Raw genomic sequence first — 70,988 nt, 5'->3', positions numbered from 1 at the left:
CGCGCTCCCGAGCCTCTCTCCTCGTCTAGCCTACTGCACTCAACAGCGAAGACACTGCAACTTATGACATGGACTTATGACTTATGCAACTTATGACATGTCTGATAACACTAAGAAACGACCTGCTCCCAGCACAACACAGACTACAACACAAACTCCACATATTGATAAAAATAAAAATAAACGTTTTTTCTGCTGAAGCTCATAAGGCCAGACGTGAATCGGATGAACTTCGGGTGAAAAAACATGGCTCAACATCGGCAGGGCATTTGAATCATGGAGAAACCTTATCTACAAACCTAGAATGTACATTTCCTGAAGAAAATGTGAAGTGGTGCTTGCAGTGGCAAAATTCGGCACGGTTGATAGGGTTCCATTCATACATGGTACGAGCATGGAGCATTAGTTCAACGTCAAGCTGATAAAAGTAGCCTATTATTGTAACGTTGCAGTGGGAGTTTACCTTAGTTTCCAGCATGTTGTGTGATGCTTTCTCCGGTGTGTTGCGTCTCAGTCTGGAAGGTACCCACAGTGGTCGCTCATAAATTCGAGCACGCGCAAGAGCATGCGCTTGTAAAATTATTGGTTGCAATCTGAAACATCACCGCTAGAGCAAAGAGTATAGAAGAGTATAAAAAACTTTTTTTTTTTTCCAGCAGATGAACTATAAAAACATCGACAGCCAATCAAAATCTATCCTGCTTAAATGTGCTAGAGGTCGCTGAAAACTACATACAGCACCTTTAAGCAGGATAGATTTTGATTGGTTTTTATAGTTCATCTGCTGGAAAAAAAAAGTTCTGAAAGTGATTCCAACAATATTGTTTCTCTGTGCCGTTATCGTTATAGTTGTGGTGTAAACTCCTGCTATTCTTCTTCATTTAGAATAATTTTAGAGCTTAATATTTATCACTACAGTTGTTGTCCTTGATGTGAACGGGCCTTTAATGTGGAATTCAGATCGGTTGATTCAGTTTTGACCTGATTTTTCATTTTGAACTTCTTAACCATATCTTAAATAGTCAAAGCTATAACATGCCAGCTGTCATCGTGTTGTTTTTAGTTATGTACGTTTTCAAAGGAGAGAGAGCCAAACTCTTTTTTGATCTGTTAATCATTACTAGTAGCTACAGCTACATTACTGTACGTACAAAAAAATGTCCAGTCTTCTCAGCAAAACTTCTCAGAACTTTGACTAAAACATTCTGTAGAGGTTCTTTCAAAACTACAAACGAAATGTTCTTGCAGTAATGCTAATGTTAATTTTAAAGATAAATGTCCTCAAAACATCAGCATGAAAATGCTAATAATACATTGTTAGAGTAACATTCTTTAAATGTTGGTATGAGCAGTTTGACCATTCTTAATTCAAATTTACATTCATGAGTTAATGAATTATCAGCTTTATGACCCCTGTTATTTAATCATTTTACTTTCTTATTTTAATGTTATGAAACCGTATTTTATTTCTAACCTCTCCAAGTCAAAATTTTCTAGTGACTGGTCACATCTAAATTTTTTAATTGGCCCAAGTGCAATTCTTGTTGCAGTAGTCTGTTAACATTGGCTCAATGAGAAATAATACGTCAGACTAATTGAAAAATTTTGATGTGATCAGTCACTAGAAATTTTTGACTTGGGGATGTAATTTTTTTTTACAGTGTACGTTTCACAAAAAATGTGATGGACAATTGCCGAAAAATCCTCAAGGGGCTTAATTAGTGGCAATCTCCATAGAAACAATTATATTTAACAAATAAAAAATATATTATAAAACAATTTAAAATTGGATTTAGAGCACAAACCCATATGGAAAATTCAGACAACTTAGTAGCAACAATTTTACTCTCTGTTTAAACTGTTCTTTAGAAACCTCAATAAGTGATGTGGGAAGACTTCCATACCTTTGACCCTCTGTATAATACACTAAACTGTGTTTGAGTCGTACGAGAGTAGGGAGGCCTAATAAGACAACTACTACGAATCGGATACTGGTGAAATTCATTATTAAAAATAAAAATATTACAAAAGTGCTTGGGAAATAACTTCTTTATAGAGCTATAAACGAATAAAGCAATTTGAAGTTGATTCACTTGGTAAACACTAAGAATACTTGCCTGAGCAAACAGTGATTGGGAGGGGTGTCTACGATTTACACAAAATATTATTCTTAAAGTTCGCTTCTGAAGTCGAAAAATAGATTCCAGTTTAGTTGGGTGGGTAATACTAATAGCCCAAGCAACATTACAGTAATTGATATATGGGTACACAACATTGAGTAATACAACATAACTGCAACTTTTTTGTTAATCTAGTGCCGGAATATATTTTGGGAATTTTATATTTTAGCCCAGATTTTAGCACTATAGCTCACTTAGCATCATTTCTGACAGGATGTTTGCGTAACAAGAAAATTAGTGTTCATATAACCAGGGAAAATGTTCTTTAAAACATTACAAAATGGTAGTTTTGTTTTATTGGCTACATGAGGTATAATCTCAATCTGGGTTGTTAGGCCCAAGACATCTGTTCTTGGTGTGAGTTTTTGTGTGTGTGACTTTAGGCTTATGGTTTTGACCGTTTATACGGTCTCTCAAAGTTCTAATCATGGTTTATTACCAATGGATTTACAGAATTTGTAACAGGGTTTAATCCTGTGACAGTTAAAGCACGCTGGTAATTTATCAGCCATGTCTTAACGTGAGGTTTGATAGGGTCTAATTGGTGGATTAGGGCCTTGTTAAAACAGATTAAGACTGATGGGATTGTGTGGCTGTGAGAGAGATGAGACAAAACGGGAGACGCAGCACGAGTTAGGGGTGTCGCTGGGAATTAGTTGATTAAAGGAGCCTCTACAATGGCCGGCCCAGGAGGAGGTGTAGGATCGTGATTTATTCCTGCTAGTGGGTGGTGGTGTAACATTTGTGTATTCTTCCACACTGTTGTCAGAGCGAGAGTGAAAAGTCTTCATCGATTTGTACCCATTATCATGTCAATAGACTAAGAGGGGTTGGGCAAAAACGCACATGCACACACACGCACACTTCTGTTCCCTCCTTCTGTGTGAGTTTTTTAAATAATTCAGTGGGATTCTTTCCCTGGCACACATTCTCTCTCTCACTCGCTGTCACACACACACACACACACACACACACACACACACACACACACACACACACACACACACACACACACACACACACACACACACACACACACACACACACACACACACACCCTCCAGAGTCCTTTTACCGTAAACCTGATTCATTTTCCTGAAACAGTGACATAGACAAGCCTTCATGTTGATTAAATGGATGGGCAGTGTTGAAACACCAGGACATTGCTACACTGTTGCATATTTTATCAGGAAATTTGTAATATTGATATGTAACCGTGTGAGCACGCATCTAAATACATCAAATGTTTTGCAAATGTTTCTACACTTAATCTATTGTTAGTTCTCACACTCAAGGTTACAAATAAAAGCTGAGTTTGGCCTAGCTGGAACCATTGAGAATTAATTTGCTCATTTCAAGGATTTAAAAGGACATGTAGAGTAGCCCATGATAACCCTTACGAAAAAGAAGTATACTTCAAGTTCATTTTATGAAGTTCAAATATATTTTATGTAGTAAGTATACTTTATTTAGTAAGGATACTAATACTAATACTTTATGTAGCAAGTATACTTTATGTAGCAAGTATACTAATATCAATGTACCAGTAGTAAACTTGTAGTGTACTATTTAAATACTGCTTGGGACTAAATTGGCTCACTTTTTAGTATATAAAATGATATGTTTAAGTGTACTATATAAGTATAACAATAGTAAAATTTAGTTCACAACTACGTTTCTCATTTGTACTGCATCTGTACTACAAGTGAACTTATAAGTATACTAGTGGTTTACTATTTTAATACTTGTAATATTTATTTTATTTTATGAAAGTACACCTTGAAGTGTACTCTAGTTATTAGTTTTATACTGCAAGTATAAAACTATAGTTTTCTTTAAGTGAATATAACATCATACTTATAGTTTCTAATTGTATATTATTTTTGCACTTTAAGTAGGCTACTAATATGTTCCTATTTAGTTTTTTTTTTGTTTTTATACTTGAAATATACTATTAACTGTACTTTAACTCTTTCTATTTTAAGAACATTTTATTCTAGCTTCATGCATCATGTATCAACACTTTAATGTGGCTAAGTTTCATAAAACATTATATTAGCGTAAGCAATCTTTTTTCACTTGTTTGTTTCTGCTTCTTCTTCACCTGTGTTTGAATCCGGAGATTCTTTCAGAAGGTGTGTAATAGCGCCCCCTACCGTATAACAGTAAAAAACATGGATTGCTGGAAAATTCTGTCAATGGCGGGAAAGAGTAAAGTAGATATTAATAATAAATCTGTTTTCTTCATAAAGCAATATTTTCAAACAATGTATATTTATAAAACATTATGTAAAACTATGTGAAAGAGTATTTAATAGGCTACTCAATCAAAAGAGTAAACACGACTACAAGCCAAGTATACTTAGAATACTTCATCATACTTTTAAGTATCCCGGTCAAAAGATTGAGTTACTAGTATAGTCCAAATATACTTAGACCTTTCTGTCAGTATAAAGGTCCTTGCACACTGAGTCCGAAATTTTCGTCTGCGTTTTTTCCGTATTCGTGAATATTCGTGATTCGGTGGCTCTGAATTGTCAAAACACCATTCAAAATGCTTGCTACGGATGCGAAAAACGCGGAAAATCGAACTTGATCCGTATTTTTTTTTGGACGGACGACAGTCTCGGAGGCATGATTGAGATAACGTGAGGTCGTATTTATTTTTTAAAGGGGTGGTTGATTATGATTTCACTTTTCTAACTTTAGTTAGTGTGTAATGTTGCTGTTTGAGCATAAACAACATCTGCAAAGTTACAACACTCAAAGTTCAAAGTAAAGGAAGATATTTGCTTTTAAAGAAAAGGACTACAACAAACGGCTGGTTGGGACTACACGACATTCCTCCTGGGTTAGTGACATCACTAACCCTAGAATTTACATAAACCCCGCCCCAGGGAACACGCAGTCCATGTTGAGAAGAGTAAAAGTTGTTGTATAAGAGCACATTTGTGAGTCAGCTCAAACTTTAGCATCCATCTTTTCACATGCAATAGAAAGTCACTCTGTGTGCATCTCACAACAGTTCCTATATGAGCGATTTATAGATTTATCATGACAGAATATCTTAATTGAAGATAGTTAACTCCACATCAGCAACATAACTTCATCAACTAACCATTCAGAGATGTCCTGTTGCATTCTACATGTTGTCACTTCTTCTTGAGTCTCTCCATCTTTGTCTGACTCCGTTTTAACATTAAAGGCAGAACAGTTTCTGTAATTTTAGTGTGTCTGCATGAGGTAATAGCAGCTGCTAACACACAGGAGCTCTTGAAACCCCGCCCTCTGCAGCAGCTCATTTGCATTTAAAGGGCCAGGCACAAAACAGTGCGTTTTTGCAAACCCTCAAAAAGTGACAACTTTAACTTGCTATATAAAAATATCTGTGGGGTATTTTGCGCTAAAACTTCACACACACACTCTGGGGACATCATAGATATATTTTACATCTTGTGAAAAGGGCATTTTACCACCCCTTTAACGTGCGAAAATTTCAAATACGAATTTCGGACTCAGTGTGCAAGGGCCTTAAGTCAAGTATACTTAAGTGCTATTTTAAGTTTATTTCTGAGAATTACATAAAAAGTAGACTGAAAGTATATTTTTAGTTAAAAAGAAGCATACTATCCTTCGACACTTGAATAAACTTCTTTTTCGTAAGGGTAAGTTTAGTCAAAGAAACAGAAATAGACATTTCTAGATATGCAGAACAGGAAAAGAAAATTTGAAAAGCACCTGAATCCTGAATCAAAGTGCATTGTAGTCCAATTCTGAACTTAATCTCCTGGTCTCTATTATTGACACTTCATATAATAAAAGACAGATTATATATTCTATGCTGAGAGCCTTTAATACCTCATACGCACTTAAAGTTCTCTGTGATTTGTTTTCATTGACCTGTAAACAATACCAGGTGTTAAAATGTCAACCATTTTCCAAAGACAAATGACAATCTGTCCTTTGATGGTTATTAATTGAGGACTTCTGTTCCCATTGAAGAGTCACACTGCAGAATGGCTCTTTACCAATGCAAACAGCATAAACAAACAAACTCAGAGACACTCAGGTACGCAAGATTAAATTTGTGGGTGAGGCCATGATTTAATAGAGCATTCATTGTAATTTTATTCTTTATTCAAGAGACCATTTAAGATGATCTAACTGCTGCTGAATAAACTTGAGTGAATGAATAGAAATTAATCCCCCATTCAAGTTTTCTTTGTCTGTAAGGAAGAAAGAAAAAAACAGTTGATGCTGTGCTTTTATAAACTATTATATATACACTCTAATATACTGTACTATACTACTACTATTATATACTATTATATACTATATATACTATACTATACTACTACTATTATATACTATTATATACTATTATATACTATTATATTATATTATATTATATTGCATTAGACTGAATTAATGCCAAATAATTTTCCTGTTGCACAACTAACAATAGTTGGCTAACAATGCCAAGGTCACAGGGTTTGATTCTCACACCAATAAAATGTGTACTTGAAATGTAACGCAAGTCGCTTTGGAGTATCTGTCTAATGCTTAAATTGAAATCCAAGTCTGGCTATTTCAGTTGCATGCAAGTTCCAATTAAATAGTTTTTTTGCATTGTACATTCTTTATGCAAACTGTTTTTGTATTAGTAAAAGGCATTAAACTAGGCATTCATCAGTGCTTGCAAAGGACATATTAATCACAGAATAGGGACAGCAGGACATTTAACTAATGCATGACCAGATGTACCATTTAGCTGTGCTGCAGTGTTTTAATTAGTCCAATTGCAGCGAGTGTCCAACCCTTCAACCACACCACCGCATTTAAGGGTTAAGCAGCCTGATAAATGGCTTCTTTCACTGAATACAAGCTTTTGGCTGAGCTGGGGCTCATTTTGTCTGAGTCCCCCCCACCCCCCCCCCCCCCCACCCCCACCCCCACCCCCCCCATCTCCTCCTCCCTCTTGTCTCTGTGGGGTCAGTCAGTGAGACGATAATTGAGAGATTCCCAAACAGTAATCTTTTATCTGCCTGATTGACCTCAAGTCCTATTCAGTAGAAGCAACTAAGTGACATCTGTTGACTCTGCTTGAAAAGGACATCGCAGGCTGCATTTGTTTAAGTGGCTGTACACCCTTTGTGATCGCAGTGTCCCCTGCTTTTATTAACATGATGAGCTGTTAAACACTCTAGCTTGTTTTCGGAGGTGACATTAGCTTTTCTTGACGCCAAGTGGACAATTCACAGGAAAACGAATAGTCACACATTGCACAAAGAAATCTTCTTATTTATCAGGAACTTATGAAAAAACACCAAGATATATTAGTTGCTCATAAGGATTGTGCATGCCTAATAATGCCTAAGAAATCTTATTTGGAGAAAAACAGGTGGTAAAAACCTGTAGTTTTCCAAGTTAAAGAGACCCAAAAATGAAAATTCTGTCATTTACTCACCCTCAAGTTGTTCCAAACCTTTATGAATTTTTTTCTTCTGCTGAACACAAAACTTAAGAAGATATTTTGGAGAATATGAGTATGGGGAAAAAATACAATGGAAGTCAATGGGGTCCATCAGCTGTTTGGTTACCGACATACTTCAATCCTCTTGTGTTCAGCAGAAGAAAGAAGTTCATACAGGTTTGGAACAACTTGAGGGCGAGTAAATGATGACAGAATTTTCATTTTTGGGTGAACTATCTCTTTAACTTGCAATACATGCACTAAAATAGCTTGTGCTTTTAAAATAGATTCTGCATAAATGTATTTTTTTAATCTTACTAAGGCTGATCTAAGAGTGAATGACAGAATGAAAATGGTTGGAATAGTGTAATGGTCTTATTGTAGAATGCATGTATGCAATGTATGACCTTCCTAGATTTGACTCCAAACATGTTGCGACCGTTCCTCAATAAATCATCCGTCTTAATCAAAGTAGAACCCTCCTCCATCACTAAAGCAGTGCAGCGAGTCCAATTCCACTACACAATGCGGCATAATGGAACTATTTATTTCCATAATGCCGCATTGTCACTGTGATGTTGTGCCCTCGGGACGATGACGGAGAGGCGGAAGGATCGAGGAGAGGTGACGAAGTGCTAGAACAGAAAGGGTGGGGGGTTTCTAATTAGCGAATGAAATTTCATGTTGGGCTCCATAGGAGATAAATTAGCTTTTGACAGCTCCTCCCTTTCAGCTTGTCAGAACCTCTGACAGAACGGCCAGTTAACGGATTGCTAATTCCTCTTTTAGGCCTCCCTGGTCCGGACTGCTGGTCCAAGACCATTTCCTAAATGGGCTGAAGCCATATGTAGAGCTGGCAACATGCCACTTTACACAGAAGCAGCAATACAAACCCCATCTCATGCATAAAACGTAACTGTTTTGGTGGTGATTTCATATGAATTCATTCTACTTGATGTAAAAAATCGAAGCATGAAGGTCTACCCTTAAACCTAACCATCAGAGAGGAGTAAGCGGATCATGGAAACATAAAAAATGAGATCGTACAAATTCATACGTATCAAGGTACGTTCACACTACACGCGACCAAGCGACGCGATACCATTCATTTTCAATGGGGAGCAGGCGACTTCCGGCGACTTCCGGCGACACGCGCGGTCGCGACTGTTGGCGACTGGATGGGGTGTGTCTGGCGACGCGACAAAGTTGAGAAATGTTTAACTTTATGCAAATGAAGAGCGACTTTCGCGAGCGACAACCAATAGAAGTGAAGTCAGTGGAGCCGTCACTCTTCAGTGCAGCGTCTGACCGAGGCAAGATGAATGAGAAGTTTATTTTAGCAGTCAGAAACTGTCCAATAGTTTATGATATGTCTCTGTGTACATACGGTCCGTATGTACACATAGACTTATCAGGTGGTACTCGCCGTGCTGACTCCGAGCCCGAATGGTTTCGTGAACTCAGAAAGACCAGTATTTGCCCATTTTCTGCAGTTAAATAGCCGCGATAGCACAGGGCACTCGCTGTTTCTCATTCATCTTTAATATTATGCATTTTATGTACTGATCCCATTTATATTTAGACTTTTCCTTCCAAAATGTTAGCTTGTAGCGGCAAGAAAACAGATTTGTTGTCTACAACACGTAACATCCGTGAATGTCACTCACAAACATTACCTAGGCAACCAGAAGTGAGAACGCCCACTAACGACCTCATCGCCAGCCACTGGCGACATGCAGCGATAAAGTCGCTTGTAGTGTGAACGGGGCTTTAGCCACCAAGTTGCTAAAATCTAAAATTTGCCACACCTAAAGCAAAGGCTGACTGCACATTGTCAAAACTTGGTATAGACCTTGTGTAGCCCCTCCCCTTTTCAGCGCTGCGCTCTTTGTGTTCTGTCTTCCGGTTTGTATTTCCACAGCATGAAGGTAAGATCTTACGGATTTATGAATGAACCACTCGTTTTAAAGCCTTCCTGCTCTACTGACATTAGTTATTACATCCACTTCAGACAGTTGCTAATGATAACTTTCATTAAAGGTGCTCTAAGTGATGTTGACGTCACTTCTTGTTGACGTTTAAAGTATTGTCAAACAAAACGGAGGCTAGCTAGACCCTCCCTCCTCCTCATCCACGCACTAACCCCCCCCCCCCCCCCCCAAATCCTTCTTGTCGGTTATCGGCTGGAACAGTTTGTTATGTTTCGTGGTGCGGGTTAGCCCAGTTTGTTTATCTTGCCGTTTGTGGAGCCTGGGGTGTCTACGGAGACCGCGTTTTTTTACAGTGTGTTCAGGGGACAAGTAGTTAGCGGATGGTGAGGAGATGTTTTCTGTATGTGACAAAAAAACGCGTGACATCGCTTAGAGCACATTTAACTCTACAATAAGGAAATCCACTTCACCAGCTAATTACTCTTTGACAACGATGTCATAGAAATATACATGTCATGATTTCTGTCTTGTGTTCCACTTGTTTTGTGTGTACTTTTGTCATTTCCTGTCTTGTGCTAAGTCTTGTAGTCCTATGTAGTTTTTCATGTTGATTAGTCTCCCCAGGTGTATCTTGTTTCCTCATTTCCTATAAGCTTGTTTGCCCCTGTGTATTTATAGTCCTTGTGTTTCACTTGTTACTTTGTCAGTTGTTGTACATGTATGGTTGCTTCTAGTTCGGTCATTCTCGTGGTTTTGTTTCTTTATCCCTGGAGTTCTTTATTATTTGTTCTATGTGTTATTTCATTAAAACCCTGCAGATAGATCCTCGCCTTCGCCTGCTTTCTCCAGCACGTTACAGAACAACTGACAAAGTAACAAGTGAAACACAAGGGCTATAAATACACAGGGGCAAACAAGCTTAACTAGGAAATGAGGAAACAAGATACACCTGGGGAGACTAATCAACATGAAAAACTACATAGGACTACAAGACTAATGGTGCGTTCAAGTCCTCCTGGGAGGTTCGTACGTACGAGGTGGGAAGTCGCGCTTATAACGACATGTGCGTTCAAGTCACTTTCATCGGAGCAAGATGGCGGAGTACTTTCTCTTAATTAATTACACAAAAATACAGTAAGGTTATTAAACTCTTGTTCTAGAAAATGAATAACAAAGAAATGTGCATCAGGTGTACTTTGTATTTTTATGTTTTTAAATAATTTATGAAGCCACTGCAACTCATCGTTACATGTTGCATTGTTATATACTATCATATTCTGTGTTGGCGATTAGCTAACTGCTCTGTAAATAGAAAAGCCTGACAATATCACAGCTAAATACCTTTACATATTGTGTATTCCGCCATGTTAATCACTGACACGCCCCCAACTCGTACAGATCGGGGCTTAAAGAAAATCCCGAACTCCCCACTGGTATTTACGACATTGTGGTGGCGTTCAAGTGCGTTCAACTCGTAAATACGATCTATACGAGATGACTTGAACGCACCATTAGCACAAGACAGGAAATGACAAAAGTACACACAAAACAAGTGGAACACAGGACAGGAATCATGACAATACAGAACTACCGCAAAAACGGAAGTTCAAAGACAAATCTCGATATGGCTGCGCGCTTGTTTCACTGGTTCATAAGGTCTATATAAACCTTCTTCATATGTTTCCATCCAAAGTAGCGAATTTAGCTTATGCGCAAAATTGTAATATCGCATAAAACTTTTGCGAATAAGGCGTTTCTTTGGTTCATCTATGGTTCTATGAAGAACCTTTAACATCCATGGAACCTTTTCATTGCTCAAAAGGTTCTTTATAGTGAATTTTACAGGATGAATTTATAGTGAACAAAGGTTCTTCAGATTATTAAAAGGTTCTTTACACTACGAAAAAAGTGGTTCTTTTAACAACCGATCACTGAAAGCTTCTTTCGGGGGCACAGGCTTGTACAGGTCAGCTTATTGCCCACTCAATTATTTTGAGTAGTGATAATGTCAATCTTATTATTATGAAACGTATTATATTGTTATTATATTATTTGACGATTTATTTAAGACGAATTTACATGAAAAAAATCTGAACTATTAAAAACTGATTAAAACCTGTAAATACGCAGAAAGTTTTGGAGTTCGATTTTTATAGAATGTATTCTTTTGTCTAAAATTCAGCGTTTTCACATCACTATTCATAAACCCGAATTTGAGATCATTTGAATTTCTTTGTACAAAAGATCAGATGTTCTTGCTTCCATTGAAACACAATATGTTCATCGGAATATACCTAATTTCATACATTTTTCAATTAAACGTTTCACTATTGTTAAGGGAAAAATATTCAATTTGAAAAATGCAGCATTTTCACTAGTGTTCCCAAGACCCAAGTTTCAGTAATGTTCAAGATATTAAATTATTCACAAGTGAGATTTCTTTCTGGATGAGAACATGCTTTTTAGGACCCTTTCTGTGCCCCCTAGACTTGATCCCCTTATAGATCATCACACATTTAAATACACCTCGCAGCCTATGAAGTCACTCTGCAAATTGGCATAGATTTGCAAAGCAAATATTAAATTTTAACGACAACCTTCCAGACAAACACAGAGATTTAATGTGCGCATGTCATTATCTAAGAGAATATTTAATGAATTCCTGATGGAAATCCGATGCTGTAATTTATGAATGACAGGTTTATGATATAAAAGCACAGACATAATCAGTACATAAAGGGATCGCAGGCTGTACACAGATATTTGTTTCAGAGTTATTCACGATGGCTATTCAAATATTGGCTATTCATGGGATATTCAAATGGCTAATGGTGTGTAGCTATACATTTCGATTGGGGTTAAACGCTAAAGGTTATCGTTTTTTATTTTATTTGTAGTGTTTTTGCTTTTCTGCTTTCTACTTAAGATATGCAAATCTCATTCTTTTCTTTTTAAGAAAGCATTACTTAGCATGTGAACTATGGGAAGGGTGCACAATTCAGAAAAGTGAGGTGGTTTTGAATTATGGCTGCATGTGGTCCCTTCATTCCTGCCACAGTGAGGACTGTCTGATTAAAAAACATATAGTCTATTGGTGGGTGGGGATGCTTATCCTACAGCAGGATTAGGTGCAACCATTCGGACGAGCAGGGCTAATTGAACTGTCATATTTAATTTGCTCACCTCTGACAGCCACACACACATACAACCCTGGATGAAACTGTGAGCTGACTAGGATGGTCCTGGAAGATAAACACAGAGCCTGATTAGATGTAGTAGTTATCCATCATACCTGTCCTGTTATATATCTCCAGACTGACCAAACACACACATACCCGTACACAAAGGCCACGGCAATTCAGCCCTGGCTTATGTGCATGTTGTTTGATTTTTGCTTTGCTAATTAAATTTCACCCTGACATATAAAAATACGGCTATACTTTGGAAGTTATTACATTGTGGTTCAGGAATCTGGAATGATATCCCATAAATTATTGTGGCTCAGGAGCAGAAATGACCCCAAAGAAATGTACTGATTAAACTGTTTTAATATTTTATATGTCTGGAAAGAGATTGCATTGCATGTATTTAGTTTATTTATTTACTTTTTTTTTTTTTTATTGTTTCAAATTGTATAAAAGTATAATCAAATTGACTGTGCAAGTCATTTCAACTAAGGGGCCATTTACATGACACTGTTTTCAACTAAAAACAGAAAACTTTTTATGCTTTTTGGCTGTTCTTTTACATGACAATAGCGTTTCAGGGGGCTGAAAACGCAAACTTTTGAAAACGGGTTTCATAGTAAAATCGATACTGTTATTGTCTCCGTGTTATCTACAAATACGCGAATTTGTGAAACCAGTGACAGGCGAATTACATGTTCAGTCTATAGACCTTATGCACCAGAGAAACGAGGGCGCCGCCATCTTTGGAATATTGTCTTTTAACTTCCGTTTTGCGGTCGCTCTGTACATTTCTATGGCATTTCTGTCCAGGAGTAATTAGCTTTTTAAGTGGATTTATTTAATGTAAAGTTAACGAAAGTTATCATGAGGACTGTAATGTTTAAAGCAGATGACTTTAAAACGAGCCGTTTATTAATAAACACGCAAAACGCTGTGAAAATACAGACCGGAAGTCAAAAGACAATGAGCGCAGCGCTGAAAAGGGGCGGAGCTACATAAGGTCTATAGGCGTGTAGTGTTTCTTTACAAAGTCACAGCGCCAACTACTGGCCTGGCATGAATAATACATTGTGTTAAGTCATTTTTGCGGGTTCCATGTGTACGGGGATCATTTTGACAATGTTGTCGTCTGTACACAAAAAAACAGATGAAAAACTTTTGCATTTTTAGTACATCATTGTCTTGTAAATGTGCCATTAAACTGACTTTAAAAAAATGAGTTGAATCTTGTATAACTTTTTAAAGGAGTCATAACCTGCAATTTTCACTTTTCCACGAGAATCAATGTATGTTATGATCGACTAACGATTATACACTGGCCGGGAAGCCGATATTTAAAAGTGAAGCGTTTGTTTACCTCAGGGTAAATAAACCAGCGCGCGTGCACGCGCACTCAAATACGAGATTTTGATTTCAGCTCCCTCTTGACGTCATGAGGTAGTAGGATATACCATATATGGACACCGCAGCAGGAAGCCCCCCCTTCCCCTCTCCCCCTCATATTCAGTTCAGTCGAGAAAGATGGAGAAACCGAGTGCACACCGGACTCGCTCTGTGGTTGATTGCCATAAAAAACATGTAAATGTGTTTTATCTCCCAAAATCGGACGAAACTATCAGGGACCAGTGGATGAAATTCATTTTTAATGACGCTGTCCCAACAACCCTTTCAACTGGCGTGCAGAGCCACATAGAGCGTCCATGACAGCCAAAACATCGCATTGATCTCGCGAGACAATAATGCCTTCAGAAATAAGGGTAAAAGTAGGTCTGTGTTTATTTTTTTTCCACTTTTCTTTTTTAGAAGGGCCTGAAAGACTATAATACAGCAGTAGGTATCCAATGTAATACTAGGTTATGACTCCTTTAAACAAACTTGAAATTGCTTAAAATATTTCGATGAGTTAAAGTAATGTAAAAACATACACTAAATTGCCAAAAGTTGGGATGCCTGCCTTTACATGCACATGACCTATGACATCCCATTCTTAATCCGTAGGGTTTAATATGGAGTCGGCCCACCTTTTGCAGCTATAACAGTTTCAACTCTTCTGGGAAGGCTTTCCACCAGGTTTAGGAGTGTGTTTATGGGACTTTTTGAGCATTCTTCTGGAAGCGCATTTGTGAGGTCAGGCACTGATGTTGGACAAGAAGTCCTGGCTCGCAGTCTCCACTCTAATTCATCCCAAATTTGTTCTGTCGGGTTGAGGTCAGGACTCTGTGCAGGCCAGTCAAGTTCTTCCACACCAAACTCGCTCATCCATGTCTTTATGGACCTTGCTTTGTGCAATGATGCGTAGTCATGTTGGAACAGGAAGGGGCCATCCCCAAACTGTTCCCACAAAGTTGGGAGCATGAAATTGTCCAAAATGTATTGGTATGCCTAAGTATTAAGAGTTCCTAAGGAGTCAAGCCCAACCCCTGAAAAACAACCCCACACCATAATCCCCCCTCCACCAAACTTTACACTTGGCACAATGCAGTCAGACGAGTACCGTTCCCCTGGCAACCACCAAACCCAGACTTGTCCATCAGATTGCCAGATAGAGAAGAGGGATTCGTCACTCCAGAGAACACGTATCCACTGCTATAGAGTCCAGTGGTGGTGTGCTTTACATGCATTCGACGCTTTGCATTGCACTTGGTGATGTAAGGCTTGGATGCAGCTGCTCGGCCATGGAAACCCATTCCATGAAGCTCTCTACACACTGAGCTAATCTGAAGGCCACACAAAGTTTGGAGGTCTGTAGTTATTGACTGCAGAAAGTTGGCGACTTCTGTGCACTGTGCGGCTCAGCACCCGCTCTGTGATTTTACGTGGCCTACCACTTCATAGCTGAGTTGCTGTTGTTCCCAATTGCTTCCACTTTGTTATAATACCACTAACAGTTGACCGTGGAATATTTAGTAGTGAGGAAATTTCATGAATGGACTTATTGCACAGGTTGCAACCTATCACGGTACCACGCTTGAATTCACTGAGCTCCTGAGAGCGACCCATTCTTTCACAAATGTTTGTAGAAGCAGTCTGCATGCCTAGGTGCTTGATTTTATACAACTGTGGCCATGGAAGTGATTAGAACACTTGAATTCAATGATTTGGAGGGGTGTCCCAATACTTTTGGCAATATAGTGTAGTTTTCCATGTTTTACTGATCTTATCATTTTTTTAGAGTGCAATGTCATGATTGGTATAGCATTCTATTTATTTATTTATATGAAATGTATAATGCCATTATTGGTATTGCGCATTTATTTATTTATATGAAATGTATAATGCCATTATTGGTATTGCGCATTTATTTATTTATATGAAATGTATAATGTCATGTTTGTACTGCACTTTTATTTATTCATTTATTTATAATATCATAATTGATATTGCACTTTATACATTTCATTAAAATAAATAAATAATATCATTATTGGTATTGAATTAAAAAAATTTACTATAAAATGTAATGCCATAATTGGTATTGCATGTTTATTTATTTATGTACTTTTTTTATGAAATGTATAATTTCATAATTACTATGGCATATTTTTTTTATGAAATGTCTCAATTTGTAACAGAGAATTATATGTATTTGTGTGTGTTTTTTTTTTTTTTTATCTCAGCAAAAGAACCACCCACGATGCACCACCAGCTCCTGATGTTGCCACCATTTCTTCCGGAGCAACAGATGTTTGTAGCAGCTCTGCGGGACTAATTATCCATCCCAGTCATCCTCTCTGTGTAGTACGTGCACGTGTGTGTTGAACTTTCTGTTATGCTTTAACTCAACAACGGTAGGATTTACCAGTAATTATCCAGAAACACACCCCTCTTGCCTCAGCCATTGTCTTGATGTCTCTGCAACATAGCTGTCATTAATCAAACAATTCAACGCAGGCCTGAACTGGTTAACCTGCACCGCCCAGCCCTGGTTACTGAGGAAGTTTTCAATTCCCTCTGGTCAATCACAAGGACACAAGAGTGCAACAATGGGATGGTTCTGAATGGAAATTAAAATAAGATGCAACAATTCAGTGGAATCCAGCATGCAATTTTAACATTTGGTAGGTCTGGACAAAGACTTAAATTCGCTGAGTAGGAAGGCTGGAATTGGAAATTAGACAGCACATTAGCTTTAAAGCTGTCACTGAAACCTACACAAGCATAGCACATTGCTATTTTTTTTTACATCTGACCTAGAGCAAGAGGTCAGACAGTTACGAAAGGGGCAGCCCATGTTGCATTTGTGTATGAATAGCTGTCTATTCAGTGACTCTTTTACAGTCTCTTGAATACAAGTGTTGGCTCCCTTCTGGACAGCCAGAATGCTGAGTGCTTGCACTTTTGGCAGGCTTGTTAGGCATCTGTGGTCTCCTTTTTTAGAAAGAGGACATTTATTTGTAGGTCTTGAAAAAAAGTGTTACCATTTTACTCACTCTTCAAATTTCACAGTATACAAATGTATTAAAATCAAATCATTTTAAAGTTAAATATCTGTAAAAAAAAATCTGTATTTGTATAGTTATTCAGTCCTCGCATTTGTAAAGCGCTTTTCAGCAATAACCACTTTGGGTCCTTTGTGCTATGAAACATTTCATTCATTTAGATGTGTTTCTGGCCCATTCACTCAGTTGTATATGCTTCAGGTTGCTCGGGTAAGCCAATTTTTAAATAGCATAGTTTCTGAATTGGTGGGGATCAGGGCAGAAACCTGCTCAATATTATGCTTTTTGAAAACTCCAGATGAGTTTTCACATGGGAAAAAAAAGTTGCCTCAAATTTGTAAGTACAATCAACTTGGATGTTTAAGTCACTCCAACTTAAATTACATTAAACACTTAACAATTTGTATACTTGTGTAACTTGTTAAAAAAAAGTTGAAAATTGCTTAACTTATTTTGATTTAATTTTTTGAGTTAAAGCAAAGTAAAAACATATGTTGTCATAACTTATTGATCATATAATTTGTACAGTGTGGTTCTGGCTTCTTTTGTGTCTTTTATTTAGGGTGTTGAACATTTTTAGGGACCACTAGGCACCTAATTTACTACATTAATTTAGTTATTGATATTATTGTGTACCTTTATTTGTAACAAATTATTTTCTGTCCTATCACAATCCCAAAGATTTGGCTACTTAATGTGGTATTATTGTATTTTATTGTTTGCAGAGGTCATGTGTGGGTCTGTGCTCCCTTTCCTTTTTTAACACAATGTTGCATTTAAAAAAGGTGTATTCATTGTATAATATTTATAGCCTACTGATTCATAATATTAGTATTTGATAACTAATTTGATTCAGTGCCTTAAAATAATAATAAATTAATCATTATTTGAAACATTTTATTATGCCATTTCATTTATTTTCATTTTATTTATATTGGAGAGAGTGGATTTCAGTCTGAAAAACAAAACAATGAAACAATGTTAAAATCGTCATTTAATTATTTTAATTTCCGATTGAATGAAAAGTAAGTCACTGACAGCAAGAATATATTAATTGCAGTGCAGGATTCACACAATTGCAACTTTTTTTATTTTTATCAAATAGCACTTTTGAGCAGTTGGAGGCAAATAAATGTAAAACTGTAAATGTAACCATCACAGGTTACCTCAAAATATATGCCATTTATATTTCTTTCCAGAAAATAAAGGCCGATCTTTTTATTATCTGTTCTGCTGTGTAAACTCTACCACTGTTAATGATTGACAGGTAGAAGCCTAATAATTGACCTTTATCTTCCTAATGAACTGAGATTAATTATAACCTCAAGGTCTTGTCTGGGAACTCACTGACAGTGCTGAGAGCATGACCAGACTTCCCATGAGAAAAAACGATTCACAGAAAAACAAATAGGCCAAACTGAGAATTAAATTGTTTAGACGACTTAAAACAGCAGTCTCCAGGTGAAAGCCATGACTTCGAGCTATCGCTACTGAATAATATTGGCATCTTTCTCGTTTTTGAATCAGTGTTTATTTTCTTTCTAATATATAAACGTACTCCACTTTCTAAAATTGTTGGCACGCTACCATAGTGTCAGATCGTTATTCTCTCCAAACGTCTCCCAGTTGTTTCGACATTCGTTAGGCTACTGGAAAAACAAGCAGCAAATTACCGGCAGATAATGTCAGAACATCACAACTGCAGCATGTGCGTTTGCGTTTCATGCTTGTCGATTTATTTGTGTATTAGTATATGTTTGCACCCGATAAGAAGAAATAGGGGTGAGCGGGTGGTCATGCTAACACGCCGCATTTACTAGTGTGTGTGTGAGAAAAGTAAGGCGGTATCGCACCTGCGAGCGCACGGAGTGGAAAAGGTCAACATGTCCGCCATTGTCCCTTTGTCAAGGTTAGTGTGAGTTAGCAATGTATTTGAACTTTTTGTAGGCTATAATACACCATTCAGGAAAAACCTGAAACTTAATTCCAGTAAGAGTGCAATTTATGTTGCATTCCTCCACTGTGCACTATGAAGTCCTCTCCAGTGCTCTAAATAAGCTACTTGGTTAGTCAAGTTGCCTTGTAAAATTTGAATTGCCATCTGAATGTGACATAACCAGAGCATATCTGCATATCAGATAAACGACTGGCTATTCGGAACCAATATATTTCAGATTAGGCTACAAGATTTTTGCACGTCATTTGACATTCATCTCTTTATAATTGGCATTTTAAAAAAACACTTTAGGTTCCGATTCTATTCTTTCAAATTATTTTTTTAAATGGTTATAGGCCTATATCGTTGCAATTTTAATTAATAATTGGACTCTATTATTAATGATATTCAATAAGGCTTACTTGCACCTAACATATAAATCTTAAACATTTTGTTCCACTATTGAATTAGGCTACTGATGAGGAAAATCACGTTTAATAAAATTAAATATTGTCATAACATACCGTGTAAACCCAATCTTTATACAGTGAAATAAGAAACCAGTCGAAATCATATCGATAATGTGAATGAATATGTAAACTTTTTGTGAGATATTTTGATTGCTAATATGCTGTAGGCTATTTGTAAAAATCCTTTTTCTGTACACATTTGCCTAATCGATTGTTGTTTTTTACATTGCTGTTTTATTAATATTGTCCATTAGGCTAGGCCTAGCCTATTGCAAATAATTCGGTAGACACTAATTATTTTTATAATACCAATTGTTGTGAACAAATGTTTGTGTGGCCAAATTATAATATTTCATATTTTTATCAATCGACCGATAAGTCGTAAGAGATGTGAATTCTATGGCTTGATGTTGAAATAAATTCCTGTGTAGTGAATTAATTAGAATGTATTGGAAGATTCTCAACTAAGGGCATCCAAATGAACCAATCAGAGAGTGTTTAGGAGGAGCGTGCTAGAGCGCGAGACAGTCAAAAACTGATGCCTGCTCGCGCTCCAGGGCATAGCGTTGCGTCACGGGTATAGAGATGAAAACACTCAGTCACAGTAACAAAATATCCACAACCGTCTAAAAGAATTAGACAATATTACCGACGGTCAAAGTACGATTTAATTGTAAATGCAGGCCTAGTGTGAAGGAGAAAAAAAAGGAACTCATAAACTCATAACCATATTTTTAGCTCCTACCGTAGGCTACTTGACACTTAAAGTTCGGCTCCATGGATAAGTCGAAGAACTTTCGAATAGACGCTCTGTTGTCAGAGAGCTCTCAGCGGATAGTTCGCGAGGATTCCCCGGGACTGTGCAGTGAAGGCATTGACATCGAGCCCGCAACATGCAAACGGACACAAAACTCTCCTACTCGCGCTTTTCAGTTTCAGACAGGGGTCATCCCCAAACCAGGCATGCTAAACATTTCTCACCCGGGATTTACGTCACTTTCTCAAGGGTCTGTGCAAGGAATGTATCCCTCACCTATGTACTCTATCACGGCATTCGGAGCGCAACATCCCACCTTCGCGTATTCTGGTTTTGCGCATCCGTACCCGGAGCACCTGAAAGCAGCAGCAGTGGCCGGTTCATTTCCGTTAGAACACTGGCTCCGGGCAGGACTCATAATGCCTCGCCTTGCAGACTACAGCGGTATGTGTGTCCCTTCTGCAGAATTCTTATAAGGTTTACTTTTTAAATAGAATTTAAAAAAGTATTGTCGAACCATTGAACATGTCTAAATGATGCCACTATAATGTAATTTTAAAGCATTTTTTTCAACTATGCTAATTTTTTATTTTTTTATTTAGTTGTCATAGTAAATAATGTTACAAATAGATTTATAAACCTTTTATATATCCAAAAAATATATTCATGTTCTCTCTGCAAAAAGTGCACTCACATGCCATAAATATTCTCTAGCATAATTGAATCAGTATTTACTGCTAACGGAACTATAATGTAAGCTTTTTTTTATTTTCAGTCTTTTCATAGCATCATAAATGACAACTCCATTAAAACAGCCTTCATCGAAAGGAAAACTATAAAGAAACACTTAAAACAGCCTGAGCTTCATCAATAAAGTTATCTGGTAGCATTTATTGAATTTTCATTAAGTTAATGGTGCTCTCTGGTGTTTTATTGTCCCGCTAAAGCAATATCTCCCAGCCCTGTCATCAACAATAAACTGAAGTAAAGCTGTTATCATTATCTATTAGGGGGGAGTAACATGAGGTGAATATGTTGTTTGCTGCGTCTGCTCGGTGTCTTCACCGTATGTCTTTGTTTTTTTGGCACAAGTCTCACACCTCCTTAATCAACAAACTCTCTTTTCAGGGGCACCTCAATCTGGTTTGATTGGAAAGTGCCGGAGACCACGCACAGCTTTCACCAGCCAGCAACTGCTAGAGCTGGAAAACCAGTTCAAACTCAACAAGTACCTATCACGACCCAAACGCTTCGAAGTGGCCACGTCTCTCATGCTGACCGAGACACAGGTGAGGAGAAAGCAACACACTCACAATTTTATGTTTTAGTGAATTGATAACTAATACATGTGAAATCGTACAATCGCAATTGTACATTTTCGTACAAGCTTACGCCCCACTGCTGGTTAGGTGGTTAGAGAAAGAAACACGCTCTCACACTGAAAAGTTGCTGCCTTAAATTTTTTATTACAATCAACTTGGATGTTTAAGTAATTTCAACTTAAATTACATTGAACTGACTTAAAAAAATTAGTTGAATCGTGTATAACTTATAAAAAAAAAGTTTAAAATTGCTTAACTTATTTTGTTGAGTTAAAGCAATGCAAAAACACATGTTGTCATAACTTATTGATCATATAATTTTTTACCGTGCCATGGCAATTCATTTTATGTTTTAACGAAATGGTAGTAAATTCGTATGAATTTGAATATCATGTTTCGTACATCATGCCCCATGCCTGGTTAGGTTTAAGGGTTGGACTTTCATGCTTTTTTAAAAAGAAAAATCATGCATCTCCGTACAAATCACACTGTACGAATCGCCACCTTGTAAAATAGTAATGCTTTCTCATGAAATCAGGTTCTGAGAAAGAAGAGATAAGGTGAAAAAACATATTGCGAACAAAGAAACAACAAAACAATTTTGATAATCATTCAAATAAAAAGCTCTCGAATATTCCCAAAAGCTAATACCAATGGATCACCTTTTATGTAAATGATTGTGATGTTTGTTATGTATTTTCCAGGTGAAGATTTGGTTCCAGAACCGACGGATGAAGTGGAAGCGCAGCCGTAAAGCTAAAGAGCAGGCTGCGCAGCAGGAAACAGATGGCTGTAAGTCAGGAAAAAGAGGAAACAAGCCCAAAGACCTCAGTCGCTGTAGTGCACACGATGACGATGACGATCTGGATGCAGAGGAGGAAGATGAAGAAGAAGAGGAAGAGTTCCGAAAATCCATTAACGTCGGTGTGAGCCTACCTCACCCTTCGGACTTCCTGCAGCACAGCTCCGCGCTGAGCTACAGCTCTCATGGCTCTTACTCTGATGACGACCTGGAAGAGATCGGAGGAGACCGAAAGATCAGGCTGGGGTTATGAGGGATTAATGGCAGCTCTGCATGTCCATTCATGAATCGGACTGCTAACTACATCAAGGTTTAACATACCACACCTCGAGACTGAAAGCTGTTGATGTCAAAATTAAGTTCATTGACATTTATAGTCGAAAAGTCTTAAATAATTCATGAAAATGGTCTTCCAGTTTATTTGCACTTAATATTTTTTCTTGAAGGCTGCTTGTAAACTGCAAATGTACACTATTTCAAACTTGTTTTTCTTATGCGATCAAACTCTTTACTATGTATGTTAATATGGACATTTTGGTTGAAAAAAATATATAACAAAGCAGCTGTTGAACCAAATGAGGAGGCCTTTCCACTGAAAGTCACAGGCTGACTTGGTCTCGTTCTAGTGGATGCTGAGGAACAGAAGATTGTCCAGAGGTCATCAGTGTCAGCTTTCTTCCAGTAACCATTGACTAAGAAACACAGAGGAACTGCTAAATCCTCAGCAAATATTGAACAAGGGCAAACTGTGAACGGTTCATTAGTTAGTCCATTAGTTTATGTCATGTTGTTGCTGTTGGTGTCTTTAATGTTATTTAACTGTTATAGATTATATATCTAATTTATTCAACGTGATATCGGGACTCCGTTAGAAGGATTGTGTGACCTTCAAAGATCGCTGGTAAAATATGTACTTGGAGACAAAGGGAAATAAACAAAATTGAAGATGAGTTTCAGGCATTCTCTCACTTGCTGTCATTGAACTCTTTTTGTTCTTTGAGGATGTGAAAATGCTGCAGTGCATACAAAAAGAAATGTTTTGGCTATGTTTATGCATCTGGCACATGAGCGAAAGGTTTAAAACTAAATGAATGTTACCCGCATATTCATCGTCCCACTCTCCTCTCTCCCTTTTAACCTCTAGCTGACAGAGATGGTGATTAAAGCGCAGATGAATCTACAGTGCATTATAAACAACGAGAGCCCTGATATTTATGGCCACAGCCTCTCAAATATGAATTACTCAGGGGGGTTTACTGATAGGCAAATAATTAAGTTAATGAAGGAAAAGTAAAATAATCTACTCCTTATGCTGATGTCACCGGGCCATTTAATTTGAAAAGATTAATTACCTCAATGACCAAAAGAGCATTTTTACAGGGGTGTGGTGTTAGGCCAACAATTAAATATCAAAGCAGAGAAGGTGCAGTCAAGCTAGAATTGGACATATTTATATGTTGATTAAATGCATTGCAGTGACGGGAATAAATACCCTGCCAAACCAGAGGAAACTCGAGCACTCAAAGTGGCAAACTGTGAAGTGTGAACATTTATTATCACGTATTTGGTAAATTGCACCTGCATTTCGATCTCACCTGAGGCTACGAGGGGAAAAAAAAACGTCTCGCTGTATGTAGAATGTCCCTTAACTGTTTCCGTCGGCGTTGTCATGGAGCTCGAACACAACTGAACTGGGAGTAAAACTTTCAGCATGGCGAAACAAATAAATTGACACATTTCTATTCAGTTTTGGCGTCTTGTTTGATATATAACTGCTTTAAATAAATCTACTGTGGTAAGTTATATTTTAGTAGGCTACAAAATGTAAAAAAACGCGAGTTTTGCGATTGTATTAGTAGAAGGAACAAACGTAATATAAGCGTGTGGCTGTAATAGGCTAACGTTACTCGTAATAGCAATACTCGCAATAATATAAGTTGTTTTTATTGTTTAGCAATCGTTTTAATGATTGATTTGAACAGAATTATAGAATTTATGCTATTTTAACGCCTTGTCAAGTTTTAAAAGAAAATATGTGAGTCATTTTCTAAATCTAAAACATAAAACCCACTGTATCTTTATCAATAACATTTCATTTGATGATCCTCTGAGTCAGTCACCTTTGTCACTGATTTTCATAAAGCAAATCACTTAAGCTAATAGAGAGGTAAAGAAATGAGTGACAGGGTCATACATTTACACCAGCCTCGGTTAACCTCAGAGTCAGACAGGCATATAACAGATCCTGCTTTTGCAATAAATGTAAATGTATCATTTTAGCATGCAGCTGTTTAAAGTAATACAGATATTTATTATACTTATTATGTTCATAATATCAGTCAAGAAATTAAGGTTAATCTTTCTGATAAAGTCCCAAATCCTTCAAGTACTACAGTCATGTCTGATTAATCTAATTTGATACAAAAGCTTTATGAAATACAGCACTATTGACCTCTGTTGGTTTGTTTTAGTTGCAATGTTAACGGATAATCCAGTGAATCCTCTGAGCTCAGGCATTCCCTTTGGAGGCGCACACAACCCACATAAAAAGGTAAGATGTATAAGGTGTTTTGAAAGTCAAAAAAGTCCACTTTAATTGTGCAGAAAAAAGATGTCACACTCTATAGCCTATAGCAGGTTATCACACTAATTGGGTTACAGTTTACAATGTAACCTTTTAGACTGTGTGAAATAATTATATATTAATTAAATATATATACATGCATAAAACCATTGTGATTTTCCACAATATAAATTACCTTTACAACTTGACAGCTAGCTCCTATTACTTATTCATGCTATCTTTTATGTCAGCTATTTCGTTTCTTCTGCTATTGTTTGCCACTAGTTTTAATAAGTTTAATGATTTTGCATTGGCTTTTTGCTTTCAGTCTGCTAAAATGCTTTGCTGAAATACAATGCCCTCTGCTGGTGTAAAAATACAAAAGACATTATGACGTGCCTACTTTGTTTTCAGAGGGTCTCAAGCCTCAGGTCAGGGGGCCTTCAGAAGAGAACCCAAAACTGCTTCTTTGGGGTGGAGACCTGTGCTGAGCTGGTCTGGGAGGACTGGGAGCCGGGGCTAGAGTATACCAAATCTCTGTTCCTTAGAAGCATACATGGAAAACTCCAGAAACTCACCGTCAGGTCAGTCCACTTAAAACATTAGCCTAACTCATACAAGAATTCAAGGCTAAGTGTACTGGCAAGTACGCTACCTTAATTAGTTTGGGGAAAATTTACGGTTTAGTTTAAAGGCTAGCCTGCATTTATTTGATCAAAAATACAGAAAAAAAAAAAGAAGGTAATATTGTAAAATATTTTTCTGCAATATAAAATAATGGTAAAAAATAATTTATTTCTGTGATTTTTCAGTATCATTACTCCAGTCTTCAGTGTCACATTATCCTTCAGAAATCATTATAATATGCTGATTTTATACTCAGTTATTATCAATGTTGGAAACAGTTGTGCTGCTTAATATTTTATTGGAACCTGTGATACTTTTTTCAGGATTCATTGATGAATAAAAAGTTAAAAAGAACATTATTTATTCCAAATAGAAATCTTTTCTAATATAAATCTTTACTATAACTTTTTATCAATTTAACACATCCTTGTGAATAAAAGTATTAATTTCTTTAAAAATACTGACACCAAACCTTTGAACGGTAGTGTATATTTGTATAGATTTCTATTTTAAATAAATACTGTTCTTTAAAAAAAAAAAAGTTAGCCTGGAAATCCAGACCTAAATCTAAAAGATTAACTCGCTGAGCAAATTCAACTTGTGCTCTCGCGAGAACTCTGGATTACCAGGGTAGAAAAAGTATCACAGGTAATACAAAAATATTAAGCAGCACAACTGTTTCCAACATTAATAATAAATCAGCATAATAGAATTATTTCTGAAGGATCATGTGACACTGAAGCCTGGAGTAATGATGCTGAAAATTCAGCTTTCCATCACAGAAATAAATTATATTTTAAAGCATATTCAAACAGAAAAAACATTATTTAAAATTGTAATAATATTTTACAATATTACAGTTTTTTTCTGTATTTTTGATCAAATACATGTAGCCTTGAAGAGCATAAGAGACTTCTTTCAAAAACATTAAAAATAGTAATTTTAAACTTTTTACTGTATTTTAAAATATCATTTATTGCTGTGATGCAAAGCTGAATTTTCAGCATCATTACTCCAGGCTTCAGTGTCACATGATCCTTCAGAAATCATTCTAATATGATGATTTAATACTCAAGAAACATTTCGTATTATTATCAGTGTTGTGCTGCTTAATATTGTTGTGGGAACCGTAATACATTTTCATACAGGATTCTTTGATGTAAGTTCAAATTAACAGCTTTTATTAGAAACAGGAATTTGGATTAAATCTTTACGAAAATATTTCTGACCCCAAATTGGTCAGGATTATACTGACGGATTTGTTTTATTTTGTCAATTTCAGACCTCCTGAGTCCAAGTTCTTCAACACACCATATCATCAGACCATCCTTCTGAGCCCAGGAACATCTTTCTCACTCCCAGTTACTTTTCAGCCTCTTGAGAAAGTAAAGTTTAATTCGCTTGTCTTATCTGTTATATCATTTTAAACTTGTTATATCAATAATCCCGTGATTATAATGAATTACAATTCATTTTATAATCAATATTCACAGCAAGTAATGACAGATCCTATTTAGATAACTAGAAGACCTGTAGTGTATTGACTTTAATATGCACATCAATTGATTATGCAAAAATATATTTTGGATTTGTGTATTGACTTATTTCTTCCCTTGCTCTTTCCAGTGCGAGTATGTGGACACTATAGAGTTTCAGGGTAAGGAAGGCACGTTCCAGGTGTCTCTGCGAGCTGTGATTCCTCATCATGACCTGAAGGTTCCAGACACGGTGATCCTGCCACCCTGTGCTGCCCGCCACAGCTCCCAAACCAGTTTCCTCTTTCGTAATTCCAGGTAAAGATGTGTTTGCATGGCTAAAGAGCCGCCACCTAAAGAATATTTCAACTGTGGGAAACTAGGTTGTCACAAAGGCAGCTGAGTTATGGAGAAATTGTGAAGAAAATGCAGAATTTTAAAACGTTCAAATGCACATTTTCCCACTAGTAAGCTGCAGACAGGATTCAGGTGGTTTGTGGATCCTCCGTTCCAGCTGTTCCCTGAGACTGGACAGTTAAAGCCTGGAGAAGAATGCAGGGTTACAGTAGAGTTCAAGCCCCAGCAGGCTGTAGTGTGCCAGGCTGAGGCCTGCTGTGCTTTCGGAGACGATGGGGAGAGGAGCTGTACTGTACTTCTGCGTGGACTGTGTGAGTACACTAAGCTTTTGTTGGACTCTAAATGTCAATTAAATGTCAAAGAAGATTATGATGCTTAAAATTTGGTTGTGCAACATTTTAAGAATTTCAGTTACATTACAGTTTACACTTGTAGTTTGGATTTTCTCGGTTCTTTTGGTCCGGACCAACAAAGAAAATTATACATTTTGTTCTCGTTCCCACTGTCATTTTTAACAGCGAATCTAAAGATACAAAACAGCTTTTTATTACATATATTTAGTGACAGAAGTTACTGGCCAATGCTGTGTGCTGGGCTAAATGCGTCCGATGGATGTGTGTACATATAGTGGTATTTTTATTCGCAAAGCGCTTATAAAATGTGTAAAGGAGTCAAAAACAGCATCAGGAATTTCTCCGTTACACACACAAAGAATATCTGTTGTAAGAATACGCGGTTCCAACGCCTGCACTGAGCTGTAATGGATGCATTCTGTCCTTTTTAGGGTCTCATCTTGTGACATCACGTCTTGTTTTTGGTTTGTTTAGATGGTCCATGTGCTCCCTGTTGTGTTCATATTTCAGTCGAACCGCACCAGATTTCATTTGAAAGCCCACTGCCCACTGTTTGGAGCCCACCAGGGTTTGAGTGGCAGCGGTCACACTTTTTCAAATGGACCGCACTAACACATTGTAAAAAAATAAATAATTATATGATCAATAAGTTATGACAACGTGTGTTTTGATCAATTTAATGTAATTTAAGTTGAAATGACTTAAATATCCAAGTTGATTGTACTTAAAAATTTAAGGCAGCAACTTTTTTGTTTTTACAGTGCAGAGCCATCGCACCAGAATTGGTTTTAATCGAACCAAACCTGCCAACTTAGGGTATATGTAGTGTGGTCTTTTCTAACTTTTCTCAGTAGTAAAATCATTCATTTTCTACATACAGTCGAGAAATAAATATTTAACAATTCTTTATAAACCTTTAAAGACAGACCTACCATAAACTCAGAAGTTGTTAATCTATGATATATGATTTTAGAAGTGAAATTTCAACTTTATTAAAAATAGTAGTTTTTAAAAGCCAAATTCCAGAAAAGTGACCTTACCCTTAAGCCCACAGCAAACAAAACAGTACAAATGAGTGTACTCCCATAAAGCATTGTGAATGACTGAGTTAGTTTCCCTACGCTCCTAAAATGAATATATATTTGTGAAAATTTATATTTTGCATACATTTAAAATATATTGTTTTTTTATACTTGTAACCATTTACTATAATCAAAAGGTTTAAATTTGACCATTCTTCTTTATTAAATTATGTAATTTCAAGTGCTTTATGGGATTTATAGTTTTATAGTGAAAAAAAAATGTACCTGATTTAAAAAAAAAAAAAAAATCTTCAAATAATAGTTTACAAAGCTATGATTCATATCAGAGGTTGGTTTGGTTCATGGTGTAGAAATACTTTTATTTTTTGAAAAAAATTGTAAACAAAAAATAGTTTAATCCAATGCCGCTAAAATGTGGGTGTCACTGTTATTACAAAAATAATGACTATTCATTGGTTAGACAAATAATCCTGCTCCAAATTCATTGCATTGGTTGAGTCATTGTTGCAGTGCAGGAGGAATGTTAGTACTGCAGATCCATAGTGTTGCATTGTTGTCGCTGTTTGTTAAACTGGGAATAAGTATTTTAATATCAAAACTATCTCACATCCCATTTAACTTCCTTTCCACAGCCAAGTACCCCCGCCTCCAAATCAGTTGCATGGGACAGGAGGAAGGATGTAAGGTGCTTGAGTTTGGCAGTGTGGCAGTAGGAGACTCTCATGAAAAGCACTTTGAGATCTACAACCTCTCCACTGTATGTTTCCCTCCACCCTGCTTTCTTTGCTCATTGAATATTTAGACATTACTCAGATATTTCTCTCTCAGAGTCACTCTCTTTCTCCGTTAGGTCAGCACAACATTCAGTCTGTCCTGGCTGAGACGACCCCCTCTCATGGAGTCTGTGTTCAGCTGTGAGGTGCATGAGGGGAAGATCGCCCCACATTCAGTGTTGAAAGTCCCTGTCTGCTTCTCCCCACTCACAGTGGACACCATAAGTGTGGACTACCTCTGTCTTACCTGTCCTGGGGCTGTAAGCGAAGAACTGCTCAAAGTGTCAGGCACCAGCATAGGTACAATACATAGCCCTAAGAGCTTTCCAAACATCTGCTAATAAACATATCAAACGTGGTTTGATCGATCGTCTTCTTCTGTCCACTATAGGTCCAATAGTGTATCTAAGTACCTCTGTACTAGACTTTGGCTGTATTGAGGAGGGCACAGAGGTCACACACAATGTAAAGATCATCAACTCCTCTGCAGTATTGGCTCATTACCAGTTTGATGTGGACACTGGCAGCCATAGTGTGTTCAGTGTTGATAAGCCTTGTGGCTCTCTGCCAGGCGGCAGCAAACTCACCCTGCGTGTGACGTTCCGACCACAAAACCCTATAGCCTATCACAAGGCAATGATCTGTTTGCTGCTGCACAGGGTAGGTCTATCTATCTATCTATCTATCTATCTATCTATCTATCTATCTATCTATCTATCTATCTATCTATCTATCTATCTATCTATCTATCTATCTATCTATCTATCTATCTATCTATCTATCTATCTATCTATCTATCTATCTATCTATCTATCTATCTATCTATCTATCTCAGTCTGTTTTTCAGCACCTTGGATGAATATCTACTGTTTCTTAACTTGTTTTCATTTGATTGATAGTGTAGTTCTGATTTTCTTATTAAAGGAGCCACTGTTTCTGGATTTGATTGGCACCTGTCACTCAGAACAATTGAAGCCAGCCATTTTAAAACCCAGACACCTGAGTGTCTACAGATTAAATCTGCTACGAGGGCTCACCTGTTACCCTCCTGACTTAATGAGTGCCTTGCTGGAAGAACACCGATTAAAACTGGATGATACCGGAGCATTGCAAATGCAAGAGGTGTGTGTTTGTCCATCTGCATTGTGGTGTAACATACAAATGCTTTGACATCTAAGAGTTAAGTCAGATTTCCTTCCATTTCTTTTAAATTCTTAGGCCAAAATCCTATCCTCATACTCAAAATCATATTCAATTCACAAAAAAATAGGGTGTACCACAGCAAAAAAAAAAAAAATTGAAATCTTGTTGGAAAATAAGACATGGATGTTACATCACATAACCTTGCATCTAACTTTTATTAGATTCCAGCAGAGGACACTGGCAACTCAACACCTCCCTTCAACCCACGCAGTCCCTTGGAGGAGTATTTCTATGTAAATTCCGCACCTGAAGCGGAAACAGAAATTTACAACACCTCAGACTCCACCCGATTCCCCGTCCCCCATGTTACAGTTCAGCCCTCTGAGCTCCTTTTTTATGACGGCCCTGCATCAAAGTCAGTCTCTATCACCAACCACACCAAGGGCAAGATCTGTCTGACGTGGTCCAATGAAGCCGAGTCCCCTTTCTCCATCTCTCCTCTCTCCTGTGAGCTGGGCCCTCTAAAGACCACAGCCTTTAGAGTGACATACAGTCCCAACCAGCAGAACATCTTCCATGCAGCACAGCTTGAGTGTTTCACTTTTTACAAGGTAATGTGAGACTAAAGAGACGTTCACACCGATAGTGATCCACAGTGACAGAGGGACCTGAAGTCATTCATTTTCAACTAGCGGAATGATAAAATATCTTGAAACTCGACCAAGTTCAGAGAAGTTTAACTATATGCAATTAAGATGTGGAGCCTAACAATAGACAATGTAGACAATGAGAAATGTCATGGTTCTATATAAATGGTCTCTGTCCACATACAGTGATAGAATTAAAAAATTGTGCGTAGAAGTTTTCAGTCTATCTGATTCATGATAGAAGTTATTCTTGTGCATGATATGATGCTTTATGTTTGAATGCAATTTATATATGAATGTTTTTTCCCTTATTTTAACGAGCAAGAAAACTGATTTCTATTCAAAGTAGATCAACATCTTATTTTTACCATCAATATCAGTAATAATAAGGAATATTAATTTGTGATCTGATTTTCAAAAGCCATGATCAGTTGCACAACGCATCATTAATTTTAAAGTATTTGCAACCAACAGCTGTTGAAAAATCCAGCATAAACCAGCATGAATTCCATGTTAGTCTAAACTGGTTTATATGGTTAGAGCTGGTGTAGTGCTGATCTAGCTGGTGGACTAGCATGGTCATGCTGTTTTCAAGCAAAACTGAGCTGGTGTGGCTGGTCCACACATGGTCCACACATGGATTTTACCGCAGGGTAGTATATATATTTGGTGACCTCCAGCAATTAAATCGCAGTCAGTGTAAATGGCACATAACGTGAACATGAGTTCTGAGCATGAAGGTTTAATTTACTTTAATTTTGTTTTTGTCATCCCCAGGTTCTGAGGGATCAGAGAAATGTGGAGGATCAGACTTTGTGTCCACCCTGGTGCCTTACAGTCAGGGTGAGCGGCCACTCGTTTCAGCCTGGAAAAGAGCACTTCATCCCCAAGATCTCTCTTCAACACCCTCAAGTAGTAAGTCTGATAATGGTGACCTCTTTCAAAGTAATGGCTGCGTCCAAAATCTGAAAAACACTGCATCTGCAGGCAGCATACTAATGTAGAAAGGCACATCTGAATCCAATCTGACATTTCTTCATCTGATTGATTTCAGAAGGCAGCACAGATGTATCCTTTGCTGCCTATGATATCCCACAATTCTGTGCTTTCAATCCCGAGAAAGTTGTGCTAAAAAATAAATACGGCATCTGAAAGTGTCAGTTGGTGGTCAGATTGTGCGTAAATGTACATTTTGTGACCAACTTTTTCCAGTTTTGATGTCATTTCTAGCGAGAAGTTACTATTGAAGTTATTAAATATTTACTTAGCTATCACCAAAGCTCTCTTTATTTTGCCGTAGATTATTAAATCGTTATGCTGCCTCAGAAGCCTGCTTGCACAAAGGCTGCTTGCAGAGTCATTGCCTGATAGGGCAGTGAGGCAACAAGTCACTGCCTAAGCTTTCGGACACAACCAATATGTAGCGAGAGAGCATAAATGGAAAGAGACTGTATGTAAATATACTTATAAGGTTTTAACACCATCCATCTCCCTGCAGGTATTCCCTGCCCTGAAACAGTTAGCATACCGCAGTATTCTCCTGCAGAATACAGGAGACCTGCCAGTGATCTTCAGACTGGACCCAGACGAGTGTCCATCAGTATGTGTGCTGCCATCCAGTGGTCTGGTGCCACCTGGAAGCCACCAGATCCTCACATTCAGATGCACTCCATCTCCGGATCACTCTTCCAGTATCCCTTTGACATTACAGCTGAATGCCAGCCCCAATAACGCACAGGTTAACACTATAATGTTTACAAAAAATAACATAATGCCGGAGTGGTTAAAGCCAAGTGGATGAGTGATGAAACGTTTTGAGCGACAGAGAAGCACGTTCAGTTGACTAGAATAATCTAGAATCATGAAAACAAGAATCTTCACATAATTATTCTGTGGTGTTTAAGTCACTCATTTGCCAAATGGAAGTTTCTAAATATCATTAAACAGCAGGAGGAATTTCTGAAACTGAAAGCTGGAAAGTGGTTTCATGGTCCATTTTAGCCTTCAAATCAATCTTTTGTAGGTACTGAATGTGGTTGCTGTAGCAGAGAAGCTTTCCATGAGCGTGGAGGAGGGTGGCAGTCTGTTCTTTCAGCCCACAGCAGTGGGCTCCTGCTCTAAGCGAACACTGCGGGTGAAGAATCTGAGCAGGGTGCCGGTGGAGTTCAAGTGGAGGCTTTGTGGATCTGACCAAAGTGTTCTGACTGTACTGCCAAACACAGACATTCTCCAGCCCAATGAGTCCAAGGTAAGGCTGCAGCATGAGTGTGGTGTTTTGGGGCATAGTAGTTTTGATCTTATTGATTGAAAGCATTTGTTTGTTTTCAGGTACAGAAGTGGTCCTTTGCTCCAAAGGAGGAGATGATGTACAACATGAAGCCTAGTCTCACGTTCTGGCCTGTCCAAACACCACAATCCAAGAAGTCCCGCCTTACCATTGAAGCTGTTGGATTGGCATCCAAAGGTTCTCTCCAGGTGTGTTACATTAGATTATATTCGCACAAAGCTGAAGATCATCATCATACATCTCTAAACGTAGGGAGACACCAAACCGACGCCAAAGAACCGAAGCCGATCGTCGGCTTGGTGTGTCCCGGGCTTAAGACGTCAGTTAAAGAACGCTTCATCTGGAAGACATCTGTTGTGTACAAACATCTGATAAACAGCAGTTTTACATACAAATGGCCTAGAAAGACATCTTCCAGATGAAAATGCATGTTGTAAAATCTCTCCAATGTATGTGTGCTATCATGAGATAATTTAAAGATGATGATCTAATGATCTTAAGAGCATCTTGTGCTTGAATGGAAATGAGAACATCTGACCATATGTACAACAGAGTTTACATTATCAATGACAAAGATTCTCTTACATTTGATTAGTGACTTTGGGGTTGAATTGGTTGGACATGCACACTTTTCTATAAGAAAATGATTGTCATAACATTTTTTTTCCCAGGCAGAGCACCCTGTTATAGATCTGGGTGAGGTGCTGGTGGAAAGCTGTAAGTCATTTGAAGTTCCTCTACTGAACGACAGCCCTTGTGCCGTCAGCTACTCTCTGACCACACAGCAAAGTGTCACTGATACAGGCCTCCTTGAAGACATGACTCAAGATCCTTTGGGTAGGCCTCAGTAACTCACTATTGTTATCCTAAAAATATGTTTACTGCCATTTCAAGGATTCTGTGTCTCACTTTAAATGATTCACTGTCTACAGTATATTCAGCTATATACAAATGATGTGGGGGTTTTGGGGAGATTTTTTTGTACGAAATTTATACTTTTATTCATCAAGGATGTTAAATTGAATAAGTGACAGTAAAGACTTACAATGTTAACAAAACAATCTATTTAAATAAATGCCATTCTTATGAACTTTCTATGCATCAAATAATCCTGAAAAAATTTTTATCACGGTTTCCACAAAAATGTTAAGCAGCTTTCAGCTTTGCCATCACAGAGATAAATGACATTTTAAAATAGAATAGAAACCAGTTATATTTAAATTATAATAATATCCCACAATATTACTGTTTTTACTGTGTTATTGATCACATAAATGCAGCCTTGGTGAGAGACTTCTTTCAAAAACATAAAAAAAATGTACAGACCCCAAACTTTTGAAAGGTAGTGTAGATGTTTTATGTTGTACATATGATTAATGTTTGGTCTGTCAAGTCAATTAAGCTTTAATTTTTCAGTTCTGGAGATGGAGAATGTAAAGGGAACCATACCTGCCGACTGCAGGCTACCGATCCGCTGCACAGTGAGACCGGCTCGCAGAGCCCGTTACTGCTGGACAATCAGTTACCATATCCTCAATGCCTCTGGTAGCGTACTAAAAAAAGAATCGCTTCAAACTGCAATTCCTATGTGTGTATTAGACAATATTGAAACACCTTGCATACTACAAACGTTAGTCCAGTATTGGCCACCACAAACCAGCATAAACCAATCTGGACCATGCTGGTATTTTCAAATATGCCATTTTGCACATTTGAGAGAATGTGAAATTTTATCACAATGTAAAGTTTGTTTTTCTGGTGACCAGGCTCTGTGGAAGGAGAGCCCCAGTCTATATGCCATGTACACGCTGAGGGAGTGTATCCCACCATGGAGGTGATGGATGTCCGTAGCTGTGGCAATGTGGAGCGGCTGAGTAAACTTCAGCTCTGGCGCCTCTTCAATCTGGATGCACTCAACACTTATCTACGCAGAGATCCCAGCCCATCTGAGCTCACCTTCAGGGTGCCCACTAGACACAGGCAATACTTTAAACAGAGTATTGTTTTGTTTGTTTTTTTGCTTCAATTAAAACAGTTAGAAATTCAGAGATTTCTTTCTACCCCTCTTTCTTTTGATATCTATTGAAACCTTCTGCAGTTTTCGACATCGCCCCTCTATCTTTACCTCAGCCATGATGGATTTTAGCTTCAGCGCTGCTCCCCTGGGCTCAGACCCCACCAGTATTCTGCTTCTGTTTAAAAACCCAGGAAGCATTCCTGTAGAGTGGTGAGCATCCGTAACTTTGTCTGCCGATAGTTTACGGTAGTCACACCGGCAATATAAAGAAGTTATCAAAATGGTCTCCCTTTAGGTCATTCTTGTTCCCAGAGGACCAACAGATTGAGTTGGAGTACTGGGCTGAGACTGGAGATTTCAGTCCATCTGAGCTCCACCTGATGAAGATTCAGGAGCACAGGCTTTTCTCCATCTTCCCATGCTCTGGTAAACTCCAACCCGGCCAACAGAGCACAGTGCAATTCACATACAGGTCAGGAAAAAAAGCACTTTAATGATTCTGCTCTGAAGTGTTGTTTTATGATGCACAGAAAACTATAAGGCATATGTTTCTCTCCCAGACACGAATTTGTGGGGACAGATCGTCTTCCTGTCTTGTTGAAACTTTCACATGGAAGAGAGATACTGGTAAGACAAATGATTCTTTTCATTACAGCGCATGCATAATTTTTTAGCAAACAATGTATGCTGATAATTCTCGAATCTTTTAGCTGAATTTTACAGGAACAACTGTGGAAAGAAATAGACGCTACATTCACCTTTCCTCCAATCGGCACATCTTTGCCCCGATGCCAATTGGTGGGTTCAGCCCCCCTAAACAGGTTGGTATAGGTTACCTGAATTGATGTTTTTTCCTGAAAGCTCTTTATTTTTATAGACAAGAAAGTCTATATAATAAACTTTTTTCTTTTTATAATAGAATGTTACATATATTATTATATTATTTTATATTATATTATATCATATTATGAGCCCTCCAAAACAGGTCACTGACAAAACATCAACTATACTATAATTTTTTTATTATTATTATTGATTTATATGTTGCTTGCCAAAAATGTTATTTCCTCAGAATATATATTTGGTATATTTTGAAGTATCTACCAGCAGGGGCTAACAGGGTCATGCTAACTAGCCAATAGGGCCTCAAGATTACTTATAATTATTTAAAATAAGACAAAACAGGTATTATAGTGAGCTAAACAACTAAAAATCAAGAAATTATAGTAAAAAAAAAATCCAGTAAATCACAAACAACTGGAAAAGACATGCAAGTTTATTGGTTAAAAAGAGTGGGATCCCTGAATGAACATTTAGCGCTTAAACCGTCAGGAATCCTGAAATTTAATGCATATAAACTGTTGCATAGATTAAGGGGGTCTCCAAATATATAGTTGTGGACAATGGGGGCCTTGAAGTCAAAAAGGTTGAAAACCTTTGTGGATAAAGTGACCAAAAAACAACAAAAATGATTCATTGTTTAATTATTGGCAGATTCTTACAGTCATCTGCTAGATATCATCTGTTTATATTTAATAGTCACAAATATGCTAAATGTTTGTTTCATCTGCACAGGTGTATGAACTGTATAATGCAGGCACTCTCCCACTGAGGTACCACTTCGACACCACTCCACTGGAGGAGCTGATGGAGGAGAACTTCAGTCACCCGATCTTCCAGTGTATGAACCCTGGTGGAGAGATCGAGCCAGGCCACACCGCCCTTGTGGAGTGGATCTTCTCCCCACTGGAGGCTAAAACATACAGTGTTAGTTACTTCACTTCAAAAATCTTTTCTTCTCTATTGTGACAAGTGAAACGGCTTCTGGACTTGATTTTGTTCATCAGGAATTTATTAGATTGTAGTCAGTTGTGGTTTGCCAGGTTGTAAACTTGGCAACTTTAATATGCACAATATTAAGTGTTTTTTACTGAGTTTGGTACACAACTCCATGTTTTACAGGTAGACATTCCAATTCATGTGGTGGAGGGGGACAGTATGTTTGTAACATTTGAGGGCCAAGGCTTTGACGAAAGAGAGTCAGAACCCATTCAAGTACAGGATGGACGTATTACTGTGCCTTGCACTCAAAGAATCCTAGTACCTGGACAAGTAAGAGTGCTTGATGATACACACTGTTAAAAAAAACCTGTGAAATTTACGGTAGAAAACCGGCAGCTGTGGTTGCCAGTATTTTACCTTAAAAAATATGGTCGCAACCTTTTATGTCTTTACATTTAAGGGCAAAAAAAAACACAATGTAAAAAAACTGTGATATTTACGGTAAAAAAACGTCAGCTTGGTTGCCAGTATTTTACCGTAAAGAATGGTAGCAACCTTACTTTGGACTTAAATTTACGCAAAAAAAAAAAAAAAAAAAAACATCAGAAGGATTAAATGTGTAGTAAAAAAACATCAACTGTGGATCCCAGTACTTCACCATAAAAAATACAGTAGTAACCTTTTAGATTTCACGGGACAACCCTTACCGGTATATTTCATTAACCGATAAACGTTATCATTTATTTTCACTAACATATTAAAATCTGCTTTATACCGTTGTAAAAATATAAAAAAAAAAAAAAAAAAAGAGTAATATTTATTTTGGATGAACTATCCACGATACATATTGTTGCATTTTTGTATTTTGCATTTTTTTATTTATTGTGACACTATATTATTACACCCCTAGTGTTTAATAAATAAGTGAAATAAAGACAGTATTGCTTTTCATGTGGAATGATTTCAGCAAAAAAACATTTTAAGAGACTGCTGATGTATGTTTGCACATGATGGGACCCTAGTGAAAAATAAATATACTAAAATGTATTTGAAATACATAACAGTATACTACAAATACATTTACATATGTATGTACTTAGTATAAATACCCTGCAATTGTACCTTTAGTATACTAATTTGGTATACTAAAAGTATGCTAAATTGGCACAACTAATTTTGTACTTAATGCACTTTAGTTATCCAGAAATAGTGCTGAAGTTCAACTAAAGGTATACTTAAGTATATTTGATTGTGCTGAAGTGGAAATATTGCAAACTTATACTTTAGGTACGCTTTAAATATCTTGCATTTAAAGACTGATATTATACTGAGATTACATACTATCCTTACTAATAGTGATATTAAAACACATTTTAGGCTTAATATTAAGAAATGTGCATTGTGTAATAAAGAAGTACTCCAGATAAAGTTTAATTATAATATTTATATTAGTATTAAGTCTTAAATGCATTACTATTTTAAATACATTTTGATATAGTTTTAGTTTTAAGTGACTAAAAATGACTAAGGTTTGCCTGATGATATCTTTTTCTTTTCCCTGAAAATGTCTTCTTTACTTTTGTAAATTTGTTTGCATTTTGCACCTGTCATTATATGCATTTTTGTTTTCTTTTTGGTGAACAGTGTTAGATGACTAACATCATCAGAGATGCAAACATTTCAAATGTGCAAGAATGCATTGTCACAGGTTTTGTTTGCACAAAATCTCATCACAAATGCTCTGTATTTACAGTAAATTCTGCGAAGATGACAAAACCTATTTGCAGTCTAATGATGGTGGTGTTTATTATTGCTGCAAAATTAATCAAAATCGTGATTCGATTCAGTGAGATTATCAAATCGCTGCATTGTTCTTTTACACTCATGGAGCTCATGATACTGTGTTTTCAGCTGCTCATTTACAGTAAATGCTGCTCCATACCAGTACCGAGGCCAGAAATCTCCAAGTGGGTGGACCTCTAGTTTTTGTGTCCTATGTATGTATATACATATACATGTATATATCTTACATATATATATATATATATATATCTTTTTCAGATCTTTCGATCTAATGGACGAAATACAATGCATGTATGCAAAAGTAGGCGTAGGAGTTTTCATTTTGATTCACGCGCTTGTTTGGATACCCCGTTTTTATTGGCCGCGTGGTAATCGTCTTACCACGCGGCCAATAAAAAACGGGGTATCCAAACAAGCGCGTACATTGCATTGTATTTCGTCCATTAGATTAACTGGTAACACTTTAGAATACTGTTCCTTCATTAATGAATAACTACACAAGAACAAATGAGTAATGCACTATTAACATTGTAGTAACTACTATTAACTAACAAGAAACTCTGATTAACGAATTAGTAAGTCATAGCGTTCAGTCGAATGTGGTAGTTCACTATTAGCTAATCAGTAACTACTATTTTTCATACCTCACTGAAGACTACTAAGAACTACTATATACAGGTTCATAATTAATATTAATAATGCATAATATATAATAAGGTAATGGTAACTCATTAGTAATTAATCAGGTGTTACTACATCCTTCTAAAGGAACTACTAATAATTTGGATCAGTATTCTAAAGTGAAAAACATGATAAATACCTAATATTGACTAAAGTCATTGTAAGTTGTAAGGCTTTTGTAAGGTTTTTGATAGTAATGACTCAAGTGTTACTACATCTTTCTAAAGGAACTACTAATTATTTGGATCAGTATTCTAAAGTGAAGATCATGGGAACACACTAGTAATGACTAAAGTGTTACCAAATCCATTGGAAGGAATTACTATTCAAAATCGTACAAAAATCTCAAAAGCTTACAATGACTTAAGTCAATATTAAGTAGTTATCATGTTTTTCACTTTAGAATACTGATCCAAATAATTAGTAGTTCCTTTAGAATGATGTAGTAATACTTGAGTCATTACTAGTGGGTTACCATTACCTTTTATTATAAATTATGCATTATTCATGTTAATTATGAACCTGTAGATAGTAGTTCTCTGGGAGGTATGACAAAAATAGTAGTTATTGATTAGCTAATAATGAACTACTACATTCATCTGAGCGCTATTACTTACTAATTTGTTAATCAGAGTTTCTTGTTAGTTAATAGTAGTTACTAGAATGTTAATAATGCGTTACTCGTTTGTTCCTGTGTAATTATTCATTAATGAAGGAACAGTATTCTAAAGTGTTACCGATTAACTATTTTAACTTTGACCCAGCGTGCGCGCGAGCTCACCAATGCTGCGCTCCGCTTTGGTCGACGCAACAACAAAACGTCCTGCCATGCAGTGAACATAGCCAAAGTTACAGCACAGTAACTGTAACGTTAACTACCCGCAACTTAAAACCTGCAAACGTTAGCCCAGTGCATAACAACAATCGTTGAAATCGTGTCAGATGGAGTGTCATACAAGTAGCCTACTGTAATGTTGAGGATGGCCTTATGCAGTATTTACACTGCTCTATTCCAGTAGATAAAAATGTATATGTCTTGGCAATGAAAATACATATTTTTTCTTTCAATTAATATAGGCTATTTATCAGGCAGGTGCCTGTGCACTCTCAGAGTCTTGTAAAATGGAATTACAGGTTATTGTTCAAACCTTGTCTATATCAAGAATGTGTCCCAAAACCAAAGCCTGTAAAATATTTCTGTTCAAATCCTATGTCTTCATATTGTCACCCCTTTGAAATTACTTCAGTTTTACAGCCTTGAAAAAATCACATTATCTGGGAAGCAATATTTGGACATAATGAGAATTATTATTCATAGGCATTATCTACTTAGACAGTGATACATTTTGAAAAATAAAACTTGTGATTTGCTTAAATATCTGATCCTTATGCTATTACATTTATAGCATTATCTCTTTTAATGTGCTAAAAACACTAAATAATAATTTTGACTTTGTATTGCTATGTAATTTACGGTGGTTTAAGGTGCTGGAAAAGCTTTAAAATGGACCTTGAAAGTGCTTGAAAAGTGCTTGAATTTGACCTTGGAAAAGGTGTACGAACCCTGAATATACTGATAACCACCATAATAATAAAGGCGGTAAAAAAGAAAACCACATGATGATTCAAAGTTCACCACCATTAGTTTTCCATAAGCTGAGGCAAATGTTAATATAAAGAAGGTGCACAGTGTCATACACACAAATACAAAACACCATCTTGATGACATGACACACATGACTCCTAATAATGCCATAAACAGTCATTAAACAATATATGATGTAATATAAACCGTAAATGTACATAACTGATAACAAAAACTAAGAAGAAACATAATTATTTAAATGAAATAACATCAAATGTGAAGTGTCACGCAGGGAATTCTGGCAATGTCAGTTTAGAGAAACAACAAGAACAGAAAAAAGAGAAGCGACGAGCAGAAACAAAAGAACTACAACTGACTTCGGCCACTGCCTTAGATTAAATCAGTTAACTGAAGATAAAAGAAGACATTAAATCTCTCAAGATCTCAGAGGAGGATTAAACAACTCCACAAACAGCATTACCAGCTTCACTTATTAACCAGATTGTCTTTATTTCTCACATCTACAGTTCTGTTTGAGAATTAACAGAGGTTTAGATGTTGATGATTTATTGTTTCATTTGAAACAATTCATTTGTTTGCTTTATTTGGGCTCTTGACCCTTGACTTTCTAAGATTAGTTTATCTCTAGCTGCTGTAACTCTGTGTTTATAAGACATGTTGGTTATGGCAAGAAAATCAGAGAGATAATGAGTCAGGTGATATTGGCTTTCTATTGATGATGACATAATCATCATGTAGAGGTCTGATTCACTGAGCTCTTATAGAGTCTTACCCTTTATTATATGGTTCATTAATTTTACATTATTGATTGTAGTAGCCCTATGATTCTACAGCATGTGATCCATCAGTGTTGTGATTATCTGAAGAATTAAAAAAGTTATATTGTGCACAATAAATGTTTGAACTACTGTATCTTTCAGACACACACAGACATCAAGAATCAGCATATGAATCTCAACAACGGTGATGATAAAAGTGCAGTGCATTCATTCAAAACTCATCAATATCTCCCAGCATGCATTGCAGCATGAATAAATTATGCTGAATTGCCTTAGTATTTTCTTTTAATTATTATTATCTGCTTTTATTTTTGCTGTTGTTTTTGTTGCAACATTTTAGTAGCTTGTTTTGTGATGTTCAGAGTTTTATTTGATTATTTTGTTGATTGTCACCGTTGTTGAGATTCATACGCTGATTCTTGATGTTTGTGTTGGTCTAAATATTTCAGTAATTCAAAACCTTTTTTGTACACCATGTGTTTTTAAAGTTCTTCAGATTATCTGTCACTGCTGACTCGCATGCGGTAGGGTCACAGAGCTATTACACTCAAAAACATGAAATTAGTAATAAACATTCGTCATACAATAAAAGATAAGACTCTTTTGAGATCAGGCCATTACATTACGATTATGTTATCATCAATAAATAGCCAACAACACCTGATCAAATTTTTTCTCTGATTTTCATGCCATAACGAATGTGTTTTATAAACACAGTTAATGCAGTCAGAGAAAATCTAAGGTTAGAAAGTCAAGGGTCAAGAGCCCAACTTAAGCAAACACTCATCTCCATAATGGACTTTATTATTTTCAATAAAACATCAACGTCTGAACCTCTGGTAATTCTCAATAATAACTTTTATGACAAATTGGTTTGTAATACAATATTTTTAAATTACAGGCAACCACAGCTGGCATGTTTTTTTTAAATATTCATATTTTTTACAGTAAATCGCTTGCAACCAGCTGCCAGTTTTTTACCGTAAACTTTAGTTCAATGCCGTAAAACATAAATATTTCTATCGTATTTTCTTTTACGGTAAAGTACTGGCAACCACAGCTGCCAGTTTTTTACCGTAAATTTGAGTTCAATGATGTAAAATATAAAAATTCCTGCCGTATATTTTTACGATAAGGTACGGTAAATGCAACAGTATTTTACTGTAAAATTACATGAAATGTCCCGTGAGAGCTATTAGTTTTTCATTGTATATAGTAAGGGAACATGCTGTTAGGCAATTAATGCAAAGCAATTAAAAATGTCTTTTCCGTTGCTTTTTTACATTTTTGTGCTATTAAAATTACGAAAATTCTTTGCAATGCAAGCCATATATAAGAAGTGTTCCACAATAATTTCAGAATATTTTCTCTCTCTCTCTCTCTCTCTCTCTCTCTCTCTCTCTCTCTCTCTCTGTGTGTGTAGGTGGTGTTCCTGTCTGAAGATAGAGTGTGTTTTGGTGATATCCCAGCGTGCTCTCGAAGCACACGCATTCTTTTTTTGACCAATGTCTCATACACAGACCAAGCGTTATATAAGTGGAACGTAACAAGCACAGAATGCCAGCAGGTGTGTATTTTTTAGGTATTAGATCATGCAAAAATGAAAATTGTGATGACATTCCAAAAAAAAATTATTGATCAGATAACATGGCCAGTCTACTCAGTATATATTGACAATTGATCGCATGTGTTTGTTTGTAATGTTGACCATAGACTGTAAGGATCTGTCCTATGAGTGGTCGTCTTGCACCAGGGGAAAGTGTTCTCTGCATCGTGACAATACAGGCCTCAGCCAGCCCTGCTTTCTACCAACAAGACCTCCTCTGTGAGGTGACAAATACAAAGATACACCAGTGAACACATTCACGTATAGACACATACAGTATGCTTATTTGATAAGGTTCCGTTCAAAAGTTTGGGGTTGGTATGATTTTTATTTTACAATGTTTATGAAAGAAGTCTTTTATGTTTACCAAGGCTGCATTTATTTAATCATACCGGTAAATACAGTAAAAAAACAGTGATGTTGTGAAATAATTGTGAAATTTAAAACAATGTTGTATTGTAATAAATTTTGAAATGTAATTTATTCCTGGATGACAAAGCTGCATTTCCAGCATCATTACTCCAGTCTTCAGTGTCGTCATGATCCTTCAGAAATCATTCTAATATGATGATTTGGTGCTCAAGAAACATGATTTATTCATATCATTGTTGAAAACAATTGCGCTGCTTAATATTTTTGTGGTACATCAGTATTCTTTGATGAATAGAAAGTTTAAAAGAACAGGATTTATTTGTAATATAACTCTTTTGTAACAATGTAGTCTTTAATGTCACTTTTGATTAGTTTAATGCATCCTTGCTGAATAAAAGTATGAATATCTTTAAAAAAAGACACCAAACAGTAGTAGTTATGTAACACGATCATGACTACACTTTCAATGTTGAGTCAAGGCCACTTGTTTGAACTTTAGGAGAACTGACTTCATATAATATCCACATACATTATTTTGGGGCCACTGTATACTTGAAACACATTTAATGTTTGTGGCTCTCTTTGACAGATAACACTTGTGAATGTGCTAGCACAGTATCACAAAGACCTGCAACAGTGGGAGGAGGAGACAGAGAGACAGAAAAATGAGTTTACACTCACTGAGAAAGACCTGCTACAGACAAAGCAACTGGATAAATGCTCTCAGGTCAGAAATCACACATCTTTAACAAGTAGCCTTTCACATCCCATTCACCATATCAAAACATCATGTTAAAAAACGAATTATCCTCCTCAGGAAGGTGCAGTGCTTGAACAGAAAACTGGCACAAGAAAATATAAGGTAAACCACAAAGACTTACAAGACCACAAAGTTATGTGATTCACCCAAAAATTTTAGTTTAATTTACATGGTACAATTTGTTTCTAAATGAGAGACTAATGATTTGTTCCCCATGTGGCAGGCCCTTCCGCCCATTCGTAGCAGTGATCACGCTGTGGGCGGTCCCTCAGCGAGACCCAGTCGGGCTGAACAGCGGGTCCCGCAGCAGACAGGCCAGGAAAGGAGGAGACGCCCCGAGCCTCCCTGTCCTACACTGCTCCACTTGGTTGTTACGGCACGCTCTCACAGCCTCATGGAGTACCAGACACATTTCCCCACTCAGTTCAACACTCATTACATCAACAGGTACAATGGGGTGCAAAAGTCAGCATTGATCTGCAATTAATTTCATTGAAACCTGGAGGATTTAGTTTGAGGATTAAAAGTAAACAAATATCTATTATTCTATTTCTTTCAGATCTACGCAGCCCAAGCATTCTCAGTCTGGCACAGGCGAGAGCTGCCATCTTCCTGCAAACCTGCCCCCTCTCACTGTTCTCGAGAGAGACGTCATCACACACGTGCTCAATTCTTTACTACAGTATGTCTTACATTGTCTAATTTATAGACTACCAATCAAAGTCAGTACTGTTATTAATCAAAAATGATGCTCTTAATTGATCAAAAGTAGACATGTTTTATAATTATATAACAGATTTTGTTTTTAAAAATGCTATTCTTTTGAAGAATCCTGAAAAGAATGTATCACAGTTTCCACAAAAACATTAAAGGTAGGGTAGGCAATTTCAGAGAGGCTAGCAATAGCAAGCTAGCGTTGAAAGCATGAGATCCCACCCTCCCTTCAGTGCGCTCTCCAAAGCCACGCCTCCTTCAAAAGTCTGCAAAGCGTCACGAGAGATGACGTAAAATTACTTTGTGTCTCAAAGCACGTAACATTACAATAATAATGAACAAAAAAACAATTTACAGAGCTCGAGTAGTACCACCTGACTGATGCAGATTCATTTTGGAGTTTATAGTGTTACCAGAGAAACGCATAAATCAGAGTCCGAGGACCGAATGCAATGATTGGATGAAAATGTTTTGCCCTGAGACTTTCACAGAAGATGTACATGTTTTAATATTTAGGCCACTTATATTATAGATTGCTATCAAGATGTGAAGAGAGTTTCAACCAGTATTGCAAAAAGTGTTTATAAAACGAATTGCCTACCCTACCTTTAAGCAGTACAACTGTTTTCAACATTGATGATAATAATAAGAAATGTTTGTTGAGCATCAAATCAGCACATTAGAATGATTTCTGAAGGATCATGTGACGCTGAAGACTGGGATAATGATGCTGAAAATTCAGCTTTGTAATCACAGGTATAAATTACATTTTAAAATAGAAATATTTTACTAATGTTAGGCAATTTTACCGTGATCAAATAAATATAGCCTCATGAGCATGTGACTTTTTTCAAAAACACAAAAGTAACCTGATCCCGATTTTTTGAACGGTAATGCACATTCTGCACGTCTTCTGTCGTTTTAAATGGAATAATTGTCATTCCTAGTCTTCCTCAATGCGAGGTCACACCGTTCACTGTCTTCTACAGGAGTCTTTTAGATGAGCCTCAGTTCCAGCAGTCTCTGGTAGAGGGCGACACTGAGCAGGTGCCGTACTTCACACAGCTGCGACCCGCTCCTGCTCCTGCTCCTGCCCTCCCCGCACAAACTCAACCCCGCTCTGCTGCAGGCTGCCAGGACCCTGTAGAAATGCCCAGTGCTGCTCCAGCAAAGACTTACACCAGAAACTGTAGCACTGCAGACAGACTCAGGAGTGAGTGTGACCGGGAGTCTCTGAAAGAACTACAGGAGGAGACAAAGATGAAGGTCCAGGAGTCCATTCGCAGGTGTGCTGTTCTAAAGCAGTCAACATTAGTTTTGCAATTCCACATGGTGATGCGAGTCTGCAGTGGTTCACTGCATGGCCCCCCACTGTCCAAGACCATATTTGATGTGTATATTTCTGCTGTACTACTGATTTATTATTATAAATTTTGTCGTTCAAAGTTGTCGTTCAACCATGTTGGTTAATGATGTCACGCAGATGGTGGACATCTATTAATTAAACAATATGTTTGAGATCGAATTAATGCGATTTTTTTGTTTGCTATGAATTACGGACATGAAATCTAAGGATTGCTTTTCTTTTTTGTCAGCTTTCTTATTTTGCTCAAGATAGGGATTGATTAATCAAGAAACTATGCTTCCAACCATACAACTTTGCGATGCTATTTGCTAATGTTCGTTAGAACTATGGTTTCAGGAAACACAGACTCGTTGAGTTATGTTGATTATGATGCAGCCATAGTTGGCTAAGGATGTTTTGGGGGAAAGCTCTCCTGATAAACTTCTTTATCTAGTTAAAATGATCAGTATCAGTTCAATTCCATACTTACAGGCGTTGTGGCCAATAAACTTGATTACAGTATTGGTGTTTTAAAAAAATTTTATAGCAATTTCTGCCAAATACAATTTTTCAGAGCTAGACAACAAAAAACTCATTTCCATGACTATTCCATGTCTGGGAATCACACTTTTAAAAATGCCCTCACATACTGTACAGTAACCAGATTTCCCAAGACAGTGGGTTTAAGTTCTTAAATAAAGAATACAGTTTCTTGAAAGAACAAATAAGAACACCTTGGAAGTGTGCTGAGCCGGATGCCCATTAGTGAGTTCTCTCTTTGTTTTCTGCAGGTTTCCGGAGTTTTGTGACCTGCTGGAGGACATTTTGCTCAACACCTTGCAGAACTTAATGATGGAGGCTTTCTTGGGTGAGCTGGTGCTGACGACACGACCGCGAATCATCGCTCTTCCGCCTTCCTCTTCCAGGTTACTGGCATCTACATTTTATTTTAATCTCACTTTATCTGGATCAGATAAAAAAAAAAAATATATATATATATATAATAAGAAATGCACTCAAGTGGCATTGATTCTTGTTTGAATAGCCTAAGAGATATTAGCCAAGACTTTACTTTATCATTTTATGTATGTGTACTGTAGGAAAAACAGCCTTGGCTCCAACAGACAGTCCAGTGCTGAAACTAATAAGAGAAAGGAGTTGTGCCCAAGCCCGTACATGTCGACCCAGGCCAAAGTCTCAAACCTGGAGCCAGAGCAGTAATGAGCCGTACTTAACACTCAATATCACTGTATGACATGCATGAGACTGATTCGTATTAAACTGTATTCAAAATGACAATCCTGGTGTAATTTCTCTGAGTCTCTCCCACCAACAACTGTATCTTTTAAACTAATGCTGACTGTTGTTGCGCAATGTGAGTTCATTGAATTCTGAAGCAAGTTGGTTAGAAAGAAAGTCCAGAGATGTGGCTCACATGAAGAACAGTATGTCATTTAAACATATACCGAATATATATACAGTATATATAGACATAAATGTATACATGTAAAATAAGCCGCAGATGTGTGCAGGTTTTTTTTTTTTTGAAATCTGTGCTAGACCTGACTACCTTGCCTGTTGTTAGTCCCAAGCATAGGTCCGGTCCCAAGGGCATTTAAACAGTGCAGTCACATGGCCAGAGTCGCCCATTATCAAGTTAAGGAGATCGTCTGTGAGAAATAACTTCAGCAGCACACATTTCTGTGCTGGTGCATGGAGGATGTCGGCTACTATAACAATGACCATGAGTATTATGATGCACTGAATTTTAGCTCATTTTAGGTGGAACATTTTTTTGTTGCTCTAAATGGGCGCCTTTTATTCTGGCTGCTGTCCTATTCATGGAAATACTGAGGAGAAAAATTGCATTTTAAGGTAAGTGACCAAATGTTGGTGTTTTCTGTTTTGTATAGAGTGTACATAATTAAAGAATAATTTGTTATGAAAAAATAATAGAAAGTAATACCACAAGCGGTGAGTGATATATATATATATATATATATATATTTTTTTTTGTATTTAAAAAAGATAAATAAATAATTAAAGCTGCAAGCAGCATTTATCGGGGTTCAAGCAATTAAGGCCTTTAAGGCCTTTAAGCACAAAAGCATCAAAAGTTATTAAGTTTTATTTAGCAAGCATGTAACGACTGACATAATAGATGGAAAAGACCATTTACAGCCAATACAGGCAATGTACCATAGGAATTATATGGTTTTAAAGCTTTTTAACAGTTATAGCGCCACCTATCTTCCGATCTCCATGAAATTAGGCATGCTTCTTAATGATGTTATGTCACATATGCTCACCAATTTTTGTGAAGTTCTGAGTTTTTATTCAGGATTTATAGGCTTTTTAGTGTATTTTGCCACACCCCTTTTTTAAATGAGCCTATTATAGCCATCCAAATGCAAAAGTTCAACCTTTTTTTGATAATTATTGATCTAGAGAGTCCAGAGAATTGTCCTAGACTGGTTTGGTTCCGATCGGGCGAAAAACCTAGGACTAGTTCGCAAAAGTAGGTTTTTAACATGTTCGCGAATATTTAATGAACGGTTTGATTGACAGCAGTGGTTCTTGAGGCAAAGTTGTTTGGGATGAGGAGATCTATCAAATGATATGCATATTTTGTGGATGTGTGCAACACCACATGATTACAGGACCAAAAAATCTCGTTAGCGCCAACTAGTGGCCGATTTCTTTCAAAATTCTTACAGACCTCTAGGGCCATGAGTCGAACATGCCCATTGAGTTTCGTTCCGATCGGCCTCCGTTAACCTTGTCTAATAGGTGCTCAAACTTCATTGGCCGATGGCGGCCATGTTTTTTGAGATACGCCAATGTCCTCATACACATACATGGCACCTTGGACCAAGACACTGCATACCAATTTTCAAGTCAATCGGACTAACGGTCAGGTGGTTATAGCCTGTTTTATGTTTTTTTCAAGTTATAGCGCCACCTAGTGTTCAATCGTCGCGATTTTTTTACTGTGACCTCAAATTGAACTCTTACACATCTGTACCGAGTTTGGTGAAGATACCTCATTTACTTCTCGAGTTATAGCCGTTTTAGTAAAATAGGCTCCTCCCACAACGTACGTTTTGGCGTCCCTTAGCGACCATGAATCGAAATTTCAACTTTTTTTCGATAATTCTTGATATTCAGACTCCACAGAACATTTCTGCACTGGTTTGGTTCCGATCGGACGAAAAACCTAGGACTAGTTCGCAAAAGTAGGTTTTTGACAAAATTCAAAATGGCGGAAAATTTTCCCAGGCGGAAATGAAATCGGAGATATACGTTTTGTCCGTCTTGAGCCAAGGATTACAGTGATATAAGACACTTGAGTCTATGACAAACCGTCTAGGAGTTATTAGCGATTTCATACTTTTGCTTGCTATAGCGCCACCTATGGGCCAATCGGGGTCATACTTTGTCAACCTTTCCTCGATTTTTGTACTACCATCTGGCAAAGTTTCAAGTCTCCAGCACTTACGGTTTGGGCTGCACGATGCGTTTTACGGCAGAAGAATAATAATAAAAATCCTTACAATTACAATAGGGTTTCAGCACTTCGTGCTTGAACCCCTAATTATTATTATGGTTGAATATTTTAATTATATTTAATAATATAAGAATACATATTGTTATTAATATACAAATATATATATATATTTGTAAAAATATTATGCAAATATTTGTAAATGTGTTATTATATAGGTGTTTTTTCTGGTATAGAGTACATAATTCAAGAATAATTTATTATCGATTAAAAAAAGATGAATACTATAAGCAGTGAGTATTTTTTTTATTATAGAAATGGTTAATAGTGGTTTCGAATATTTACAAAGGAAAAATAAATACATACAAATAATTATTATGGTTGAATATTTTAATTATATTTAAGAATAATTATTGTTATATATTTGTAAAAAGTATTATTATTATTATTATTATATAGGTGTTTTTCCTTGTATAGAAGTACATAGTTAAAGAATAATAAAGAAGACTTTTTTTAATGAATTTCCACAAGCAGTGAGTGAGTAAAAAAGGTTGCTAAGGAAAAAAAATGAAGTACATAAGAATTATTATTGTTGAATATTTTTATAAATGACAAATATAAAATTGGTATTTTCTTGTATAGAGTATAACTAATTGAAAGATAATTTATCATGACAAAAATAAGAAATGTAATTAATTTAATATAATTTAAAATATAAATAATGGTTTTGAGTATTTAATAATGAAAAATAAATACATAATAATCATTTATATTGTTGAATATCTTAATTATATTTAATAATTATAAGAATAATTATATATATATATATATATATATAATTATATATAATTATATATAGTTATATATTTGTAGAAATGACAAATTCATGAATAGAATTTTTAACAGAACTTTATCCAGATGTGTTTGTGCAGTGTTGTTTAATAAAGTCTTTTAATGCAGGCCCAGTATGTCCAGGGACAGTGAGACAGCAATGGGTCGTGAGCTTCAGGACAGCAGATGTGGAGCAGAGAAGGAGAGGACGACCTGGAGCAGCACTCAAACCTCCATCTCCATTACTGAGGGGGAATCAGATGCTGAATTAAACACGTTCATCAAGATGAGGAACAAAGCGGACAAAGATACTGAGGTGAGGAACAAATGCACATGCTTTACATAAATACACAAATACTTTGAGATACAGTAAGAACGAAGTGCGAACACAAATACAGAACTAAGCAAGCAAATATATTTTACTGCAGTTATACAAGTTAATTCTGAGTCGCACTTAAATATGGGTATATACACTCACCTAAAGGATTATTAGGAACACCTGTTCAATTTCTCATTAATGCAATTATCTAATCAACCAATCACATGGCACTTGCTTCAATGCATTTAGGGGTGTGGTCCTGGTCAAGACAATCTCCTGAACTCCAAACTGAATGTCAGAATGGGAAAGAAAGGTGATTTAAGCAATTTTGAGCGTGGCATGGTTGTTGGTGCCATACGGGCCGGTCTGAGTATTTCACAATCTGCTCAGTTACTGGGATTTTCACGCACAACCATTTCTAGGGTTTACAAAGAATGGTGTGAAAAGGGAAAAACATCCAGTATGCGGCAGTCCTGTGGGCGAAATGCCTTGTTGATGCTAGAGGTCAGAGGAGAATGGGCCGACTGATTCAAGCTGATAGAAGAGCAACTTTGACTGAAATAACCACTCGTTACAACCGAGGTATGCAGCAAAGCATTTGTGAAGCCACAACACGCACAACCTTGAGGCGGATGGGCTACAACAGCAGAAGACCCCACCGGGTACCACTCATCTCCACTACAAATAGGAAAAAGAGGCTACAATTTGCACGAGCTCACCAAAATTGGACAGTTGAAGACTGGAAAAATGTTGCCTGGTCTGATGAGTCTCGATTTCTGTTGAGACATTCAGATGGTAGAGTCAGAATTTGGCGTAAACAGAATGAGAACATGGATCCATCATGCCTTGTTACCACTGTGCAGGCTGGTGGTGGTGGTGTAATGGTGTGGGGGATGTTTTCTTGGCCCCTTAGTGCCAATTGGGCATCGTTTAAATGCCACGGCCTACCTGAGCATTGTTTCTGACCATGTCCATCCCTTTATGACCACCATGTACCCATCCTCTGATGGCTACTTCCAGCAGGATAATGCACCATGTCACAAAGCTCGAATCATTTCAAATTGGTTTCTTGAACATGACAATGAGTTCACTGTACTAAAATGGCCCCCACAGTCACCAGATCTCAACCCAATAGAGCATCTTTGGGATGTGGTGGAACGGGAGCTTCGTGCCCTGGATGTGCATCCCACAAATCTCCATCAACTGCAAGATACTATCCTATCAATATGGGCCAACATTTCTAAAGAATGCTTTCAGCACCTTGTTGAATCAATGCCACGTAGAATTAAGGCAGTTCTGAAGGCGAAAGGGGGTCAAACACAGTATTAGTATGGTGTTCCTAATAATCCTTTAGGTGAGTGTAAATGACAGCTTACACAATTTTTGAAATTAAATTTTGGGAAATATCATGTGTGACGATAATCTAGGGAAGTTTGTGTGTAATTTAGGTCGTATTTTTTTAGTTAAATGATCAATGAGCCCACAGCTGCCTCTTATATTCAGACAGGATCCCTCTCTACCCATTACATATTTACCACATTCAAATGCATGCATTCAAACATCAGCTCACACATTTTCAGATTATCTTATATATTTATGCATGAATCAATTCAAAACCAAGTACTGCTTCGTGGTTTAGAGAAGATGCGATTTTTACTTTTTTGCATTAGAGTTTGGCTACAAGTAAATACGTTGGAATTTAGGCCGATGTAATTTGCCAATTTTCTCAAATTGAATTTGGCTCACTCAGTTGTGCCAGAAAGACAAGTGATGAAGAGTTCACTTCAGACACAGCGCTAAGGTGAGGTGAGGACAGCAGGACACTGATCTGGCCTTGCTACATTTTAATCATTTTAACTGTAAACCAAAATCACATGAGCACAGCAGACATTCTTACTCAGTCGGGATGAAACAGAAGTTGTCTTTTCTTCCCTATTGTGACGAATATCCGAGTGAAACGGCTTCTCGAACAAGAAAAAATGTAGGACAGGACTACATTGTCCGTCGGGAATTGATTGGATTCCTGTGATGTCATGTGAGTGACAGGTTGCCCCGCCCTCGCGCCAGTAAACGTCATCAGAGAAGAGAAGAAATGTCACAGCAAGAGGGAGGGGAAGTTATTTTGATTAAAGATTATAAGGGCACATTCATTTAAAACAAAACAAAAATTATTCATGGATAAATATTGATCATTTCTGAAGTTAGTCTCCACTTCATTCAGGATCAGTAAGCTTTAACTTTTCTCATGTTTATCAGTCTTTGGACAGCTGGAAGAGCACATGGTCTATAATGCTCTTAGGAACTTGTTAAGAGTTAATTGACAGTAACTCAATAGTGATGTTCTGCCACGCAAACTACGTTTCCGTCCACAAAGCTCTTCAGAGCATTCTCTCGGTCTTGCTCTTTGACCGCTCTTCTTATTTTTGTACATTTCTGTTGCACTGGCACAGATTCGTTGATTTATAGACTAGATATGAATAGTGCTATAAAAACATATTTGTGTGTGTGTGTGTGTGTGTGTGTGTGTGTGTGTGTGTGTGTGTGGTCCCTGGTAAACCATATGTTGTGGGGACCAAATGTGCCCACAGTGATAGTAATACCAGTCATTTTTGATGTTTTGTATAGAGGATATACAGTTTGTACAGTATAAAAATCATTATGTCTATGGAAAGTCCCCAGAAAACATGGAAACCTCTGTGTGTGTGTGTGTGTGTGTGTGTGTGTGTGTGTGTGTGTGTGTGTGTGTGTGTGTGTGTGTGTGTGTGTGTGTGTGTGTGTGTGTGTGTGTGTGTGTGTGTGTGTGTGTGTGTGTGTGTGTGTGTGTGTGTGTGTGTGTGTGTGTGTGTGTGTGTGTGTGTGTGTGTGTGTGTTAGGAATGGGAGAAGCTGAACTATGATATCCACAGTCTGAGATGTGCTCGTAAAGAAGTTGGGACACGTTGGAAGAAGATCTTGCTTCAGCTAGGTGAGGTGGACTATATATTTATATTTTATATTCAGTTTTTTCTAAATTTTTTTCAAAATGTAATTAATATATTATATTATCTTTATATGTTTTGTTTTATATACAGTATGTTCAAAAGTTTGAGGTCAGTAAGATTTTTTTATGAAGAAATTGATACTTTTTTTCAGGAATGACATCAAATTGATCTAAAGTGGCAGTCAAGGCATTGTTACAAAATATTTGTCTTTCAAATAAATGCTGTTCTTTTGAACTTTCTGCTCATAGAACCCTGAAAAAATTTATTACAGAAGCTACAAAAATATTAAGCAGCACAACTGTTTTCAACATTGATAATAATAAGGAAATGTTTCTCGAGTAGCAAATCAGCATATTAGAATGATTTCTGAAGGATCATGTGACACTGAAGAGATAATGATGCTGAAAATTCAGCTTTGCATCATAGGAAGAAATTACATTTTAAAATATATTAAAAAATAAAATATTACAGTTTTTACTGTATTTTTGACCATATAAATGCAGCCTGGCCGAGCATAAGAGATTCAGACTTACTGACCTCAAACCATTGGGTGGTAGTGTATGTATATATATATATATTATATTTATTCTTTATTTTCACATTTCTCTGTCTTATTAAATTCTCTTGCAAACTTCTCCATCTCTTGTCACAGCGAGAACAATGTTCATTTTGTGCTTGAAACGGTTACTTATTTAAGCTTCAACGTACAATGCACAATGCCAGCGGATAATAGCAATAGAATACCAAGTCAAACGTGACCCTTATTTGCCCATGTAATGGCTGTGTGGAGCGTAAGCATGCCGTGGTGTCTGAAGACGTGCATTCATGTAAATGTATCTGTGTGCTGTTGATCCAGGTTACCAGAGGGAGGTGGACTCGTTACTGACAGTGAACAGACAAACCGTTCGGAGTGACTGGGAGAATGTGGAGAAGGCCAGAGAACTGCTGCACATAGTGTCAAATGAGACAAGCCTCTTCCCCTGTGGGCTCAGCAACAGCGAAAGATACGTCTTCGTCATGGTAAATTGTCCTAATCTTTAGCTTCAAGTATATTGTGCACATTACATGGACTCTTCATGATGAGCTATCTACAGTGGAGTTATCTACATTGTTATATTTTGCTTGATCAAGGTTGTCCCAGTTTTACAAGCACTTCAGTCAGTTTGAAGGATAAATGAAACATTTTAATTGTAATGATCATTTTCTAGGATCGCCTGGTGTCTTTGGACAGTGCTGAAGACTTTGTGCAGTTGGCCAAAAAGAAATATCCAAAAATGTAGTCTTGAGATGGAAAGGAAGTTTTGCTACTCACTAACTGTTTCATTCAATAAACTCACTGATGTTTTTAATGAATGAATTAAGAATGAATGACATTAAAGTCGACATGAAACATAACCTGTGACGGTCTTTTCTTCCCTATTCTGACAAATATCTGAGTGAAACAGCTTTTTCTTTAAAAAAGTACAAAAAAGTATAAAAAAAAAAAAACAGTTACATAACATTTACTTATAACATTAATAATGAAAAGTAAATAAATAAATAAATAAATAAATAAACATAAAAAAGTGAATAAAAAAAATACAGTTTAAATAGTTAAAATAAATTAAATAAGTCTTGAAACGGCTTTTTGAACTTAAATGTAATACTCTATACTCTTTAAATACTCTTCTACACAGTGTTTAATGCATTTACATCAGAAGGAACAATAATTAAATTACAGAAAAAGTAAGAGTAATCTATGGAAGCTTGTTTCCGCCACAAAATAAAAAAAATTAAATGATAATTGCGACTTTTTATCTCACAATTGCGAGTTTATATCTCGCAATTCTGACTTTATTTCTCAGAATTGCGAGATACAAAGTCAGAATTGCGTGAAATAAAGTCGCAATTGCGTGTTATAAAGTCAGAATTGCGAGATATAAAGTCAGAATTGCGTGTTATAAAGTCAAAATTGCGAGATATAAAGTCAGAATTGCGAGATATAAAGTCAGAATTGCGTGTTATAAAGTCAGAATTCTGACTTTTTTTCTCGCAATTGCGACTTTATATCACGCAATTCTGACTTTATAACACGCAATTCTGACTTTATAACACGCAATTGCGAGTTTATATCTCGCAATTCTGACATATTTTCTCAGAATTGTGAGATATAAAGTCCAATTCTAAGGGGGGGGAAATTATTATTTTTTTTTTTTTTACCTCAGAATAGTTTATCTCACAATTCTGACTTTATAACACGCAATTGCGACTTTATATCATGCAATTCTGACTTTATATCTCCCAATTGCGTATTATAAAGTCAGAATTGCGTGATGTAAAGTCGCAATTGCGAGAAAAAAAGTCAGAATTCTGACTTTATAACACGCAATTGTGACTTTATTTCACGTAATTCTGACTTTATATCTCGCAATTCTGACTTTATAACACGCAATTGCGACTTTATTTCACGCAATTCTGACTTTTATATCTCAAAATTCTGAGAAATAAAGTCAGAATTGCGAGATGTAAAATCGCAATTGTGAGATAAAAAGTCACAATTATCTCTTAAAATGTTTTATTCTGTGGCGGAAACAAGCAGTAATCTATGGAAGCTTGTTTCCGCCACAGAATAAAACATTTTAAGAGATAATTGCGACTTTTTATCTCACAATTGCGAGTTTACATCTCGCAATTCTGACTTTATTTCTCAGAATTTTGAGAGATTTTGCGAGATATAAAGTCAGAATTGCGTCTTATAAAGTCAGAATTCTGACTTTTTTTTCTCGCAATTGCGACTTTATATCACGCAATTCGGACTTTATAATACGCAATTGGGAGATATAAAGTCAGAATTGCATGATATAAAGTCGCAATTGCCTGTTATAAAGTCAGAATTGCATGATATAAAGTCGCAATTGCGTGTTATAAAGTCAGAATTGTGAGATAAACTATTCTGAGGTAAAAAAAAAAAAAGTCTTTTTTTTCCCCTTAGAATTGGACTTTATATCTCACAATTGTGAGTTTATATCTCACAATTCTGAGAAAATATGTCAGAATTGCGAGATATAAACTCGCAATTGAGTGTTATAAAGTCAGAATTGCGTGATATAAAGTCGCAATTGCGAGAAAAAAAGTCAGAATTCTGACTTTATAATTCTGAATTTAGAATTCTGACTTTGTAAATTGTGAGATAAAAAGTCGCAATTATCATTTAAAAAAAATTATTTTGTGGCGGAAACAAGCTTCCATAGTAATCCCTTACTTGACATTTTTTCAAGGGACAGTAATTAAATTGTAGTAATGAATTACTTATGCATTACACCCAACACTGGGCGGGACTAGATTTTGTCCATCAGGAATTGATTGGATGGTTGTTGTTGCTGTGATCTCATGTGAGGTATGGTAACCCATTCTCGGAATTTGTTCTCTGCATTTAACCCAATGCAAGTGCACACATTAGGAGCAGTGAGTAGTAAACACACACTTGAATTTCCCCCTTTTGTGATTGTATGTACTTCATCAGATTTGCCTGCAGAGGTCAGTCTAACCTATTTATTTGAAAATACTTTCTTTTCACTCAGCAGTAGTCCAGCATGATCTCACCAATCATTTGAAGAGATGAGAAATCTCATGATGAAGATTGACTACAGCGTGTTTCGTAACCCTCTGCTTGATGCCACGCATGTCTGTTTAATGTCCTTCTATCAGATAATAAGTGAGTGCGGTCATAGTTTCAGCTGTGCACGTTGACCTACATATTGTTGTCTCCTGGGCCTGATGTGAGGGGCCAAAAAACAGATGTGGTGCAGAGAAAGAGAGAGATTGAGAAAGCAGTGTAAGGAGGAGGAGGAGGAGGGGTTTTATTATAAATCTTCTGAGTCTTCAAGCTTGGCTTTCTCGCAGTGCTGAGGGCCAGCAGAAACACCTTGTTCTGATTATGTGTTTGTGTGTGCGTCTGCTCATGTCAGTGTATGTATGCGCATGAGTGTGATAGTCTTGGCTTTGTTGTCCCGTCCCTCTAGCAATTGCTGGAAATGTTCATCCATGACCAAAGGACAGGTTCCAACTCTCCACAGCTTACATCATCTCATGATCTGTCTATGAAAAATGATCTGCCCCTATTCACCTCCTCACAGACAGAGAAAAATAGGAGCATTTTATCCCTATGAAGGATATGTGATTGTATTTCATAATGACTGTAATTACTGCATTCATATCAGCTTTACAACTGGGTCAAAGTAGAGTACTATAGTAAAGCAGGATGCCTGCCCTTTTTCCACTCTTTTCTCACTTCTACTCTCTCTTTCTCTTTATTTCCTTTCAAACCCTGCCACCATTTCTTCTTCCATTTCAGTTCTTTCTTCTTCTATTCACACAATTCTACAGCTGAGTTGCTCAAGCTTATTATAATGTTTTTTTTTTTTTAAGTTGTAAATAAAACAGATTACTGGAGTATGTTTTAAAAGAAATTACTATTTCAACTACTTCAAATTCCCCACTTGATTCAGTGTGTTATTTGCTGTTTCTTTGTAATTGATTGTGACATTTACTGAGAGTTACTGAGTACTGAATTTCTATCACAGTTGTACAAGAAATCTTTTTCAAGTTGCCCAAATTAGAAGATCTGCTATACATGCTGCTGCTGCAGAGCAAATGTGTACTCGCTTCTGCCATTAGATACACAGACAAGCTGTTGTGAGCATATGCTGATGATGCATAAATAGACATAAGTCCCGTAGCAGATCTAGGCAGGTGGAGCTGGGGGAGGTAGAGGGTTTCAGAGGAACTCAGACAGCGCCTGCGGAATCAGCAGAGGTAAGTGGTATACGATACTGAACCTAAAATTGTTATACGGCAACCATACAGTCTCATTGGAATTATGGTGAATTATTACAGAAATGATAACTTCATTTTCAGACCATTTAAAAGGTGAATGCGGTAAGTTGGTTGCTGGCTTTTATTCGTCCTGAACTCATTCAAGCTAAATAATGGAATATACGCAGTGTACCATCTGGCCTCAAATTTTGACATTACCCTGCATATCACACTGTAACGAGGTTCAGATGTTATGGGAAGAAGGAGGCGGGAACCGGCGAACATTCAACATATTTTAATGATAAAAATAAACCAAATACAAAATGAAAGTAAAAGCCAGCAGCCCCTCACGGACGACTGCTGTCACACAAAACAGAAACAAAACATCAAATAAAACACAGGCCTGTTCCTCTCTCGCTCTTCACTGTCGTCGCTCCTCCTTGATGCTTCCGCTCCTCCGTGAGAGATGCGAGACCGGTGCGTCGCGCACTAGTACGGTGTAAACTTCTTTCAAAAACATTCTCTCTGTCCTAGCATGTATCCCATATTTGTATAGGGTTAAAAACTTTTTTTGTAAAAAAAATAAATAATAATTGTATTTTCAAAAATGTTGGCCTGTACTGTATGTATATATATATATATATATATATGCTATGTAGCCTATATATTATATGCTTTAATTCAATGTTAAAACAGTGTTAAAATCACTGCTTAAAATCACTGCTTTAATGAAATGTTACACTAATTAAGTTGTTTACAGAAGAGAACATGCATTTCGCAAGTTTTATTTGCACATTTAAAAACTTAGATGCCATATTTCAACTAGCTAGTTTGTATGTTGGCAAACTATCATGGAGTTAAAGCATTCTTTCCAGCTATGAACCGCGTACATGTGACGTCATATGGGGTGGGGCAATACGAATCTCGAAACTCCATCTGAGTCCGTTTCGTCCGATGCCTTTTAGTCTGATGCCTTTTAGTCTGAGTCCGTTTCGTCTTATGCCTTTTAGTCTGATGCCTTTTTGTCTGATGCCTTTTAGTCTGATGCCTTTTTGTCTGATGCCTTTTAGTCTGATGCCTTTTTGTCTGAGTCCGTTTCGTCCGATGCCTTTATGTCTGATGCCTTTTTGTCTGAGGCTGTTTCATCTGATGCCTAATTGTACGAGACCTGACATTGTTTTTCCTGAGACCTGAAGGTTTTCAGTCTGAGGCACGATGCCGTTTTGTCCAATGACTGAAGCCTTTTAGTCTGAGGCATGATGCCTTGTCTTCATATGTCTGAGGTCTGTGGATGTCCTAAAATGTACACCGTACTACGTGTCGCTCATTATCAATCACGCCACCGGCCTCGCGCCGTCCTCCCACGGCCCTCGACCTCGTCATGCTCGCCACACACACACCACAACACAGGACATGACTTACATGTGTGATATGCTGAAGTATGACTAACTCTGGAAATTTTATTTTCTTACAGGAAAACAAAATATTAAATTACTAACAGAGTTTACCATTATCTCAACACTCCTTATAATGTCCAGCACCAAAACCAGTGCCTGATTGATCAAATAATAGTGCTGCAGTTCTGTCATTTTACTGGCACTGTCAAATCTCCCAATAATGGCAGAAGCACCATCAACAACAAAAGTGTCCAAATACTTTTTGGTGCCACTGTATATGTGTATAATACCATTATATGCCTATGTAAGTGCGTTTAACAGACTATGGGGGATGTGAGAATGGTTTTCTCATCATAAGAACACTTGGCAAAGGGAGCAGCCAGACCTGTCTCTCTCTCGCTGCTCTGCTGCCCTATGAGGTAAATAGACATGGAGCCAGACATCTCTCCCTTTTCCTTATAATAAGGATGTGAGGGATCATGTGAGTGGCATAATGTGTTAGTTTAAAAGGGTCCTATTATGCTTTATCAACTTTAGTTAGTGTGTAAAGTTGCTGTTTGAGCATAAAAAACATCTGCAAGGTGAAGGAGGCGGATTCAATCACAATAGCCGAATCGTTATCATTGGCAGCACATTCATTTTCATAAGCTGCATGGAAACATTCAACCTATTAGGGGTTTCCACAAAGTTTCTGTTTAACTTGAGTCACACTTGTCCAGGGAAATGATCCCCAACCCATAATTAATCATTGTAAGCAATACAAGGCTAAAAATTTAAACTTTGTTTGTATCCAGTCAAGTTGTGATTAAATTTTCTCTGGACCGTTCCTGATGCATCCCTGGCAAACATCCCTATTTCTAATATTTTTATTTAGCTCATCTAATACCTCAATCCCCACCTGCCTAAATCACTACGTTCGGGGTGGAATGGGAGAGGAATTGAGAGTCAGGTTTGCGATTTTACACTTGAGAATCATCCAAATGTCTTTACACTCTGCCCAATGATGCATACACCACCCAGCCTCTCACCGGAAGCCGCCGGAACCGGCTGGCCCGGTGTATATCCATTCACTCCGGAACCGCCAGATCTGTGAGTGTAACTATCACTCCCCCTTCTCTCAACCTCTTCCACCCAGATAATAAAATCTTCCTACCTTGTTTTGTTGATTAGCCAGGGATGTCACCAAAGAATAATTGCCCGCAACATCCACCATTAACTGTTAGGGTATTTACAGTTAAACAAGGGACCAGATATGATTACTTAAGACCAGGAGTTAGAAGTGCAGTCAATTTAAGACAAGAGTCAGAATTATAACAAATTAAAGAACATTTGACTGAAGACAGTTTGCAGTTTCATCAGGCAGAAGTCAGCTTCAAGACTCACAAGGAGTTTGCTGGCTACTCCGCTTACAGTTACAAAGATCACAGCAGTTATACCCTTCACCAAGGTCTAAGCTACGTCATTGCTTCAGGTTGAATGATTCTGATTGGCTAAGAAATAGATAAGCATAGTAATTTTCCACAGATATACAGATAGACTGAAGGATATCTCCATCGATTATGCGGCTGACACTCGGACCCTGAATTTAGGCACATCGTAACCTTCCAGGTCGCAGATCTGGGTTGCTGGGCGCCAACATGTCGAAGAAAACAACTCAGTCAATCTCCAAAAATGCCACTTGTTCCTTAACCTGTAACCAAGAATACTAACACAGACACACAGCATCTTCAAGGTTGGATTTGGTCGGGCTCTAACGATAAACAGGAGACTCTTCCATAACTTTCATAACTATTTATTTATTTATTCATTCAACTCAGTCATTCAACTCATGTGATATTTAGAAGGAAAAATATTGATTAATATCTTGATTATTATTATAATCACTAATTAGATATACATTGAAGCAGCAGTGGATTCCAGAATCTGCCCCCTTCAAAGGTTACAAAGCTCAAAGTCCACTCCAAAGGGAGATATTTCATTTATATATAGGCTAACAGAATCCACTTTTCAAGAACTACAACGAATGGCTCGTTTGGACTACAATGCACTTTTTCCCGATCTTATGAAGTCATAATGTTCCTCATTTAAATAATCCCCGCCCACTGAATATACAAAAAAGTTGGCGAGGCCTGGTTAAGCTGCGCTAGAGAAGATAAGTGTGATAAGATGAGTGTTGTCGCTGTTTATTCCACCTCAGAAAAAGTTTGTTCTAAGGCTCATGAACTTAGAGTGGTTAAAATGTATTTTAACCAATGTTCCTGAAGATTATAACCTCAAAGTTTGTCTGTGAGCTGCACATTTTACACAGAACAGCAGACAGACAGAGTACAATGCAGGCTATACGCACAAAAGCTTCACCTGAAACCGTTCCCATTTTTTCGGGACAATCTGTTGTTGTATGGATCACAACTTGTAAGTATGTCTTATTATTTGTAGTTGTGTTTTCTATTAACAGTTCCAATTATAAGTATAGTTGCTATGATAGCTATGATGTAAACGAAGGCAAAGCTTTGCCTCCACTAGCCTGTTAATTAACATTTCAGTATCGATGTAGTGTTTACTTTAGCTTTTGTAAGCTTTTGTTTTTATAAGACTGTTCACTGCCCCTTAGGAAAATTATCCATGATTTTGTGATGGATTACTGTTTGTATTATCATAGTTTTCCGACATATATGATTAAATGGTGGATAACATCGTATCTATAAGAAAATTACAAAAACAACATACCACTCTGAAACGTCCTGTGAAATCTATCCTTGCAAATCTGTGCTTGAAATCCATTCAGCACAATCCACTTGTTCGTTAACATTGTCAGGGTCTGAATCGGGCTCGAATTGGTTTGAAATTGATGCCATCGTTAATATTTACATCTGAGTAGAGCTGGCGGTTATGAAGGGGAGGGACGTTTCCCGAACACGCGCTATGCCCTGCCAATCAACACACTGGGCCAGTTAACCAATCACAGCACATTACGTATTTCGGAAGCCTTCATTGATATCGATGCGTTCAACCCAGACTGGGCAGAGAGGAGCTGTAATAATGTAAAATATGTGAAAAATAATGATTTTTTTTTAATCAAGCATGTAAACATATTCTAGTACACCCCAAACACAAAATCATCATGTAAAATAACATAATAGGACCATTTAAGAAAGCACAGACCAAGACAGACCAGGAGCAAGACAGCAGCTGAACCTTTATTTAAAACCTTTAACTTTTAAAATAATTGTCTCACTAGTAACTTTTTTGCATCTAAAATGTCTGATGGCTTGATAAATATTTTTTGTAAATTAATGAACGTGAGCTTCTTTTTCCTCTTGCATGTCATTTCAATACAGATTTTATGTGTTTCATTTAAGAAGTTGACTTAGCATAGTAATAGTACTGAACTGAATATAATATTATTAGCTAAATAGTTCACTAGTTAAACAGTTCACACTGTGCCAACATTGCTATCTTATTCTTCGGCACATTCATGTTAGTTTTCGTTTAGAATACCAAATCTTGTCCTGTACAATATGTTGATGAAGAGACAGTATCAAGTTGATATCAGTGCATATATAAAACCAGGTTTAAATCTAACGTATTGTTATCTTTTTGTAAGCACAACCAATAAAATCTTTAAAAAAAACCACAACAGTAAAGTATGGAGTCCCTCAAGGCCCTGTTTTAGGACCAGTGCCGTTTTGTTTTCATTAAAAACTCTATACAGATGTGACTGAAAGCCTAAGTAGATAATTGAACCATTGCAATCAAAGGTCTCTTGATTAACTTTTGATAAACGCAGCCCAGAGGTTTCTGTAGTTCATCGTATATATGCTTTTTTCCATCATTTTCTTTATTGAGAAAGGAGTGGGGGTTTTTTAGGCAGGAGCAAGGAACAGTTTTTTTTTATTGTTAAATTTGTTTCTGAAAGGAGAAAAGGAATTTAACATATGATCCTTGCTTCTGCTCTGAGGGGGCCATACAGTGTTTCCTTATTGAGGGAATGCGGTCTGTGGCTTAAAGCCATCAATGATTGGACACTGGCCTCTTATTGGCTAACTTATTTGGTGCGGTGAAATAAATAGATGCAAGTCTTTCTGAATGAAAATAAGTTTCTTTAATGTCCTCCTCATGAGGCCCCAGCATGTTGGGGGGATATCTCTCTATAAGTTAAAGGTTTTGCGTCACAGTGAAAGAGAGGAACTTGTAGCCCTAGGCATGTTGGATAACATACAGATTTATTACTTCAGAGGGCAAAAGGTGAAAGGTCACTGTAGGTAAGTAAAAATGCTACTTATCACATGTGCAAATCATTCCAAATACTGCTTATTTCCCCCGGCCTGCTGTCTTTAATGAACTCTTTACTTCATCATACGAAAATTCTGACTTTGATTTTTTTTTTTTTTTTTTTATGGAAAAAGAAAAATGGGAAAAACCTTTAATAATGGCCATAACTTATCAAATCAGGAGTAGAATAATTACAATGACCATTGAGAATGTTTACAAACCTGACCATCATGAAATCTAATGTAAATTCCCTTCTGTAAAAGAAGTGTAGCCTACTTTAGCATTTAGCTATACAATACAAAGAGAGATTATTACGTATTTATCACATTAGAATATTAGAAAATAATATACTTAAGTACGAACTGGATGGAATGTTTTTGAAGTTATATTTCCTATTTGTTAATTGCAATTAAATGTATTATATCATATTAAATGGAATTATCTCAGCATAAGAGTATTTTTTGGGACATAAGTACATCTTTATATGTAAATACTCAATTGCTCAATGTACTGAGAAGCATTTATAGTAAACTAAAATATACTTTAATATGATTTTCGTAAAAAAAAAAAAAAAATGAATTACACATTTGTAATGATGAATTTGCAATTTAGTACTTTATGTGCTTCAGTATCAATACATCAAAATTAGTGTAGGCCTACTTTAAAGCATGACAAAAGATTATTAAAACAATGATTTAAAATGTACTTTAAAATAAATATTTTATTTTGACAAGTGTGTTTAAAAACATTTATGAAAGTGTACTCTCTTATACACGTAAGTGGCCTTTTATTAATATCTGCAAGTACATGTTTTAAAAAAAGTATACTTTCAAAATTTGAAGTGCACTCACTACAAGTGCATGTCTTTTTCACATGGGTTTACATCTGAATGGTACGAAATGTATGTCAATGCATTCTAACAGCCCAGTCCAGTGCCATTGCATACACATTTGGTTGAAGGTATTTTGTCTGAGGACATAAATCATGTTAAATCTACAATCAACTTTGCTGTTTCCTTCCTAAACAACACAAGGGTCAGGTCACCAGACTGAGGTAGGATAACCAGCTTTAAATCAATCCAGTTGACTCATGTGCTGTGTTCTTATCTACAGCCTTGCTCTACTCTGCTTTATCTCACCATAAGACACTCCACAACCTAAACTGACCCCTTTGGCCAAGCTCACACTACCCCCTCATGAAACATTAGACTTATTTGGGTCAGTTGACGTAGCCCACAAATGAAAGCCATTATGCTCTGTTCCCGTGAGACTGGACCATACTGAATCAGAAATTTTGCACGTAAGCATACTGGCATTGACTCGTCCAGTGTTTTTCATTTCTGATGCTATTCACTGATTTAAACAGTTTGGTTTGAGCTGATTTGAGGAGTGAAACGGTCTTTTTTGGAGCAGAGCAGAAATCCAGATGTGCTTAGAGGGTGAAATGTGCAGTTATGTCACAAGCGCTCAGGGAGAGAGGTGAGCAGAGAGATTTGTTTAAGAGAGAGGCCCTCTGAATGGAGATAAACATTCAGAAGAGAAAGCTTTACTGCCGTTTGCATCCACATGGTATGTGCTTGAGATATGTGTCAGGTTTGAGTTTTAATGTGTCTGCGGACCCCCAGAGTTCGGTCTTAAACAGGCAAATGGTCAGCAGAATTGTAAACAAAATCTCATTGCAAAACTGTGACAAGCAATATTGTAGAGTAAAACAGTAATCTTTATGTCTCCAGTAGCCGTTTCTAGTATCTTGTAGTAATTTTTACTGTATTTTTGAGCAAATAAATGCAGCCTAAATGAGAAAAAAAAAAAAAAATTCAAAAACAGTAGTGTATTTTTTTCTCATTAATTGTCTCCATTTGGATTTTTTTTACCAAACCAATTCCAATCAGCTCTGAGATAAATCACAGCATTTTGTAAAGACAAAAACAGCAAAATACAATCTAAAATCTATTATAATTCTAGTATAAACATGTTAGAGGTTATTTCCAAATATTCAAACAGAAAACTTTGCAAAGATGGAAACATACAGTGGTAATTCACAATGCTTTATTAAGGTGAGGGGGTTAATGAACAGTTCCGAGTTATGAAAGGAGTCCTTAGTTCAAAAACGTTTGATAAATCCCGAAGCTATATTAATCTGACTGTGTCAGTTACCCTGCAAAACTAATGCTCAATTGATTGTGTGTATGTTCCCGTGGAAAACTGGCTCTCACCAAACCTGACTCTGTGACCTTGAAATACCAAACCGTCCCATATAACAATAACATCATACTGACAGCAGTAAGAAAAAGTGTTGGAAAGAAAGGGAGAAATTCAGACTGCCACGTAACAGGAAAAAAAGAGGAGCGCTTTCAAAAACGTCTAATTACCTATGAATGTAGGCACGCACAAAACAAAACAAACATTTAACTTTGTGACATTTAAGTCTTTTTTTTTGTTTGTTTTTTTTTAAATCCAGTTTTCATACAATGATGCTATTTTATTTATTTATTTATTTTAAGGAAATTATAGTGTAGTTTGCCGTTTCTTTTGTTCCGTTTCTCCTGATTTCCCTTTTCCTGTTTAGTTTCTGTTTCTTTGGCTGTCAGGGGCTGAATCCAAAATTGCCTCCTATACCCTCAAATAGGGCAATGTTTGAGGGTACAGCCATTTATAGTAGTGTCCGAAAACATAGTGGACTTTATTGAGTGCACTCATTCAATCCCACATTGCACCACAATAACGAGTGTTCAGACGATGTACGCTCAACGGCTGTCCGAATTCGCTCACTCATTTTCATTCACTCCTTCAAGTGAGCAGTATTAGTGGACTAACGTAGGGAATAGTGATGTAGGGTTTAAGAGGTGATTTCGGATTCAGCCATGGTTTCTAAGTATGTTTTCATTTGTTCCCTTAGTTACTGATTATGTTCACCACCTGTTTCTTGTTCAGTTTCTTGTTCATTATCTTGTGTATTTAAATCCTCAGCTTGGTTCTCTCTTTGTTCGGTGTTGTCTTTGTGTTACAAAGCTGTCATGGTTTCAAGTAAGGATTGTCTTGTTTTTGATTATCTTGTGATTACCCCTGCTCTTCATCTTGTCTGACCTGTTGTGACAAACTTAACATTTTGGACTTTTGGAATAAATATCTATTTGCCATATTATAATGAATGAATGAATTACACAGTTACACTCACTGGCCCCTTTATTAGATACACCAGTTAAATTGATCGTCAACGCAAATATCTAATCAGCCAATCAGCAACTCAATGTATTTAAGCATGTAAACATGGTCAAGACGATCTGCTGAAGTTCAAACTGAGCATTAGAATAGAGAAGAAAGGTTCTTAAAGTGACTATGAACGTGTCGTGATTGTTGGTGCCAGATGATGGGCTGGTCTGAGTATTTCAGAAACTGCTGATCTACTGGGATTTTCACACACAAACATCTCTAGGGTTGATGCCATATCATGTCAATATGGACCAAAATCTGAGGAATGTGTCAAGCACCTTGTTGAATCTATGCCACAAGGAATTAATGCAGTTCTGAAGGCAAAAGTGGTCCAACACTGTACTAGCAAGGTGCACCTAATTAAGTGGCTGGCGAGTGTAGCAATGGATATTCATTCCAAAAGTCCAAAATCTAATTTATGTCACCATTTCCATTTAAATGAATGAATTGGAATATAATGGAACCTATATACTAAATATACAAATTGTATTTTCACAATAACATTTATAGGGACAAATTGTTGGCTGTGGTGGAAATGACATGACAATTAAATAAATAATAAATAACCAAATCAACAGCAAAAACTACACTCACCTAAAGGATTATTAGGAACACCATACTAATACTGTGTTTGACCCCCTTTCGCCTTCAGAACTGCCTTAATTCTACGTGGCATTGATTCAACAAGGTGCTGAAAGCATTCTTTAGAAATGTTGGCCCATATTGATAGGAAAGCATCTTGCAGTTGATGGAGATTTGTGGGATGCACATCCAGGGCACGAAGCTCCCGTTCCACCACATCCCAAAGATGCTCTATTGGGTTGAGATCTGGTGACTGTGGGGGCCATTTTAGTACAGTGAACTCATTGTCATGTTCAAGAAACCAATTTGAAATGATTCGAGCTTTGTGACATGGTGCATTATCCTGCTGGAAGTAGCCATCAGAGGATGGGTACATGGTGGTCATAAAGGGATGGACATGGTCAGAAACAATGCTCAGGTAGGCCGTGGCATTTAAACGATGCCCAATTGGCACTAAGGGGCCTAAAGTGTGCCAAGAAAACATCCCCCACACCATTACACCACCACCACCAGCCTGTACAGTGGTAACAAGGCATGATGGATCCATGTTCTCATTCTGTTTACGCCAAATTCTGACTCTACCATCTGAATGTCTCAACAGAAATCGAGACTCATCAGACCAGGCAACATTTTTCCAGTCTTCAACTGTCCAATTATGGTGAGCTCGTGCAAATTGTAGCCTCTTTTTCCTATTTGTAGTGGAGATGAGTGGTACCCGGTGGGGTCTTCTGCTGTTGTAGCCCATCCGCCTCAAGTTTGTGCGTGTTGTGGCTTCACAAATGCTATGCTGTACCTCGGTTGTAACGAGTGGTTATTTCAGTCAAAGTTGCTCTTCTATCAGCTTGAATCAGTCGGCCCATTCTCCTCTGACCTCTAGCATCAACAAGGCATTTTCGCCCACAGGACTGCCGCATACTGGATGTTTTTCCCTTTTCACACCATTCTTTGTAAACCCTAGAAATGGTTGTGCGTGAAAATCCCAGTAACTGAGCAGATTGTGAAATACTCAGACCGGCCCGTCTGGAACCAACAACCATGCCACGCTCAAAATTGCTTAAATCACCTTTCTTTCCCATTCTGACATTCAGTTTGGAGTTCAGGAGACTGTCTTGACCAGGACCACACCCCTAAATGCATTGAAGCAACTGCCATGTGATTGGTTGATTAGATAATTGCATTAATGAGAAATTGAACAGGTGTTCCTAATAATCCTTTAGGTGAGTGTATAACTACATTACAACAATGACAAAATAGTTTAAACAGTTTAAACTATATTTTCAATATAGTTTAAATGTCATCTTTCTATAACAATGAAAGTAAAGTTTGAATAAAAAAATGTAACTGTTTTAATAAAAATCTAACTTTGAGAACATAAAAGTGCCCCAATTTGAAGAAACACCAAGATATCACAGACATATACACAGCTAAATTCACTTATGAGTGAACGCCCAGGGCTGGCAGGCTGGTAGAGGTCGACCGTAGAGGAGCCCAGTGTGGTGGATATAAGGCTATAATTGAAGAGGAATCTTCCTTTTTATGGTATGATTTATTTGTACACATTAAAACATCTGCAAAGTACAGTCAGATAATTACTGCACTCAGCAAGATACTTTAGTGCATCCTTTATAGGAACGCCCCGCACATTAGGCTACTACTGCAGTCAAAGATAAAACAAATGTCTGTTTTATTATGAAGTTCAATTCACATTTATTTGTATAGCACTTTTCACAATACATATTGTTTCAAAGCAGTTTTACAGAAAATGCATGTTTCTACATTACAATTTAGTGTAATCTGTTATCAGAGGTGACTGATTCAAAGTAAAGTCAGAAATGTACAGTTCTAAGACAATACAGATCATGCCG

General features: G+C 37.0%; 3 protein-coding genes across 3 annotated transcripts; all 3 read left to right on the top strand.

Moving 5' to 3' along the window:
* The first annotated feature begins 16,810 nt into the window (after positions 1-16,810).
* On the top strand, positions 16,811-48,459 carry cfap65 (cilia and flagella associated protein 65). The gene is made up of 33 exons (XM_084422335.1): positions 16,811-16,830; positions 24,970-25,049; positions 25,476-25,645; positions 26,971-27,073; positions 27,315-27,481; positions 27,632-27,831; positions 29,549-29,673; positions 29,767-29,989; positions 30,081-30,349; positions 30,614-30,811; positions 31,054-31,443; positions 32,257-32,394; positions 32,978-33,217; positions 33,503-33,727; positions 33,808-33,954; positions 34,438-34,603; positions 35,183-35,311; positions 35,533-35,746; positions 35,865-35,993; positions 36,079-36,255; positions 36,344-36,410; positions 36,494-36,604; positions 37,359-37,550; positions 37,746-37,895; positions 43,858-44,001; positions 44,148-44,264; positions 45,002-45,139; positions 45,230-45,274; positions 45,396-45,619; positions 45,732-45,854; positions 46,876-47,172; positions 48,023-48,157; positions 48,332-48,459. The coding sequence occupies exons 2-33, from the start codon at positions 24,975-24,977 to the stop codon at positions 48,450-48,452; spliced, it is 5,349 nt and encodes a 1,782-aa protein (XP_084278461.1). The 5' UTR covers positions 16,811-16,830; positions 24,970-24,974; the 3' UTR covers positions 48,453-48,459.
* Positions 20,196-23,447, top strand: mnx2a (motor neuron and pancreas homeobox 2a). The gene is made up of 3 exons (XM_084422336.1): positions 20,196-20,818; positions 21,503-21,663; positions 22,401-23,447. Exons 1-3 carry the CDS (start codon positions 20,395-20,397, stop codon positions 22,749-22,751), a joined length of 936 nt encoding a protein of 311 aa, XP_084278462.1. The 5' UTR covers positions 20,196-20,394; the 3' UTR covers positions 22,752-23,447.
* Positions 48,460-48,924: 465 nt separating the features above from the next.
* Positions 48,925-56,253, top strand: LOC311298986 (melanoregulin). The gene is made up of 5 exons (XM_084422372.1): positions 48,925-49,106; positions 51,697-51,883; positions 54,760-54,850; positions 55,723-55,886; positions 56,075-56,253. Exons 1-5 carry the CDS (start codon positions 49,039-49,041, stop codon positions 56,144-56,146), a joined length of 582 nt encoding a protein of 193 aa, XP_084278498.1. The 5' UTR covers positions 48,925-49,038; the 3' UTR covers positions 56,147-56,253.
* The last annotated feature ends 14,735 nt before the right edge of the window (positions 56,254-70,988 follow it).

Source organism: Rutilus rutilus, assembly GCF_951802725.1.
Source record: "Rutilus rutilus genome assembly, chromosome: 10".
Lineage (NCBI taxonomy): Eukaryota > Metazoa > Chordata > Actinopteri > Cypriniformes > Leuciscidae > Rutilus > Rutilus rutilus.
The sequence above is the reverse complement of the archived record's forward strand: the minus strand, read 5'-3'. Positions and strand labels throughout refer to the sequence as shown.

What these genes read in the sequence shown, in the direction of transcription:
- mnx2a (XM_084422336.1), top strand. Translation starts at nt 20,395, where the DNA reads ATGGATAAGTCGAAGAACTTTCGAATAGACGCTCTGTTGTCAGAGAGC. An exon ending in TCGCCTTGCAGACTACAGCG is followed by an intron (nt 20,819 to 21,502) that starts GTATGTGTGTCC and finishes CTCTCTTTTCAG; the next exon opens with GGGCACCTCAATCTGGTTTG. An exon ending in TCATGCTGACCGAGACACAG is followed by an intron (nt 21,664 to 22,400) that starts GTGAGGAGAAAG and finishes TGTATTTTCCAG; the next exon opens with GTGAAGATTTGGTTCCAGAA.
- LOC311298986 (XM_084422372.1), top strand. Translation starts at nt 49,039, where the DNA reads ATGGGCGCCTTTTATTCTGGCTGCTGTCCTATTCATGGAAATACTGAG. An exon ending in GAGAAAAATTGCATTTTAAG is followed by an intron (nt 49,107 to 51,696) that starts GTAAGTGACCAA and finishes CTTTTAATGCAG; the next exon opens with GCCCAGTATGTCCAGGGACA. An exon ending in GAAGATCTTGCTTCAGCTAG is followed by an intron (nt 54,851 to 55,722) that starts GTGAGGTGGACT and finishes CTGTTGATCCAG; the next exon opens with GTTACCAGAGGGAGGTGGAC.
- cfap65 (XM_084422335.1), top strand. Translation starts at nt 24,975, where the DNA reads ATGTTAACGGATAATCCAGTGAATCCTCTGAGCTCAGGCATTCCCTTT. An exon ending in TGTACTTCTGCGTGGACTGT is followed by an intron (nt 27,832 to 29,548) that starts GTGAGTACACTA and finishes TCCTTTCCACAG; the next exon opens with CCAAGTACCCCCGCCTCCAA. An exon ending in TCCAGCCCAATGAGTCCAAG is followed by an intron (nt 33,728 to 33,807) that starts GTAAGGCTGCAG and finishes GTTTGTTTTCAG; the next exon opens with GTACAGAAGTGGTCCTTTGC.